The 54,541-nt window shown below is 41.8% G+C and overlaps 2 protein-coding genes across 2 annotated transcripts; one reads left to right on the top strand and one right to left on the bottom strand.

Annotated features, from left to right (window-relative positions):
• Window positions 1-1,383: 1,383 nt before the first annotated feature.
• LOC306969162 (uncharacterized protein) lies at window positions 1,384-47,149 on the bottom strand (the record flags this gene model as incomplete). Its single annotated transcript, XM_079564762.1, has 23 exons — window positions 1,384-2,021; window positions 2,097-2,143; window positions 2,311-2,481; window positions 2,539-2,703; window positions 2,780-3,342; window positions 3,898-4,028; window positions 4,407-5,114; window positions 5,177-5,375; window positions 5,454-5,529; window positions 7,286-7,374; window positions 8,426-8,500; window positions 15,866-16,473; window positions 16,549-16,595; window positions 16,737-16,907; window positions 16,965-17,129; window positions 17,252-19,418; window positions 19,481-19,679; window positions 19,758-19,809; window positions 23,582-23,674; window positions 23,910-24,002; window positions 24,672-24,760; window positions 25,185-25,259; window positions 46,871-47,149. The coding sequence occupies 23 exons, from the start codon at window positions 47,147-47,149 to the stop codon at window positions 1,384-1,386; spliced, it is 6,900 nt and encodes a 2,299-aa protein (XP_079420888.1).
• Window positions 47,150-47,230: 81 nt separating this feature from the next.
• On the top strand, window positions 47,231-51,095 carry nupr1b (nuclear protein 1b). The gene is made up of 3 exons (XM_079565114.1): window positions 47,231-47,397; window positions 47,658-47,795; window positions 50,881-51,095. The coding sequence occupies exons 1-2, from the start codon at window positions 47,301-47,303 to the stop codon at window positions 47,783-47,785; spliced, it is 225 nt and encodes a 74-aa protein (XP_079421240.1). The 5' UTR covers window positions 47,231-47,300; the 3' UTR covers window positions 47,786-47,795; window positions 50,881-51,095.
• Window positions 51,096-54,541: the final 3,446 nt, after the last annotated feature.

The raw sequence follows: 54,541 nt of genomic DNA, 5'->3' as shown, positions 1-54,541 counted from the left end.
ATGTGGACCCACCACCAACAGGAGGAGCCATAGGGGCTGGTGCAGTTCCAACAGCTGCACCCACGACCCGGCAACGGACAAGTGGAAGACGGATGGATGGATGTTTCGAAAAGGTAGCTGAGTTACACTACTTTTAGTTACTTTTGGCAAAATATGAACTGAAAATAGTAATATGTCCCCGGAGCAGAAGTGCAGTCAGTTCCTTTTCCTTTGCTTTCCCCCATTCTCTTGCAACTGCAGATCTTATTCACGACTGTCCTTGATCTGGCATGTTGTAGTTTATACATTTAAATACACTGGTAACTCGAGTTACTTCAAATGTAATGACTGATATATAGTAGCTGTAGCCTAACTCGCTACTTTTGTAATACGTCTCCCCCAACACTGGTAACTAACATGTGTTTACTAGAATACGTATTTAGAATACTCATTCTGAGTAACTGTATTCTGGTAAAGATTCACTTTCACTGAGTATTTAGAATACAGTTACTTTCCAAATATCAAGGGAAAACATCCCAGTATCGATTATTACATTTTACCTCCATTTTGCACAACAGAACTTTTAATGTTGACCTGTTTTTCCTCATGCCACAGTTCATACAAACACATGTGTCACATGACGCTGTATCTGTTAAAGGGGCGAGATGCAAGTTGGCCATTTTCTCACTACTGCCACCCCTGGTCATATGCGTAACTGCAGCTTCTATGTTCGTTCATGACGGCACTTCAGACATTCTACACATTAGGACATGGAGGAACATGTAGGGGAGGAAAATACTTCATTTGAACATTTTTAAACTCCGTATAGTCCCTTTAAAGAGTTCCTCATTAATGGTAAGTTTATAACAGATGTTCCAACAATCATAGTCTTAATTTTTGTAATTACACGCCACATTTATACAGAAACATAATGACAATCAATGTGTAAGTATTGTAAAAGTATATAAACTATTCAGAATACAGTACTCTGATTAGACAAAGTAACGGAATACGTTACAAAATACATTTAAAGGCAAGTGAGGCGCTGAGTTATGATCTTCCCAGTTGAGGGGATTGATCTCTCAGTCTCGTGGTTGGGAGCCCGGCGCTACCTATGGAGCTAAACGAGCGGTACAAAATAGCAATACCTGAACAATATTTCTTTCCATACATACATGAAAAATATTTGTCATCAAAAAACATAAAACAAAACGTAACGATGTACTTTTTTTGGCATAATTTCAGTAAAAAAAAAAAAAAATACTACTACTTTCTTTATTGCTGGCCCAGGGACAGCATTTCGTTTTTGGTTCCTGTTTTCTCAACTTTTTCCATACCAGTAGTATCTGTCTGTTTGTTGTCTGACCTGGTCCTGATGCACTGAGGTCGAGAGTTTGAAAGAATTCAGAAATCCTCTGATGCAGATGCAGTACCGGTTGATTGCACTGGGGGGCGCTCTGTCATGTCCACCAAAGTCACTGAGGAGCCGGTGTTCCAGAGCCAGAAGCCGGCGTAAACAGTCTCCATGAAAACTGTGTTGAAAGTGTGAAGGAGAACTCTGCTGCCAGAGGAGACGTCAAAGAAGGAGAGAGAGTCACCTTCCAGGACCACCCCGACCCGCCCCGAGGAGAACAATCGAGGAGAGGGCTGAGATTGTTGGGTGGATGAGGACTGAGAGGGAGTAGAGAAGGCGTTAGAAAACACAGCAGTTTCCTCGTTGTTGTGGCGAACAGAGAAACCGTCCATAGAGGCTCTGAGGCACCAGGACTGATAATCTGTCCCAAACTCACACTCTCTCCTCACTCCTCTGCGGAGGATTCCTCTGTAACTCACGGCTATATCCACAAACCCTCCGCTCCACTGCACCTCATAGTAACAGCGGTTAGTCAGAGCAGAGGAGCTCAGGACCTGAGGCCACTCAAACCCATCTGGATGCTTTGGACGCTGCTCCTTTTCTCTTACTGAGGTCACGGTCCTTCGATGGTCCGACAGCTGCAGACACTGATTCACCGTGTTCTCGTCCAGGGTCAGTGCAGAGTGATCTGAGGACAGACGTGACACATGGCACTGACTGTGGAAGGAACACTTCATTTTAAAGATACAAATGTGTCACTTACACTTCAGCAGACCTGGGGTCATCCACCGGACTCCAGCAGGCCTCAGTCTGAAACACAACTTGTTAATCTTATGCTTGCCTTAGAAATTTTTTAAATTAAAAAGAATGTTTTTAAATTGAAATTTGACGTGACATCAAACTGGGCTGCACGGTCACCACAGGAGCTCAAGCCTCAATTTCGATTGGACAAAGGTTAACTGTGCAGAGGGTCTGACCTGAGAGAGTCCAGAGGATGGTCCAGCTGTTCCCACAGAGCCGCCAGGAGCTCGGCCGAGGGGCCTGGGTGGTTGTAGCTCAGGTCTAACTCGCTCAGGTGGGAGAGGGCGGAGCTTAGAGCTGAGGCCAGAGAAGCTCCGCCCCTCTCTGAGATCATACATCCAGACAACCTAAAGACACACAGCATTAGCCTCTGATGAGAACCCAGAGTGAAGGGAGTGTCTCACCTGAGTGTCTGCAGTCTGCAGGGGGCGCTCAGTCCCTCACACAGCAGCTCCACTCCTGAGTCCTGGAGGTCGTTGTTACTGAGATCCAGGTGAGTCAGACTGGACGAGCTGAGGACTGAGGCCAGAGGTCCACAGCTGCGAGGAGACAGGCCACAGCAGCGCAATCTGGATATACAGCATGTTTAACGGGTTAATATTATAATATCACATTTAATCATTAGGGACCAATTTGTGAACTTACAAAGCTGTGTTTGAAACTTTAAGGATGGACAGCAGTCTCAGGAAAACATCTTCTGAAGCATGATATTTATGAAGATCAAAAGTGTCTAGAACCTTATTGTCTGAGTTTGAGGACAGGAGGAGGAAGGACATGGCCGACCACTGAGCAGGAGACATGTCTTTGTCAGAGAGACCTCCTTCTCTCATGATCTTCTGGACCTGCTTCACCAGACTGCGGTCCTCCAGCTCGTTCAGACAGTGGAGAAGGTTCAGGCTCCTCTCTGCAGACAGACCCACATTATCCAGCTTCTGTTTGATGTACTCTGCTGTATTGTGACTGATCAGGAAACTTCCTGTGTTAGTCAGCAGACCCTGCAGCAGCCTCTGATTAGTCGGCAGAGACAGCCCCAGGAGGAAGCGCAGGAACAGGTCCAGGTGTCCGTTTGGACTCTGCAAGGCCTGGTCCACAGCAGAGCTGTAGAAGGCCTCACAGTCCTCAATAGAGCGGTAACGAGAAAAGGGCCCCGGGTCCGCCTCAGAGCAGGAGAAGGACTCCCAATATTTTCTCTTTTCTAGTTTGAACAGCTTAGAAGATTGCTCAGTTGCGGTTATGCGAGTTGATCCAGAGCTCTCAGAGGAGTGTGGTGGTGACAGCAGGTTCTCCTCAGGGTCAGGGCTCTCAGAGGAGTGTGGTGGTGACAGCAGGTTCTCCCCAGAGCAGAAGAAGGTCTCATGGACGTGAAGCGAAGCCAGAAACTCCTGCACAGTCAGATGGATGAAGCAGTAGACCTTGTCCTGGTACAGGCCTTGTTCTTCTCTAAAGACCTGTGTGAAGACTCCGGAGTATCGAGCGACCTCTGCAGCGTCCAGCCCACACTCTTTCACATCAGACTCGTAGAAGATCAGGTTTCCTTTCTGCAGCTGCTCAAAGGCCAGTTTTCCCAGAGACCGCACCATCTTCCTGGTCTCTGGAGTCCAGTGTGGGTCTGTCTCAGCACCCTCATGATACTTGATGTTCTTGACCTTGGCCTGGACCACCAGGAAGTGGACGTACATCTGAGTCAGAGTCTTGGGCAGCTCTGGTCTATATCTGGTCTTCAGCACATGCTCCAGGACAGTGGAGAGGATCCAGCAGAAGACTGGGATGTAGCTCATTATAAACAGGCTGTGGATGCTCTTGATGTGGGAGATGACGTCTGTGGCCTTCTGCTCGTCCGTGAACCTCTTCCTGAAGTACAGCTCCTTCTGTGGGTCATTGAACCCTCTCACCTCTGTCACCATGGAGACGCACTCAGCAGGGATCTGATTGGCCGCCGCGGGGCGTGTGGTTATCCAGAGGCGAGCGGAGGGAAGCAGGCTCCCCCTGATGAGGTTCACCAGCAGCTCCTCCACTGAGGCGCTCTCTGTGGGCTCCGTCAGGACCCGGGTCCGGCTGAAGTCCAGAGGAAGTCTGCACTCGTCCAGACCGTCCAGGATGAAGAGCAGCTGCAGGTCTTTAAAGCTGTGGAGACCTTTGGTTTGACTGAAGAAGTGATGGACCAGTCCCTCCAGGCTGAAGCTCCTGTCCTTCAGCACATTGAGCTCTCTGAAGGTGAAGGGCAGCAGCAGCTGGACGTCCTGGTGGGCCTGGTCTTCAGCCCAGTCCAGACTCAACTTCTGAGTCAGAACCGTCTTCCCCACGCCGGCCACGCCCTTCGTCAGCACCGCTCTGATTGGCTGCTCAGACTCCACGCCCTTCGCTCTGATTGGCTGCTCAGACTCCACGGCCTTCGCTCTGATTGGCTGCTCAGACTCCACGCCCTTCGCTCTGATTGGCTGTTCAGACTCCACGCCCTTCGCTCTGATTGGCTGTTCAGACTCCACGCCCTTCGCTCTGATTGGCTGCTCAGACTCCACCCCCTTCACTCTGATTGGCTGCTCAGACTCCACGCCCTTCACTCTGATTGGCTGCTCAGACTCCACCCCCTTCACTCTGATTGGCTGCTCAGACTCCACCCCCTTCACTCTGATTGGCTGCTCAGACTCCACGCCCTTCACTCTGATTGGCTGCTCAGACTCCACCCCCTTCACTCTGATTGGCTGCTCGGACTCCACCCCCTTCGCTCTGATTGGCTGCTGTTTAAACATCTCCTCGCAGGTGATAGTTCGCTCCGTTGGTTTCCTGGACGCCGTCTCGATGTGTCTGACCTCATGTTCCTGGTTGACCTCTGAGGTCCCGCCCTCCGTGATGTAGAGCTCTGTGTAGATCTGCCGCAGGGGGGTGGGACTTCCTGTTTTAGCCACACCCTCAAACACCTGGCTGAACCTCTGCTGCAGGTGAGTCTTGAGTTCGCGGCTGAGCACAGACGCTGCAGACTCTGTAAAAGACAAACATGAGTCAGAGCGAGTCAGGCCCAGAGCGACTGGAGGACGTTCTTACGGTTCCTCAGACGCTCGGCCAGAGGCTCCTGGTCCATCCTGCTCAGGAAGTCCAGGGTGATGTTCAGCACAGCCTGTTTGCTGCGCTCCTCTCGCTCTGAGCCTCTCTCTGAGCTCTTCTGTGGGTGCTCTGAGGACAGCAGTCTGTGGAAGCTCCTCAGCTGCTCTTTGACAAACATCAGGACGTCCTCCTCCAGACGCTGGAGCACAGAGACAGACACAGAGTCAAGAACAGACGAACAGAGACAGAGGAGCAGGTCTGAGCGAAGGAGACGCACCGTGAAAATGGCGTCCAGAGTCTGAGCGCTGAGATCCTCTGGGTCCTGGACTCTGTACAAACAGTTGAATGTGTTTCTGCAAAATACATTCAGATCTAACATTCAACACTGGGGCCACTTGAAAGGACCGTCCACTGTGTTTGAACATCACACCTGACTCTGAAGTCATCAGCACTTCTGAATTAGACTAAGAACTAACAGGAGCAAACGGAAATCACTATTAAAATACACTCTTACTGTGAGTCTGGTCCTGGTTCAGGACTGAAGTTTAAAGGTTCCCCTTTAGAGAAGTCGCTCTTCAGAGACACATGACTGACTCCAGACTGAGACCTGAGGAGCAGAGTTCATCACAGAGTTCAGGCTTTGGCGTCTCTTTCTTGGTGAGTATTAAGCTGCAGGTTTATCACAGTGACTGGAATCATGAGAATCACATGGAGCTGAGTTGGGTCTACGTCTGTTCCTTTGTGTGTTGTGTAACTTCAGTATAAACAGAAACATGAGTGGCTCTTACTGTGAGTCTGGTCCAGGATCAGGACTGAAGTTTGGAGGTTCCCCTTTAGAGAAGTCACTCTTCAGAGACACATGACTGACTCCAGACTGAGACCTGAGGAGCAGAGTTCATCACAGAGCCAGGCTTTGGCGACTGGTCCTTTGTGTGTATTATGGTGCAGGTTTATATTAAACCACATAAAGTTCATTTTCATTCCTAAAACTGATCATCATAATCTCAGAAAATCAAAGGCACCGTTTAGACGTTTACAGTTTTATAGTTTATTAAAGGGATGGAATTGCGTTCATTAGTGTTTGTATTAAAGGAATAGGCCACCGTTTTTACATACTAAGATATGTTCTTACCTAACTTTAGTCGAGTTAATATATCCCCGTCTGGTCTTTGTCCGTGCGCTCTGTCAGGCAAACGGAGCACATACGCAGCCTCTCCCACATGTCACATAGCTCCAAAAAAGCTCACGATAGAAGCTACCAAGCTCTTCCACGTGTTGCCTATTTAAATAAAGTTACGTGAAGTGTTTTCATGCGAAGTATATTTACACAGAAATGTAACATGTCGATTTTATAAGCAGATAAAAGGGGGACTATATTGTGAGGCGTAATGATACGAGGAGCACAGCGTCCGCGCAGTAACTCCTAAAGACTGCCCCGCTCACTTCCGTCAATAGAAGCTGCGTGACTTGTACAGAGCCTTTTACAACAAGCAGAAAATATATTTTGGGAAAGTGCTGCGCATTCCTACCTCATGGTCGAGGTCCTGAGTCCTGTGTCGTCGTCCGGGGTGAGTTGGAAATCTGTGAAACATTACTACACTATATACTTTCTGCTTGTTATCACAGCCCGGCACGATGCACGTAAAAGGCATTGTTCACAAGTTATCCACGCTCCTTCAACTGTTCTCAGCGAGCTCTACAAGTCACGCAGCTTCTATTGACGGAAGTGAGCGGGGAAGTCTTTAGGAGTTACTGCGCGGATGCTGTGCTCCTTGTATCATTACGCCTCACAATATAGTCCCCCTTTTTATTTGCTTATAAAATCGACATGCTACATTTCTGTGTAAATATACTTCGCATGAAAACACTTCACATAACTTTATTTAAATAGGGAACACGTGGAAGAGCTTGGTAGCTTCTATCGTGAGCTTTTTTGGAGCTATGTGACATGTGGGAGAGGCTGCGTATGTGCTCCGTTTGCCTGGCAGAGCGCACGGACAAAGACCAGACGGGGATATATTAACTCGACTAAGGTTAGGTAAGAACATGTCTCAGTATGTAAAAACGGTGGCCGATTCCTTTAAACATATGAACTCCTGCAGGTCTTACTGTGAGTCTGGTCCTGGTCCAGGACTGAAGTTTAAAGGATCTCCTTTGGAGCAGTCACTCTTCAGAGACACACGACTCCAGCCTGAGGCCTGAGACAGACGGAGACGGAGGTCATGACACGGTCCTTCAAGTTTACAAAGTCACTCTTGAAAAACAAAGGAAAGAAACAAAATGGCTGAACTAGGGCTGTGCAATTAATCGAAATTCGATTATGATTTCGATTACAACAGTAAACGAATACAAAATTAGCATAATCGCAAAAAATCGATTATAATTTGTTTTGTTTTTTTCCAATTTTTTATTATTTTTTTTATTTAAAAAAAAGAAAAAATATTTAAATGTTTATTTTTTTTTGCAAAGCAGACTTGCGTTATTTCAGGCGCTGGGATTATTTTCCCTTCGCTTTTCACGTGCCACGGCTCAGGCTTTTGTCTGACATAAAAACAAACAGCGCTGTGTGATGATGTCATCAGGCCACACTGCTCAGTTTGCTTGCGCAGGTGTGAGGGCTGGCCAGCAGGGGGCAGGTGTGAGGGCCGACCAGCAGGGGGCAGGTGTGAGGGCCGACCAGCAGGGGGCAGGTGTGAAACTGGGACCTCTCTTTAATCAAGGCGTACTTGAAATCATTTGTACTTTTATGACTGTTCGGAAAACATAAAGTGTAGTGTTTTGATTAATAAATAAATAAAATAAAGATAGACTTTTTTTTAAAGGCAACAAATAATCGTGTGAATAATCGTGATTTCAATTATGACAAAAAAAATCGTGATTATTATTTTTTCAATAATTGAGCAGCTCCAGGCTGAACAAAATCAATCAGATTAAGAACAAATAATGATCCAGTAACAAACAACAGCACATACAGCCACAGTAAAATACAAATATACATTGATCTGGTGACCACCTCCACTAATGCTGATTAGCCTGAGCGGACAATCACAACATGGCCGCCGCGGTTGCCACATCAACGAGCGCCATGTCCGAGTTTCACTGAAGATCTTTGTTACAAACTGGTTATAGAAGAGCTGGAGGTGAAGGCGTCAGGTCACTCAGAGGTCAAACACACGTGAACATCATAAAGTTCCAGAACGCGCCTTTAAACCGATCAGTCCAATATAAAGAGAAACACCAGAGCTTCACCTGGTCTGAGGTCAGCGCTCGCTCGTCCTTCCTCCCTCTGACCTCGTCTTCCTCCATGTTCTGCTCCATCCAAACCTGGGACACAGCGTGAACACAATAAATCATTAGAATGTTCCAGACGGACTTCTCACATAAAGGGGAGGCCGTGTTATTCATATTCATAAACGTGTTTAATAACATGGAAGGACTTTCAGCCTAAAGATGGAAGTTTGAACTTAATCCTCACAAATAATGACCAGGAAAACATCTGGAGATGATGTTTTCTAAACCAGTGGTGAATGCAGCCAAATGAAAGTCAGAAGAACTCTCCCAAATACGGGTTAGTGGAGTCACCAAAGTATTTACTCAAGTAAGAGTAATTTTACTCAAGTAGAGCCCCGAACAAAGACTGCCTGTGTTAATAGTCGACGGACCGGCAGGTTATAAATAAATAAGATTCATATCAGAGGTGACTATCGGTTACTTTTACTCACGTGCATGTACTTAAGTCACTTTTTTAAGTACTTTCATACAGTACTTTTTACTTCTACTTGAGTACATTTATAATGAAGTATGACTGTTTCTTACTTGAAAGTAATTGATTGAGTAATTCTTACTGAAGTAAAAGTGCAGATACAGGACCTGTATTGAAGTCAAAGTATAAAAGTATATATTGTAAAATGCACAAGTCAAAAGTAAAAGTATTTAAGAATTTAATTTGCAGGATTTTTTAAATCATTTGAACTAAACCAGGTCTAAACTGGGACTAAACCAGTTCATCATAGTAGAAAGTACAGATACAGGCTCTAAAATGTGTGAAGTAAAAGTATAATTTGTACCTTTACCTGGTTTCTTTCCATCCGGGCTTAATTTGTAAATGAGTAGTTTCAGGAGCAGTGTTGGGGTAACATGTTACAAAAGTATATTAAAAATACATTACTTTTTCAGTATATAAGCAATATAACATATTATGGAATAAATGAGCTGAGACTGGCTTGTAGAACAGCTTGTGCAAAGTAGCGAAAGCATCAAAAAGCAAAATAAAGTCCGAGGCGCTGGAGTCAGGCATGACCTGTGCGGCTGGTCTGTTAATAAAGGACTTTTAAGTTTTGCTACATGACTCGAGTCCCTGGATTGGCAGACCGGGGTGGTGGTCCCTCTCTTCCAAAAGGCTGATCGGAGGGTCGGGATCACCCTCCTCAGCCTCCCCGGTAAGGTCTACTCCGGGGTGCTGGAGAGGAGGATCCGGTCGATAGTCGAACCTCGGATCCAGGAGGAACAATGCGGTTTTATTATTAGCCCAGAATTACAACATTTGATTTTTACACATTATTGACGCCAGTGTTGATCTTTTGTTTTGCTGCTGAATTTAGGAAACAGGGAAGACCCTGAAGATACAAATGTTATTTTTTACTTTGTTTTTGCATCTGCAAACTAACATTATTAACCCAGTGATTTCTCTCCTTTCTTTACTGATTACAGCAATAAACATGTGATTTTGCTCCAATATATTGTCTCTGTCCCTTATTGAACAAATTAACAAATGAAGGCTCTGTCCTACAAAATACAATGACATATTGGAGTAAAACACACAGTTTTCATTTCATAAAATCTAAATAACAGTCCATGTAAACTAAGCTGTCAGCACGGCAACCTCTGCTGGTAAAAACGGATATACGGCGGTATTTATGTCATGTTTACACTTGTGTTGTTGGGATCATTTTGTGTAATTTAGAATGTGCCTATCCGTCTTTACCAGCAGAGGGCGCACTATCGCGGTGGATTCGCTTTTCACGGTAGATCTGACTCTGCTCCGGCTCTGCAGTTTTTCATTATTGAAATATTTGGGCTACTCTGCCCACCTCTGATGATACTACGACAAATATATATATACATATATATACATATATATATACATATATATATACATATATATACATAGCCTGGCTGAATTAATACAAAACTGTTCTGGTCTGAGAGAGTTACTTTCACTTTCGTCAGTTTTAGTTAGAATTACGAACCACGCACGGACTTAGTTTCCTCTCACGTGCGTTTACCTTTGACCTCTTTAAATGGACAAACGACATGAACGTAAACGTCAGGTCAGAGTGTTTGTGCGTCTGTCAGACTCACCTGTGGAGTCACGAGCGGAGCAGCGCCTTCACCCCGGAAACTGCGGCTCATTTCCTGCTTATTCACGCCTCGTTATTACGTATTAAAAACGTCACTGCGCGATCTGTTCTAACTGATGTGAAGGGGAAATGTGAAAAACCTATATTGGTGTTTTTTTTTATTTAAACAGGGACAGAGCACATTTTAACATGGACCAAAAAGGAAACATGTTTTGTACCAGTTTATAACAAAAAAACAAATTTCCACCAAACTGATTCTAAATGTAGATGAGTCTGTGACCATCATTAACATACACATCATTTAAATAAGAAACATTATGATTATAGTTCAAAATCAGACAATAACATTTTCCACAGATCCTTTTCCAGGTGAACAGATCCTCATCACGTGTCATTTTAGGTTCAATACATTCACAAATGTTCTAACTGTGTGAGAGTGTGATGTGTTTGTTCGCCAGCAGAGGGCACTCTGACTTTGCCCTGAACAACCTGAGCCTCATTTGAAAGCTAAGGCCTGCATAACTGATCCTAACTTTTTGTCACGTTGTCACCACGATTTGAGCATATTTTGAAGTCTCTTTTTTGTCGGCACTGCAGATACAGGTGATGTTGTTTATGTTGCTACAATCATTGATTTTGTTCTCCTAAAACTAAAAACTTTTGCCATCGTTCACATTTGTTTTAATGTAGTAGTTTGCACTAGTTTGATTTGTGTCTTGTGTTAGCCGTTAGCCGTTAGCCGTTAGCCACTGGACAAAAACCCCATCATTATGAACACGTAGGTTTCCTCCAGTGATGTCGTTACATCGCAGTAAAGTTTTTAACCTGCTCCAGTCACATCCAAACTTTTACTCTCTGTCCTTTACCAAAACCTGAGCTATCGCTTCATTAATGTGGGACCTGCTAAGTTTGAAAGATGGAAATCCCTGTGCGTACAGCCCAAACGTATTTACTCATTTGGAGTAACTGCATTCTGGCAAAGTTATTCTTTCATTTGAGGGGATTTAGAATACAGTTACTTTCCAAATATCAAAGGAACACATTGAAGTACTCATTACATTTAAGTTTCATATTCATAACTGTGTTCATTTCGTCCACTAAAATATTTAGTCTTAATTTTAGTCAAAGTGATATTTTTGTGACTAAAATTGGAGTAAAACTAAATTAAAAGTTTCTCATGAGACTAAAACTGTGACTAAAATGTCCAGATATTTGAGTCGACTAAAATAAGACTAAATAAAAATGCAAAGCAGAGACAAAAATCATCCAAACTTGTATTGAGCGTCTGAAAGAGCCTCAGATCATGTAAATCCTCTGCCAAAGGATCAGCTCTGAGCTTTGTTCATGAAGCAGAGGAACAACATTAAACATGATTTTAATAAATATTATAAATGCAAAGTCCACTAAATTTACTTGCAATTTGAGTCGACTAAAACCTGACAAAAATTGAAGATTTGTTTTTGACTAAATCTCAACTAAAATTGAATTACATTTTCGCAATTGTCTTTTTAGTCTTTTAAGTCAAAAGACTAAAACTAAATTAAAATGTGTTAAAATTAACAGATTCATAATAAGAAAGAGAAGGTCAGAACAGGCGGGGAAAAGTACAGCTCTACATCATTGTGGACTGTGAACATCCTTATTAACGTGACAGTATTCTAAATGTAGGTTCTAAAATGAAATGAAGCCAGCATGACTCGCTGCGCCCCCTGAGCATGTCCAAAGATAGTAATCCAAAACACCGTCAATAATAAAATCAGGGAGTCAAGATGTGCAGTTAAAATCTCTTTAGTGAGTAAAAAACATACATTAAATGCCGGACAGGGGATTACACAAAAGGGGTAGCAGAGGTAAAAAAAACTGCTTGGCTCCATTCTCCAAATGCGACACTGTGCGCAGCGTCATGATGTAGCGACACAAAACCAAACAAAATATGACAAAACCAATTTACCAAACACCGAAATTATGATTATGAAAACGATTACTTAACCAAAACAACCATAAACCAAAAACCCATAACGAAATTACCAAAAAGTTACCAAACAAAATAATTATGACTTAAGGGGAGACACTACAGGCAAAACTCATTTTTTTCAGTTTTCAGGTTTTGGGCCAAATTGGTCTCTGAACATATAAACTTTCTCCCGGAAACAGAAAATATGCCTAATCTTCACAATAACATGTTTAAATATTGCACTGATTCAATGTTCCCCCATAGACTTATATGGGAGAACGCAATTTCAAGGGCCTTTTTCTCCAAACACATTTTTCTGTCATTGTGGCGACACTATGTCCACGTCAGTCGGACCTAAAGACGTCACATTTTCCAGCCTTGGACTGAACAATACTTGGAAGATTTTTTCAGAGGGATTTTTTATTATTTAATCCCTTAAGCCCCATTTATTGAGTTTTGAATGTCAAAAAATAAGGCGAAAATTACACTTTTACCAAAAAAATTTACACTAAAAAACAGCTTATTTTCAAACTAAACAAGAAATCCTAAATCCCCTCTGAGAAAGTCTTGGTAACTCATCTATCAATAAAATGAAACCATAATTTTGAATGTAGCTCTGTCCATTATTCAGATTTTGTGGCCGAAAAGATGGGAAATTTGGGGCATTTAAGGCATAAAACACCTTGTTCTTATATGAAAAGATAAAATGACAGAAAACTTGCCATGTATTTTTTTTCTGACATTCATGCCAGTTAATCGACAGCAACAGTTTCAAATTGATATCTGTAAATATACATTTTTTCCCCATTCACCTGCAGTGTCTCGCCTTAAACTGATAAACTATTTACAGAACAAAACATAATGTAGGCTCCGACACTAAGTATTCAGAATACAATACTCTGATTGGACACAATAACGGAATATGTAACGAAATACAGGTATTCTATAATCACACTTCTCCCCAGCGCTGCATACTGATCCGTGGTTGTATAGTGACCCCCGCTGTCCCTCCTGACAGTCAAAGTGGGCGAAGGCGGGAACACAGTATAAAATGCTGGCGGTGAATTAGTGATTTGTCCACAGGTCCATAATGATGCAGTCCCAGAGTACCAGTGTCACATGAACCGTCATTTGTACCACAGAGACAAAAAGAAGAGGCGGCGTTCCATCCAAACATACGTGGACAGTTAGCAAGTCGTCCAGTCCAATAGAGTTCAGGAAAATCCACAGGTACCATGGAGATCCGCCATGTTTGTGGCTCCTACATTTCCATAGACTAACAGTGGCAAAAAACTGTATAAAACGTGGAGAAAAAAGCCGTGGATCAGCTCCGTTTTCTGCTGAGTCACTGCTGGTAAAAACATCTAACTCGCTGAAGTGTCCAAGTGATTTAATGTGAACAATAACTCCAGCATTTTACCTTTTAAAATCTCCATTAGTTCATTATTGCTGCTCCTCCCATGATGCTTAGCGACATGACATCACAGTCCTGAACTCTAGAGCCGTTAAGCTTTAGTCATCAAACACAAATGAACGATCCAGATGTTTTTAACAGCTGTCAACGCATCGATCGACATTTGGGTGATGTCAACGCCAAGTTAGGAATCATTAATTAGTGAACAGATCTTTGACATTTTAGGTTATGCTAGGGCTGTGCAATTAATCGAAATTCGATTACGATTTCGATTACAACAGTAAACGATTACAAAATTAGCATAATCGCAAAAAATCGATTATATATATATACAGTATATATATTTTTTTCTCTATTTTTTCCCCCAAAAAATTTGCAAAGCAGACTTGCGTTATTTCAGGCCGCTGGGATTATTTTCCCTTCGCTTTTCACGTGCCACGGCTCGTGCTTTTGTCTGGCGCTGTGTGATGATGTCATCAGGCCGCGCTGCTCAGTTAGCTTGCGCAGGTGTGAGGGCTGGCCAGCAGGGGGCAGGTGTGAGGGCTGGCCAGCAGGGGGCAGGTGTGAGGGCCGGCCAGCAGGGGGCAGGTGTGAAACAGAGACCTCTCTTTAATCAAGGCGTACTTGAAATCATTTGTACTTTTATGACTGTCCAGAAAACATAAAGTGCAGTGTTTTGATTAATAAATAAATAAAATAAAGATATACTTTTTTTTTAAAGGCAACAAATAATCGTTTGAATAATCGTGATTTTAATTATGACAAAAATAACCGTGATTATTATTTTTTCAATAATCGAGCAGCTCCAGGTTATGTTAAGAATAAGCACATAAAAGTGGAGCTAAATCATATTCAGGTGAGTTTCGACTTGTTGTGGGCCGGACACACATTCAATGACCATTAAACATTGTCCTGTTTATGTTATTGAGGAAACCACAGAAATACACTGCCATACTTTTACATAGGGACTGGCTTCTCCATTCATTCGTAAAGGAATAAAACGTTCAATTCAAACAGGTCCGGAAAAACCTTGGGGAACAGTGGAGTAGAGTAGGATAACATGCACACATTCATAGAAACAGGCTCAAGTAGTTAAAGGCACTTCTGAGATTTCCATGTTTGATACAGAGGCATCATTAAGGAATCATCCAGTCAGTCGAACATCACCTGGAAGTGACAGGAGCTGAATATAACTGATATAAAACGTCTTAGCAACTGGACACAAGGACACAAACAGAAGCACAAAGATTCCCCAAAAAAGGCTGAAATATAAATGACCACAAATTTCTTCTTAAAAAAAATGTTCACGTAAAGAAATAAATCTTCTGACAACATAAGAATAACTCTGGGATTGACAATGACGACTATTGGCGTCCTGTGGTCGAGATACAAAACAACAACAACAATAATACAGTCATAGAAATAACTAAACCAGTGCAGGTAAAGCTCTGACAAAAGGCCAGTCCGTCACAGAAAAATCCCTTGAGTAAAAAGCCTTTGGTCGGGCTGTTTATACTGTAAACCTGGTTTCATTTTCAAATTAATTGAGATGTTACGGTGCGTTGTGGATTGTTCTGGGTCATACAAATTGAGAATGGTAACGCCGCGCCTTTGGTCCTTCACAGAGTTAGTAAGCTGACAAGGTTTAGCTTCTTTAAAAACAAAAACACTTTGACACCAGTGCATTAACAATACCTGCTTTAAAATACAGATAACTGAACAGCAGCAATAATGCCATAAAATCCTATTTCCTTTCAATTTGTATCATTTGAGCGGAACTTTTCTTTACTTTCTTTAGTGCTGTCCCTGAGAAAGGTTTTTTATTTCGGGTCCTGTTTCACCTTTTTTATTTCCGTACAAGTAGTAACTGTTGTAACTGTTTGGTTTGTTGTCTGACCTGGTCCTGAAGCACTAGGGGACAGTTTGTCAGAATCAGAAATCCTCTGACGCAGATGCAGTACCGGTTGATCGCACTGGGGGCGCTCTGTCATGTCCACCAAAGTCACTGAGGAGCCTGTGTTCCAGAGCCAGAAGCCGGCGTAAACAGTCTCCATGAAAACTGTGTTGAAAGTGTGAAGGAGAACTCTGCTGCCAGAGGAGACGTCAAAGAAGGAGAGAGAGTCACCGTCCAGGAGCACCCCGACCCGCCCCGAGGAGAACAATCGAGGAGAGGGCTGAGATCGTTGGGTGGATGAGGACAGAGAGGGAGTAGAGAAGGCGTTAGGAAACACAGCTGTTTCCTCGTTGTTGTGGCGAACAGAGAAACCGTCCATAGAGGCTCTGAGGCACCAGGACTGATAATCTGTCCCAAACTCACACTCTCTCCTCTTTCCTCTGCGGAGGATTCCTCTGTAACTCACGGCTATATCCACAAACCCTCCGCTCCACTGCACCTCATAGTAACAGCGGCCTTTCAGAGCAGAGGAGCTCAGGACCTGAGGCCACACAAAGCGATCTGGATGCTTTGGACGCTGCTGCTCTGCTCTCACTGAGGTCACGGTCCTTCGATCGTCCGACAGCTGCAGACACTGATTCACCGTGTTCTCGTCCAGGGTCAGTGCAGAGTGATCTGAGGACAGACGTGACACATGGCACTGACTGTGGAAGGAACTGTTCATTTTAAAGATACAAATGTGTCACTTACACTTCAGCAGACCTGGGGTCATCCACCGGACTCCAGCAGGCCTCAGTCTGAAACACAACAACTTGCTAATCTTATACTTGTCTTAGAAATTGAAATTTGACTTGACATCAAACTGGGCTGCACGGTCACCACAGGAGCTGAAGCCTCAATTTCGATTGGACAAAGGTTAACTGTGCAGAGGGTCTGACCTGAGAGAGTCCAGAGGACGGTCCAGCTGTTCCCACAGAGCCGCCAGGAGCTCGGCCGAGGGGCCTGGGTGGTTGTAGCTCAGGTCTAACTCGCTCAGGTGGGAGAGGGCGGGGCTTAGGGCTGAGGCTAAAGAAGCTCCGCCCCTCTCTGAGATCATACATCCAGATAACCTAAAGACACACAGCATTAGCCTCTGATGAGAACCCAGAGTGAAGGGAGTGTCTCACCTGAGTGTCTGCAGTCTGCAGGGGGCGCTCAGTCCCTCACACAGCAGCTCCACTCCTGAGTCCTGGAGGTCGTTGTTACTGAGATCCAGGTGAGTCAGACTGGACGAGCTGAGGACTGAGGCCAGAGGTCCACAGCTGCGAGGAGACAGGCCACAGCCGCTCAGACTGAGGAGAAAGTGACACATTAAGGACCAGCGGATCTTGTGAACAAAAATAAAGCAATAGTCCAGGGGGAGTCTTAATGGTCACTGAGCTATTTAACTGTCTGTGGTGCTGAATGGACTCACGTGGCTTTGGTGGAGGCTTTGACGACCGGCAGCAGCCCCAGAAGACCTTTCTCTGTGGGACAGTATTTCCTGAGGTCAAAGTCCTCCAGGTCTGAGTTTGAGGACAGGAGGAGGAAGGACATGGCCGACCACTGAGCAGGAGACATGTGTCTGTCTGAGAGACCTCCTTCTCTCATGATCTTCTGGACCTGCTCCACCAGTCTGCGGTCGTTCAGCTCGTTCAGACAGTGGAGGAGGTTCAGGCTCCTCTCTGCAGACAGACCCACATTATCCAGCTTCTGTTTGATGTACTCTACTGTAATGTGACTGGCCAGGAAATTTTCTGTGTTAGTCAGCAGACCCTCCAGCAGCCTCTGATTGGTCGACAGAGACAGCCCCAGGAGGAAGCGCAGGAACAAGTCCAGGTGTCCGTTTGGACTCTGCAAGGCCTGGTCCACAGCAGAGCGGTAGAAGATCTCACAGTCCACAGCAGAGCGGTAGAAGGCCTCACAGTCCATAGCAGAGTGGGATACGGTCTGCTGAGATTTTGTCTTTAAGAGTTTGGACTGCTTAGAAGATTGCTCAGTAGCGGTTGTGGGAGTTGATCCAGGGCTCTCAGAGGAGTGTGGTGGTGACAGCAGGTTCTCCCCAGAGCTGAAAAAGGTCTCATGGACATGAAGCGCAGCCAGAAACTCCTGCACAGTCAGATGGATGAAGCAGTAGACCTTGTCCTGGTACAGGCCTTGTTCTTCTCTAAAGACCTGTGTGAAGACTCCGGAGTATCGAGCGACCTCTGCAGCGTCCAGCCCACACTCTTTCACATCAGACTCGTAGAAGATCAGGTTTCCTTTCTGCAGCTGCTCAAAGGCCAGTTTTCCCAGAGACCGCACCATCTTCCTGGTCGCTGGAGTCCAGTGAAGGTCTGCTCCTGTTCCCTCATGATACTTGATGTTCTTGACCTTGGCCTGGACCACCAGGAAGTGGACGTACATCTGAGTCAGAGTCTTGGGCAGCTCTGGTTTCCATGATTGCTCCAGAAGCTTCTGTAAAACGACAGAGAGGATCCAGCAGAAGACTGGGATGTAGCTCATTATAAACAGGCTGCGGACGCTCTTGATGTGGGAGATGATGACTGTGGCCTCGTCCATGAACCTCTTCCTGAAGTACTGCTCCTTCTGTGGGTCGCTGAACCCTCGCACCTCTGTCACCATGGAGACGCACTCAGCAGGGATCTGATTGGCCGCCGCGGGGCGTGTGGTTATCCAGAGGCGAGCGGAGGGAAGCAGGCTCCCCCTGATGAGGTTCACCAGCAGCTCCTCCACTGAGGCGCTCTCTGTGGGGTCAGTGAGGACCCGGGTCCGGCTGAAGTCCAGAGGAAGTCTGCACTCGTCCAGACCGTCCAGGATGAAGAGCAGCTGCAGGTCTTTAAAGCTGTGGAGACCTTTGGTTTGACTGAAGAAGTGATGGACCAGTCCCTCCAGGCTGAAGCTCCTGTCCTTCAGCACATTGAGCTCTCTGAAGGTGAAGGGCAGCAGCAGCTGGACGTCCTGGTGGGCCTGGTCTTCAGCCCAGTCCAGACTCAACTTCTGAGTCAGAACCGTCTTCCCCACGCCGGCCACGCCCTTCGTCAGCACCGCTCTGATTGGCTGCTCAGACTCCACGGCCTTCGCTCTGATTGGCTGCTCAGACTCCACGCCCTTCGTTCTGATTGGCTGTTCAGACTCCACGCCCTTCGCTCTGATTGGCTGTTCAGACTCCACCCCCTTCGCTCTGATTGGCTGCTCAGACTCCACGCCCTTCGCTCTGATTGGCTGCTCAGACTCCACCCCCTTCGCTCTGATTGGCTGCTGAGACTCCACCCCCTTTGCTCTGATTGGCTGCTGAGACTCCACCCCCTTCGCTCTGATTGGCTGCTCAGACTCCACCCCCTTTGCTCTGATTGGCTGCTGTTTAAACATCTCCTCGCAGGTGATAGTTCGCTCCGTTGGTTTCCTGGACGCCGTCTCGATGTGTCTGACCTCATGTTCCTGGTTGACCTCTGAGGCCCCGCCCTCCGTGATGTAGAGCTCTGTGTAGATCTGCCGTAGGGGGGTGGGGCTTCCTGTTTTAGCCACGCCCTCAAACACCTGGCTGAACCTCTGCTGCAGGTGAGTCTTGAGTTCGCGGCTGAGCACGGACGATGGAGACTCTGTAAAAGACAAACATGAGTCAGAGCGAGTCAGGCCCAGAGCGACTGGAGGACGTTCTTACGGTTCCTCAGACGCTCGGCCAGAGGCTCCTGGTCCATCCTGCTCAGGAAGTCCAGGGTGATGTTCAGCACAGCCTGTTTGCTGCGCTCCTCTCGCTCTGAGCCTCTCTCTGAGCTCTTCTGTGGGTGCTCTGAGGACAGCAGTCTGTGGAAGCTCCTCAGCTGCTCTTTGACAAACATCAGGACGTCCTCCTCCAGACGCTGGAGCACAGAGACAGACACAGAGTCAAGAACAGACGAACAGAGACAGAGGAGCAGGTCTGAGCGAAGGAGACGCACCGTGAAAATGGCGTCCAGAGTCTGAGCGCTGAGATCCTCTGGGTCCTGGACTCTATACAAACAGCTGAATGTGTTTCTGAGTCAGTGACATAATATGCTTTTTTCATTGTCAATGACAGTGGTTCTCAACCTTTTGTAGTGCGACCCCCCATTATAACAAGTAAAGGGGTCCGTGACCCCCCCGCCCGGGTCACACCGTGAGAAACAGGAACATTAGCCAATATAATTCTGGCTGAAATTAAATTAATCAAACTATGAACAAATAATGGCACTCTGGTAAAATAACACATACTACAATAAAACATTAGATTATATAGTAATGAAAATATGTATATTTTATTCAAATGATCTGGTGACCCCCTAGGGGGTCCTGACCCCCAGGTTGAGAACCACTGGTCTATGATGTCAAACACGAACAAAATTAAATCAAAACATATGAAATATTTAATTAAAAGAAGCCTCATATGAGTTCTCTGAGCTCATACTAAGTGTTTAATCGGGACATAAAAATTATCCCATGGAAATTCTGTCCAAATATCAAAAATGTATAATGTATAATTTCAGCACATTTCCAAAAAATAAACACATGCATTGTCACTTTTGAGAAAGAAACTAAAAAAACAAACTGTACAGTTAATTAATTAGGAAAGTTTTGAAATGTATGCATTACACTGTGTTCCAAATTATTCTGCAAGTGACATTTTCATCTGATTTTCTAAATTGTCGACTTAAATGAGAGTCAGCGTCATTTTCAAGTCTTTAACTGGTCGAGGATCATTTAAATGTGGTTGAAACATCTCCCAGTGAAAACAGTATTTTTTACAAAAATAAATATAGTAAAAAACTCAAAATCCACTGTTCCAAATTAATATGCAACTCATCGTTTCAATACATTTTAAAGCTTGTAATTAACTGAAAATGGTCATTTGTTGAATTTGTAGCATTAGGAGGTCATATTTACTGAAATCAAAAGCTATTTCAATCAAAAAAATATTGACAGGTCAAGTTATATTTTAACATAGGACCTTCTTTGAGCAGCTTCAAAATTCTGAAATCCATTAAACTTGTGAGTTTTTGGACAGTTTCTGTTTGGATTTCTTTGCAGGATGTTAGAATAGTCTCCCAGAGCTGCTGTTTGGATACAAACTGCCTCCCACCCTCATAGAAGTTTACTTGTTGAGGCTCCAAAGGTTCTCAACAGGGCTGAGGTCAGGGGAGGAGGGGGTCCACATCATGAGTTTCTCTTCTTCTTTTTGTACCATAGAAGACAGTGGTCTTTCTAGAAAAAAAATGACCTCTTTCTAGAGGTCATCGTCACACCTTCAGGGATCCTAAAGGGGCCGACCAGCTCTCTCCCCATGATTCTGGCCCAAAACATGACTCCGCCCCCTCTTTACTGACGTCACAGACTTGTTGGGACATTGTGGCCATTCACCAACCGTCCACTACTCCATCCATCTGACCATCCAGGGTCACACAGCCTCATCAGTGAACAAGACTGTGAAAATGAGTCCTCATGTATTTCTGAGCCACTGCAGCCGTTTCTGTTCATGAACATTCAATTAACCGTTTAGGGGAGGCCGGATAGAAGGTTTATGCACAACTGCAGCCTCTGGAGGGTCCTACACCTTCATGTTCAGGAGACTCCAGAGGCACCAGCAGCTTCAAATACCTGTCTGCTGCTTTGTAGCATCTGTTCTCCTAATCTGATGTGTTTGTCTGACAGAAACCGTCCTCATTGTGCCTTTATCTGCACAAACCCGAGTGCGTCTGAATCATCCACAAATCAGTTTGATGATTACACTTAATCTTTCATGAAATATTGAAGGTTTTCATTCCTAGACCAAGGCATTCAACTATTTCACGCTTTTCATCAGCAGAAAGATCCTTTTTCTTTCCCTTATTGCTTGAAAATGAGGATCTGCTTAATAATGTGGAACGTCCTTTTTCAGTAGTTTTTCCCTTAACCTGAAAACGAATCATCCCAGGTCTGAAATTAATGTCAGTGATTCAAAGAGCCCGAGACACAAAACCATCCATGAGTTTCATAAAATACTTTTTTTCTTTTTTACCTTTTTGACACTGAAATACAATTTGCATAATAATTTGCATACTAATTTGCATAAGTATTTTTCAAAAAGTTATGTTAAAATATATTTTGATCGTCCTTCCCTTAAACTACAGAATTGTTCTTGTTTTGTTTCAGATTGATTGAACTCTTTTGTTTTTCTCATAAGTAAAAATCATTTAGACAAATATTTCTTATATTAAAAATGTAGGTAATTTGTTGGGCTGGGACGACCCACTTTTGCCATGATCCGATACATATCGCGATACTCAAGGGCCGATCCGATACACATTGCGATACAGTAAGTAATCATGAAAAGTAATATGTTTACCTTAAAAAGGGTCAAAAGTAAAGAGTAAACACTCCTTTCTGTGTGGAGTTTGCATGTTCTACCTGTGTGATTGTAGGTTTCCACCGGGTACTCCAGTGTCTCCATCCATTTTCATCCTCTTTATCCGGGGCCGGGTCGCGGAGGCAGCAGTTTCAGCAGAGACGCGGTTTCTCTTACCCCTAAAAACATGCACAACAGGCCAGGATGAATGAGAGTGTGAGAGAGCGAGTGTGGGGCAACGAAAGCAAGGGCGTGGCGTTTTTACATGCATGAGTCACATCTTTTTAACTATTCCACTCAGTTTTATCATTGTTCTAGCCGTTATGCTAATGTACTTTTGTAGTTTCATCTTGCATATGTCTTGTTGTTTCCCTTTATATTAGTCTGTTCAGCACTTTGGTCGACAGTAGTTTAGATTTTTTTAAATGTGCTGTAGAAATAAATGTCATGTGACCCACAAAACTGAGTTTTTGTCACATTTTTGTTGAATTTTTTTCATTTTTTGGTTGAATTTTTTTTTTGTCACATTTGTCGCGTTTACATCCTTGTTTTCTTCTCATTTTTGTGGCTATTTTGGTGCTTTTTTCCCAAGAAGCTTTTTGATTAGGGTACAGCCAAATATGAAAAATGGTAAAAATGGTGCTTTACTTTTGGCTAAAATTGTCAGGTAATAAAGAAAATCTGCCTCCACCAAGAAAACCTGCCCTGATTTACATCAAGGAGAGAAATCCGGGCCGCTGCGTGTTGCCGCCATGTTTTATAATAATAAAATAGCAAAATGACTATTGCAAAACAGCATCAGTAGGGTAAAACATGACGGTCTAGTCCCAGCTCACGTTCCCGACGCTTGGTGGATTCTGCTTCTCAATGACAGGAAGAGCCGACATCGAAAATCAAAAAGCGACTTCGCTATGAACGCTTGGCCGCCACAAGCCCGTTCTCCCTGTGGTCATTTCTCTGACACCTCCATAGCACTGAGCATACTTCGCAAATAGGATGCATGAAATACACTAAAACATGTTTCCTTTGTAAGGAAAATAATGCTATTTCAAATTTTAAGGATGAAATATCATGATGCATTAAGTCATTTTGATAGAAAGATATAGAATTTTGGATTTTTAGTGTATAATCTTGCCGTCGAGCCATATGACAACTTTTAGTGATTGACTGAATGGTAAGCTTAAAAATACTATTCAATTTAACAAGATATCAAGCATTCATACAACCTGCGACCAAAGATGTCACTGATCCTTCTGGAAAGTGGATTCAGATCTAACATTCAACACTGGGACCACATGAAAGGACTGTCCACTGTGTTTGTGCAGCTCCTGAACATCACACCTGACTCTGAAGTCACCAGCACGTCTGAATTAGACTAAGAACTAACAGGAGCAAACGGAACTCACTATTAAAATGCACTCTTACTGTGAGTCTGGTCCTGGTTCAGGACTGAAGTTTAAAGGTTCCCATCTCGAGTGGTCACTCTTCAGAGACACATGACTGACTCCAGACTGAGACCTGAGGAGCAGAGTTCATCACAGAGTTCAGGCTTTGGCGACTGGTCCTTTGTGTGTATTATGCTGCAGGTTTATATTAAACCACATAAAGTTCATTTTCATTCCTGAAACTGATCATCATAATCTCAGAAAATCAAAGGCACCATTTAGACATTTACAGTTTTATAGTTTATTAAAGGGATGGAATTGCGTTCATTAGTGTTTGTATTAAACATATGAACTCCTGCAGGTCTTACTGTGAGTCTGGTCCTGGTCCAGGACTGAAGTCTGGAGGATCCCATTTCGAGTGATCGCTCTTCAGAGACACATGACTGACTCCAGACTGAGACCTGAGGAGCAGAGTTCATCACAGAGTTCAGGCTTTGGCGACTGGTCCTTTGTGTGTATTATGCTGCAGGTTTATATTAAACCACATAAAGTTCATTTTCATTCCTGAAACTGATCATCATAATCTCAGAAAATCAAAGGCACCATTTAGACGTTTACAGTTTTATAGTTTATTAAAGCAGTACTAAGTAACTCTTCCCCCTAGAGGCCATAAGTGCAACTGCAGGTGTCGTAGTAAGTTACAATTTTTAAACTTATTAATTGTCTTGGAGAGTAAATACTAGTAAGACGAAGGGACAGAGGGTTACTGTGCATCCAATTATACAATGGAAATATTTTTTCACTCAAACTTGGCTGTAAATACTGTTTAAAGTGACGTTAGCCCGCAGTTAGCTTTGCCCGTTAGCATGTTAGCTTCTTCTTCGTGATTACATTAGTGTGTATTGGTGACTCTGGACCGGTGGCAGTCAAGTTGCAAACATGGTTTTCTGGCCAGAGACACCAGGGGGCGATAAAAGACCCTCCAATCATCCCATAAACACTTGTACTACCCCCACAGGGACTACGGAAAGGATTTATTAAGGTAAACACGTTACTTAGTGCTGCTTTAAAGGGATGGAATTGCGTTCATTAGTGTTTGTATTAAACATATGAACTCCTGCAGGTCTTACTGTGAGTCTGGTCCTGGTCCAGGACTGAAGTCTGGAGGTTCTCCTTTGGAGCAGTCACTCTTCAGAGACACACGGCTCCAGCCTGAGGCCTGAGACAGACGGAGACGGAGGTCATGACACGGCCCTTCAAGTTTACAAAGTCACTCTTAAAAAACAAAGGAAAGAAACAAAATGGCTGAACAAAATAAATCAGATTAAGAACAAATAATGATCCAGTAACAAACAACAGCACATACAGCCACAGTAAAATAGTAATATAGATTGATCTGGTGACCACCTCCACTAATGCTGATCAGCCTGAGCGGACAATCACAACATGGCCGCCGCGGTTGCCACGTCAACGAGCGCCATGTCTGAGTTTCACTGAAGATCTTTGTTACAAACTGGTCATAGAAGTGCTGGAGGTGAAGGCGTCAGGTCACTCAGAGGTCAAACACACGTGAACATCATAAAGTTCCAGAACGCGCCTTTAAACCGATCAGTCCAATATAAAGAGAAACACCAGAGCTTCACCTGGTCTGAGGTCAGCGCTCGCTCGTCCTTCCTCCCTCTGACCTCGTCTTCCTCCATGTTCTGCTCCATCCAAACCTGGGACACAACGTGAACACAATAAATCATTACAATGTTCCAGACGGACTTCTCACATAAAGGGGAGGCCGTGTTATTCATATTCATAAACGTGTTTAATAACATGGAAGGACTTTCAGCCTAAAGATGGAAGTTTGAACTTAATCCTCACAAATAATGACCAGGAAAACATCTGGAGATGATGTTTTCTAAACCAGTGGTGAATGCGGCCAAATGAAAGTCAGAAGAACTCAAATACGGGTTAGTGGAATCACCAAAGTATTTACTCAAGTAAGAGTAATTTTACTCAAGTAGAGACTCGAACGATGACTGCCTTTGTTAATAGTCGACGGACCGGCAGGTTATAAATAAATAAGATTCATATCAGAGGTGAGTATCGGTTACTTTTACTCACGTGCATGTACTTTAGTCACTTTTTTAAGTACTATTGCAAGTACTTTTTTCATGCAGTACTTATAATGAAGTATGACTGTTTCTTACTTGAAAGTAATTGATTGAGTAATTCTTACTGAAGTAAAAGTGCAGATACAGGACCTGTATTGAAGTCAAAGTATAAAAGTATATATTGTAAAATGCACAAGTCAAAAGTAAAAGTATTTAAGAATTTAATGTGCAGGATTTTTTTAATCATTTGAACTAAACCAGGTCTAAACTGGGACTAAACCAGTTCATCGTAGTAGAAAGTACAGATACAGGCTCTAAAATGTGTGAAGTAAAAGTATAATTTGTACTTTTACCTGGTTTCTTTCCACCCGGGGCTTAATTTGTAAATGAGTAGTTTCAGGAGCAGTGTTGGGGTAACATGTTACAAAAGTATCTTAAAAATACATTACTTTTTCAGCTCATTTATTCCATGGAAGTTCAGCCCAGTGTTTGAAGAGCACCTGTTTTCAATATAACACATTACTTACTCAAAATACCAGAATATATTAGTCATTACAATTCAAGTATCTCAGGTTACAAGTGCATTTAAATGTATGAATGAAATAAAGCCACCCTCCCTTAAATAACGTATAAGATGTGCAGTCTGTAGTTAACGTCGTCAAAACAAAACAGACAGACTGGGGCAAAGACACGGAAAAGGAAATGTCTGCACTTTTGCTCAGTGGCATTATTATTATTATTATTATCATTATTATTATTATGATCATTATGATTATTATGATTATTATGATTATTATGATTATTATGATTATTATTATTATTATCATCATTATTTTCGGTTTATGTTTTGCCAAAAGTAACTCAAAGTAGTGTAACTCAGCTACATTTTTGAAACCATCATATGTAAATCACGATGGCGCAGTGGTTAGCGCATGTGCCTCACAGCCCGAAGGTCCCAGGTTCGAGTCCCACCTAGACGGGGCCTTTCTGTGTGGAGTTTACATGCTCTCCCTGTGTAGGTTAGTAGTAAAAACATGTACAATAGGTGAATCCTCCAGCCAGGTGTTTCTGACCACCAGCCTGGCTCCACCTCATGGACATGAGTCCCCGAGCGCCGGCCCAGGCTGGAGCTCACAGCTCCTACAGGAGGCCCACACTGAGGAGGTCAGAGGTCAAGGAAGTATAACTTAATACAAACATTTGACATGTTTATAGCTGTAACTACGATACAGAATATATTACAGTTTAAAAGTAACTTCCCCAACAGTGTTCAGGAGCACCTTTGGTCAAAACATTTAAATGAAGCTCTGTTTCCACCACTGTGGAAACGTTTTCCCCAGAGTCTCTGACTTCTCTACTTTTACTCCAGTAACTGTTTTGGTCACTACTTTTTTCATGTACTCGAGTGAAATTATCTGAAAGTAACGTTACTCTTACTTGAGTAAATATTTTGGCGACTCTTCCCCCTCTGATGATGACGTCACTCTCATGGCTTGTGATTGGTTCATGTTTCAGCTCATCATTGCTGAAACATGAACCAGACTTTCAGTACTCACACTACTCGAGTAGACACTTCCACAAGTACTTTTTACTCGTGAGTAAATATTTGAGCTGCAGACCCGATTGTGCCTATCCGTCTTTACCAGCAGAGGGCGCACTATCGCGGTGGATTCGCTTTTCACGGTAGATCTGACTCTGCTCCGGCTCTGCAGTTTTTCATTATTGAAATATTTGAGCTACTCTGCCCACCTCTGATGATACTACGACATATATACACATACATATATATGTACATAGCCTATAACGTGGCTGAATCAATACAAAACTGTTCAGGTCTGAGGGAGTTACTTTCACTTTCGTCAGTTGAAGTTAGAATTACGAACCACGCACGGACTTAGTTTCCTCTCACGTGCGTTTACCTTTGACCTCTTTAAACGGACAAACGACATGAACGTAAACGTCAGGTCAGAGTGTTTGTGCGTCTGTCAGACTCACCTGCGGAGTCACGAGCGGAGCAGCGCCTTCACCCCCGGAAACTGCGGCTCAATAGGTGTGTTTAAGATGAAGTGGCCTCGCCTCGATTCCAGACGAGACCAGGCGGTGGCGTCAGAGGGCGGAGAAAGGCGCCTCTAATCAAGGCAGACACATCTCAGCCCCGAGAACAGAGAGGAGCCTCAGGTCACGCAGCGTCTCGCGTTTGTTAGAAAGAGTTTGGAATAAAACTATTGTTAAAGTTTGTGAACACATTTCTGCTTTTCCCACACACCAGACAGACTCATCACCAGTGGTGTAGTCTACGTGATACGCAGGTATACGCCGTATAACCACTAGAAGGCCTGCAGATTTACCGTATAACATGTACAAAGTGGGAAAGATACGTAGGCTATCACTCATTTGCGCAGTGTTATTTTTGCGTTTTCTGTCCGTTTGGAGACCAGCACAAACTCCACCACAAACTATTTCCTCCCCTGAAAACGAGAGATGACAGGCTCATCCCCCTCTCTCTTTTTCTCTGTCTCCACCGACAGACCGACTGTTCCCTCTCAGCTCCGGTGTACATGAGCACAGAATAAAACCCGGCCTGAGAATAGCTCACAATGACAGAGGCTTATGAACCGTCCTCACGGCGCCGGAGGAGTCGCGTACGTCTCATAGACACTTTCCCTGTTCATCCCCGCTCTGGGAGTCCACAATGCCGAACGCTTCTCCCCCTCCCCTACAGCAGCAGCGCGTGAGAGCGGTTTTGGGCAAAGGCAGTGACAGGTGCAGGCGGGAAACAATCTGTATTACAAAGCGCTGAGTCCACGGGAAAGACCGTAGACTGTTCCAAGTGTGCGTTTTACTCTCAGACACTGAAGCTGCCCCTTGACAGAGACTGAAAAGTGGATGTGCCCCGCCCACAGCGCTGACCGAGCCCCGCCCACAGCTCTGACCGAGCCACGCCCACCGCGCTGACCGAGCCACGCGCGCTCCTGTTCATAAAAAAAAAATGTCCTTGAAGAGTGGTTCTCCAGAAGCAGCGCGCGTGTGTGTGTGGGAGTTTGCAGGTGCGAGAGCCCGGTGGTTGACTGGTGGAGGGGTTGGTGAAAGCAGACTGGGCTTTATTCATTGAAGTTTTCATTTTGGCCTCAGTCCCACAGCCTTATAGTCGAGCTACAGCCTTTGAATTTCTAGAACATTCCTATAGGTCTATTGCTTCTTATTTCAATAACATTTATATTCACAGTTTGGTTTATAATCTATTCAATTCTCTGATACATTTGATATTAGTAATAGTATGTGACGGGCTATTTTTTTCTGCGCATATAATTGGCTATCCCCCACGCCTGCTAAAAAATACAGTATACCCACTAGAAAACTGAAGACTACACCACTGAACAGGACCAAATCTATTCCAGGCCTTAAATCCAAACTGCTCAAGTCCTGAATCTGGACTAAACACGGACTAAAGCCTCGTTTCATTTGGACCCATTAAAGCAAATGAGGAATCATCAAAAACTCACTGCGTCAGCGTCGACTGTAAATCCTCTCCATTTCTCACCTGTCGGACCGGTTCCACCTGGAGTCATGTGACCGCGCTGAGGTGCAGTGACTCTGAGCTATGTCGTCTACATTACAATAAATAAATACATGTGGGAACGTGAAGCTCCACCAATCAAAAGCCTCGTAGTAGATCATGGGACTACCGAGCATTCTGGGTAATGTAGTTCTAGGACGAAGGCTCGCAGGTAAACTATGTAAACTAGGTAAACGTTCTTTTTTCACCTGCATCTGACATTGAGGTAACTTTATAACCACAGAGCTGGATTCAGCCCAAGCTGACGGAGTTACGGAGTTAAAGACTTTATTCCAAATCGATACGGTCTCAAAGGATGGGGAATTTTACTTCCGGACCAGAGACGAGGCGGGACTGTGGAGCTCTATAGCTTTGACCTCTTTGTTGAATGTCTGGTTTTGTTTGCTACAGTATTGTACTGAACATTTTTTTGTTGAAAAACCTCCTGCCTTATGTCACCTGATTATTTTAAAATAAATACATTTAATAAAAAATAAATAAAACGAAGAAGCTAACAGGCTAACGGGCAGCTATGTGTTTTTTTTCTTAGGATGAGAAAGGGCTTTTTCCATTGATTTTAGTGTTTTTAAGGTTTAGGTCTACGGGTAGTTTGGATCCGTTTAACTAGTGTTGTTCTCAAATGTGGCCTTTCCCATCCTAGAAAAAAAATGTCGCTAACGGGCAAAGCTAACTGCGGGCTAGCACCACTTAAACAGTATTTACAGCCAAGTCGGAGTGAAAAAAATGATCTCCATCGTGTAATTGGATGAACAATATCCCTCTGTCCCTTTGTCTTTTCTGTCAGCGTAGGATTTACTCTCACGGACAATTAATGAGTAAAAAACACAACATGCTACGACACCTGCAGTGGCGCTGACGGCCTCTAGGGTCAGGAGGTACTTAGTTCTGCTTTAACCTCTTAACCTGAACTGAGAGGATCTTTTTCCTCACGTCATCATTTTTTTGTCGGGTATTGAACTCATTTTTGTAACTTTTTTGTCATTTTTTGTCATTTTTTGTCACATTTTTGTCATTTTTTAGTCAATTCTTTGTAATTTTTTTGTCGCATTTTTGTCACATTTTTGTCATTTTTTGTCATATTTTTGCCACTTTTTCATCAATTTTTTGTCCTTTTTTGTCACATTTTTTTCAATTTTTTCGTCAATTCTTTATCAAATTTTTGTTGTTTTTTTGTTGCATTTTTGTAATTTTTTTGTCAAATTTATATCACATTTTTGTCTTTTTTTCGTCCATTTTTTGTCAATTTTTTGTGACATTTTTGCCACTTTTTCATCAATTTTTCGTCACTTTTTTGTCAATGTTTTCTCACTTTTTCGTCACATTTCCATCATTGTTTTCGTCTCAGTTTTGCTGCTATTTGGACTGGGGTAAAGCCAAACTGGACAAAATGTGCTCGGTTCAGGTGGGCTGAAAACGAGAGATGACAGGCTCATCCCCCTCTCTCTTTTTCTCTGTCTCCACCGACAGACCGGCTGTTCCCTCTCAGCTGTGCCCGTGCGCAATTGCGCACAGCTCCGGTGCACATGAGCACAAAATATAACCCGGCCTGAGAATAGCTCATAATGACAGAGGCTTATTAACCGTCCTCACGGCGCTGGAGGAGTCGCGTACGTCTCCCTGTCATAGACACTTTCCCTGTTCATCCCCGCTCTGGGAGTCCACAGTGCAAAGGCAGTGACAGGTGCAGGCGGGAAACAATCTGTATTACAAAGCCCTGAAGTCCACGGGAGAGACCGAGTAGACTGTTCCAAGTGTGCGTTTTACTCTCAGACACTGAAGCTGTCCCTTGACGGAGACTGAAAAGTGGATGTGCCCCGCCCACAGCTCTGACCGAGCCACGCCCACAGCTCTGACCGAGCCCCGCCCACAGCACTGACCGAGCCCCGCCCACAGCTCTGACCGAGCCACGCGCGCTCCTGTTCATTAAAAAAAAAAAGTCCTTGAAGAGTGGTTCTCCAGAAGCAGCGCGCATGGTTCTGGTGTGTGGGGGAGTTTGCAGGTGCGAGAGCCCGGTGGTTGACTGGTGGAGTTGGTGAAAGCAGACTGGGCTTTATTCATTGAAGTTTTCATTTTGGCTTCAGTCCCACAGCCTTACAGTCTAGCTACAGCCTTTGAATTCCTAGAACATTCCTATGGGTCTATTGCTTCTTATTTCAATGACATTTATATTCACAGTTTGGTTTATAATCTATTTAATTCTCTGATACATTTAATATTAGTAATAGTATGTGACGGGCTATTTTTTTCAGCGCATATAATTGTCTATCCCCCACGCCTGCTAAAAAATACAGTATACCCACTAGAAAATTGAAGACTACACCACTGCTCATCACTACAGCTACAATAACAGACTCTCCTTCTACAGTTTAGGATTAGAATAATAAACTTATGCTTATTTAAATGTAGGCCATATGTTGAACACACGGGCACTTTCTGTCAAATATGAAGACTCTGAAGCATTTCTGCAGATTTAAGTAGATCTTGGTGATGAGAAAAAAGGATGCAGGAGCTGCGGAGCGTCAGGGCAACACGTTTCTGATCTAAACACAACTCATATCCAATCATCTGTCAGTCCTCTGTCAGCAAACGTGTTTACGGCACTTCATTTCCCACAATCCCTTTGGCCTTTGTAGTTCAGCCAGCCGAGCGAGGCGAAGAAAAGCAACTTCGCTCGCCTCCCCAAGGCGCTCCAGCCGCCTCGGTCTCACGAGAACACGGGCACCGACGCACAGGTGGCGTCAGAGCGATTCTGACCGGCTGCACCGCTCGCCTGCAGCGCCTCACTCATCTTAAACACACCTATTATCACCGAGCTGATGCTGCTCAAATATAAGTTATTTTAACCCCTTAACTCCCACCTGAACCGAGCACGTTTCCTCCAGTTTGGCTTTACCCCAGTCCAAAAGCTGTGAAAATAGCAACAAAACTGAGACAAAAACAATTATATAAATGTGACAAAAAAGTGAGAAAAATTTGGCAAAAAGTGATGAAAAATTGATGAAAAAGCGGCAAAAATGTCACAAAAATGTCACAAGAAATTGACGAAAAAATGACGAAAAAATGACAAAAATGTGACAAAAAAATGACAAAAAAATGACAAAAAAATGACAAAAATGTGACAAAATTAATGACAAAAAAATGACAAAAATGTGACAAAAAAATGACAAAAAAATGACAAAAATGTGACAAAAATGTGACAAAAAATGACAAAAATGTGACAAAAAAATGACAAAAAAATGACAAAAATGTGACAAAAAATGACAAAAATGTGACAAAAAAATGACAAAAAATGGACAAAAAAAGGACAAAAAATGACAAAAATGTGACAAAAAAATGACAAAAAATGACAAAAATGTGATGAAAAAATGACAAAAATTTGACAAAAATGTGACAAAAAATGTGATGAAAAAATGACAAAAATTTGACAAAAATTGACAAAAATGTGACAAAAAAATGACAAAGATTTGATAAAAAATTGACAAAAAAATGACAAAAATTTGACTAAAAAATGACCAAAATGTTATTAAAAAAATGACAAAAAAGTTCCAAAAATGAGTTGAATACTTAACAAAAAATGATGGAAATGATGGGGAAAAAAATCTGATGACGTGAGGACAAAGATACTCTCGGTTCAGCCGGGAGTTAGGAGGTTGAAATTACTCTATGGACACAGACATTTATATGGTGAGTCTGGTGTTATAAGTGATTTGCCTCAGGTGCTCTGTGGAGCGGGTCACACTGTTTTTAATGCAGGCTAGCTGATACCATAGACATGCACTAGCCTAAGACTAGCCTAGCGCCACGAAACTCTTCAAACACAAGAACTGCATGAATTAATGATAATAAAGTCACTCCTTCAGCAGTTCAGTGAGCAGAGCCTGGAGAGGCCGACCCGAGATACATCGATCCTTCTTCAGCGCCGGCTCCTCCCATAGAGACTGTAATGATACTTTTTACTTGTACTTGAGTAACAGTGAACTGAAGTATCTGTCTCTTACTTGGGTAATATAAACCTGTGCTGCTGTGACTAAATCTTTCAGTGACAAATCCTCATTTTGACACAAGACAGAGGTGCTGGAGCCACGTGTCACCACTAGGAGGTGCTGTTTCAGTCCAGAAGAGCGACAGTTTGTTCACCGCTTCACTCTTTGTGTTTTTAGCCCTTTGTTTTTATGGAAATGAACTGGATTTTATGACGAATTATTGGAAGTTGACATGACATTGTTGAATTTTTGTTGAATTTTTGTTGAATTTTTGTTGAATTTTTGTTGAATTTTTATCACATTTTTGTTGAATGTTTGTCACGTTTTTGTTGAATTTTAGTTGAATTTTAGTTGAATTTTAGTTGAATTTTTATCACATTTTTGTTGCGTTTACATCCTTGTTTTCTTCTCATTTTTGTGGCTGTTTTGGTGCTTTTTTCCCAAGAAGCTTTTTGATTCGGGTAAAGCCAAACTGGAGAAAATGGGATCCGTTCAGGTGGGAGTTAAGAGGTTAATAAATAATGAATTAACACTTAATTAATCATGAACATTTCATTAGTTAACTGTAACTAACACTTAATAATTACAGTAAATGCCCAACTCATAATGAATATTCTTCACATGTTATTTCATGTTTTGTTCCTCATCATTTCTGTCACGACTGAAACATGAATCAGACGTTTACTCTCAAACAGTTCCTCAGTTCCTCACAGTACTCAAGTAACATTTTCTCCAAGTACTTTTTGACTGAGTAACATTAACCTCTTAACTCCCGCCTGAACCGAGAGGATCGTTTTCCTCACGTCGTCAGATTTTTTTTCCATCATTTTTTTGTTGGGTATTCAACTCATTTTTGTAACTTTTTTGTCATTTTTTTGGTCATTTTTTTAAAATGATTTTGATTTTGATTTTTTTTTTGATTTTTTTGTAATTTTTTGTCAAATTTTTATCACATTTTTGTCACATTTTTGTCCATTTTTTATCAATTTTTTGTAATTTTTTGTCTTTTTTATTTTATTTTTTTGTCAATTTTTTGTAATTTTTTTTTTTTTTTATTGTATTTTTTTGGTCAAATTTTTATCATATTTTTGTATTTTTTGTTACATTTTGTCACATTTTTATCGTTTTTTGCCACATTTTTGTCATTTTTTCATCAATTTTTTGTCACTTTTTTGTCACATTTCCATCATTGTTTTCGTCTCAGTTTTGTTGCTATTTTCTCACCTTTTTTCCAGAAGCTTTTGGATTGGGGTAAAGCCAAACTGAAGAAAATGTGCTCGGTTCAGGCGGGAGTTTTAATCAAACGATCCTGTTCTTTTACATTTAGGAGTCGACCAAAAATGTCTGTAGATTTTAGCCACAGTTTTGACACTTTTACTTCAGTTTTAGCCTGATTTTAGTCCCAGAAACATGACTCTAAGTTAAAGTGGTGCAGATACAGCAGCACTGACTCATGTTTGGTCTGAGCCGCTGCAGGTTTGTCTGATCCTGACCTGGATCCTGAGCCTTATCAGCGGGTCGTGATGGTCCCGGACAGAGTTCACCTTCTGATAAAACAAACACGTTTCCTTTACTTTTATTGCACATAAACCGGGTCACGAAGGCGGTATCAGCACCAACGTTCTTCTTTGAAACTAGAACATGCAGAGAATCTAATCCAGGGGTAGGCAACGTCAGGCCCGGGGGCCAAATCCGGCCCTCCAGCACAGAACCTTTGGCCCTCAAGATGATTTTGAGAAATATTATTATACAAATCAGAGAGTACTTTAATCGTTTTAGAGTTTAATTTTAACCTCTTACCCCCCGCCTGAACCAAATGCACTCTGTCCTCTGTGGCTGTTATATAGGCCTGTGTGACACCTCATTTGAACGCTAAGACCCACAAAACTGATCTTTTTCCTCGCGTTGTTGCTGTGTTGTGTCACCTTTTGTATGTTTTTTTTTTTTTTTGAATTTTTGTCACTTTTTTGTTGAATTTTTGTCACATTTTTGCTGATTTTTTGTCTTTTTTTTGCTGAATTTTTGTCATTTTTTTGTTGGATTTTTGTCATTTTTTGTTGTTGGATTTAAGTCTTTTTTTGCTGGATTTTAGTCATTTTTTGTTGGATTTTCGTCATTTTTTGCTGATTTTTGTCATTTTTTGTTGGATTTTCGTCATTTTTTTGCTGATTTTTGTCATTTTTTTGTTGAATTTTTGTCACTTTTTTGTTGAACTTTTGTCACTTTTTTGTTGAACTTTTGTCTTTTTTGCTGATTTTTGTAATATTTTTGTTGGATTTTAGTAATTTTCTTGTTGAATTTTTGTCCCTTTTTGTTTGAATTTTTGTCACATTTTTGTTGAATTTTTGTCACATTTTTGTTGAATTTTTGTTGAATTTTTGTTACATTTTTGTTGAATTTTTTTTGAATTTTTGTCTCATTTTTGTCTCATTTTTGTCACGTTTGTCGCGTTTACATCCTTGTTTTCTTCTCATTTTTTGTGGCTGTTTTGGTGCTTTTTGATTGGGGTAAAGCCAAACTGGAGAAAATGGGATCCGTTCAGGTGGGAGTTAAGAGGTTAAATGAGGCGTTACACCTATAGGCTGTGAGCTCCAGTTGAGAAGCTTTTAGATTTAGGTAAAGCTGAACTGGAGAAGATGTGCTTGTTTAAGGCAGGGAGTTAAGTACTGTCAAAATGTGAGAAACTCTGTCAATTACTTCAAACTTTCCAAACAGGAAACACCAAATGAGGTCATAAATGATGCACAGCTCTGGCAACTGTAGAAAATGGTGCTTTACTTTTGGATAAAACTGTTGGTTCTTGGTCCTTTTACAATAAAGAAAATCGGCTCCACCAAGAAAACCTGCCTAACCCTGAGTTAGTTGATCATAAGCAGGTTCCATTACATCAGTGCAGTTTGAACCTTCAGGGGGCGGGTCTCTCTCCGTCTTCTCAGGCCCAACATCGGAGCAGAGAACCCGGCCTTCTCGGAGTCCCTGCGAGGGGGACTAGACGGTGCTAAGACTGGAGACTCCGTGGTTCCACTGGGGGACTTCAACGCCCACGTGGGAAACTCGATTGATTGATTGATAAACTTTATTGTCCTCAATCAGGATATTTGTCTTGGGCTCGTTCCTGCAGCTGCCGCACATACAGTCATATAAAAGCAGTGAGTCAGAACATCAGGATAAAGCAGATCATCTCAGCTCTGACGCCTCCTCACCTGCTCTTTATGCTTCCGTTTGTTTAGAAGAGACACAGAGTTGGGGAGGAATGAGAGCTTGAATCTGTCGTTCTTCAAACTGTGTCTCTGCACCGTCTTCCTGATGGGAGAAAGTACAGATCCTCCAGTAAAGTACAGATCCTCCAGTAAAGTACAGATCCTCCACTAACGTACAAATACTCCACTAAAGTACAGATCCTCCACTAAAGTACAGATCCTCCACTAAAGTACAGATCCTCCAGTAAAGTACAGATCCTCCAGTAAAGTACAGATCCTCCAGTAAAGTACAGATCCTCCAGTAAAGTACAGATCCTCCACTAAAGTACAGATCCTCCACTAAAGTACATATCCTCCAGTAAAGTACAGATCCTCCACTAAAGTACAGATCCTCCAGTAAAGTACAGATCCTCCACTAAAGTACAGATCCTCCACTAAAGTACAGATCCTCCACTAAAGTACAGATCCTCCTCTAAAGTACAGATCCTCCACTAAAGTACAGATCCTCCACTAAAGTACAGATCCTCCACTAAAGTACAGATCCTCCACTAAAGTACAGATCCTCCACTAAAGTACAGATCCTCCAGTAAAGTACAGATCCTCCTCTAAAGTACAGATCCTCCACTAAAGTACAGATCCTCCACTAAAGTACAGATCCTCCTCTAAAGTACAGATCCTCCATAAAGTACAGATCCTCCACTAAAGTACAGATCCTCCTCTAAAGTACAGATCCTCCACTAAAGTACAGATCCTCCTCTAAAGTACAGATCCTCCATAAAGTACAGATCCTCCACTAAAGTACACATCCTCCATAAAGTACAGATCCTCCATAAAGTACAGATCCTCCATAAAGTACAGATCCTCCACTAAAGTACAGATCCTCCACTAAAGTACATATCCTCCAGTAAAGTACAGATCCTCCACTAAAGTACAGATCCTCCAGTAAAGTACAGATCCTCCACTAAAGTACAGATCCTCCACTAAAGTACAGATCCTCCACTAAAGTACAGATCCTCCTCTAAAGTACAGATCCTCCACTAAAGTACAGATCCTCCACTAAAGTACAGATCCTCCACTAAAGTACAGATCCTCCACTAAAGTACAGATCCTCCACTAAAGTACAGATCCTCCAGTAAAGTACAGATCCTCCACTAAAGTACAGATCCTCCACTAAAGTACAGATCCTCCTCTAAAGTACAGATCCTCCACTAAAGTACAGATCCTCCACTAAAGTACAGATCCTCCTCTAAAGTACAGATCCTCCATAAAGTACAGATCCTCCACTAAAGTACAGATCCTCCTCTAAAGTACAGATCCTCCACTAAAGTACAGATCCTCCTCTAAAGTACAGATCCTCCATAAAGTACAGATCCTCCACTAAAGTACAGATCCTCCTCTAAAGTACAGATCCTCCACTAAAGTACAGATCCTCCACTAAAGTACAGATCCTCCTCTAAAGTACAGATCCTCCATAAAGTACAGATCCTCCACTAAAGTACAGATCCTCCTCTAAAGTACAGATCCTCCACTAAAGTACAGATCCTCCTCTAAAGTACAGATCCTCCATAAAGTACAGATCCTCCATAAAGTACAGATCCTCCATAAAGTACAGATCCTCCACTAAAGCACAGATCCTCCACTAAAGTACAGATCCTCCAGTAAAGTACAGATCCTCCACTAAAGTACAGATCCTCCAGTAAAGTACAGATCCTCCACTAAAGTACAGATCCTCCACTAAAGTACAGATCCTCCACTAAAGTACAGATCCTCCACTAAAGTACAGATCCTCCACTAAAGTACAGATCCTCCACTAAAGTACAGATCCTCCACTAAAGTACAGATCCTCCAGTAAAGTACAGATCCTCCAGTAAAGTACAGATCCTCCACTAAAGTACAGATCCTCCACTAAAGTACAGATCCTCCAGTAAAGTACAGATCCTCCAGTAAAGTACAGATCCTCCACTAAAGTACAGATCCTCCACTAAAGTACAGATCCTCCAGTAAAGTACAGATCCTCCACTAAAGTACAGATCCTCCAGTAAAGTACAGATCCTCCACTAAAGTACAGATCCTCCACTAAAGTACAGATCCTCCACTAAAGTACAGATCCTCCACTAAAGTACAGATCCTCCAGTAAAGTACAGATCCTCCAGTAAAGTACAGATCCTCCACTAAAGTACAGATCCTCCACTAAAGTACAGATCCTCCAGTAAAGAACAGATCCTCCACTAAAGTACAGATCCTCCACTAAAGTACAGATCCTCCAGTAAAGAACAGATCCTCCACTAAACCACAGATCCTCCACTAAAGTACAGATCCTCCATAAAGTACAGATCCTCCAGTAAAGTACAGATCCTCCTCTAAAGTACAGATCCTCCAGTAAAGTACAGATCCTCCAGTAAAGTACAGATCCTCCAGTAAAGTACAGATCCTCCTCTAAAGTACAGATCCTCCAGTAAAGTACAGATCCTCCATAAAGTACAGATCCTCCACTAAAGTACAGATCCTCCACTAAAGTACAGATCCTCCAGTAAAGTACAGATCCTCCACTAAAGTACAGATCCTCCACTAAAGTACAGATCCTCCACTAAAGTACAGATCCTCCACTAAAGTACAGATCCTCCAGTAAAGTACAGATCCTCCAGTAAAGTACAGATCCTCCACTAAAGTACAGATCCTCCACTAAAGTACAGATCCTCCAGTAAAGAACAGATCCTCCACTAAAGTACAGATCCTCCAGTAAAGAACAGATCCTCCACTAAAGTACAGATCCTCCACTAAAGTACAGATCCTCCACTAAAGTACAGATCCTCCATAAAGTACAGATCCTCCAGTAAAGTACAGATCCTCCTCTAAAGTACAGATCCTCCAGTAAAGTACAGATCCTCCACTAAAGTACAGATCCTCCAGTAAAGTACAGATCCTCCTCTAAAGTACAGATCCTCCACTAAAGTACAGATCCTCCACTAAAGTACAGATCCTCCACTAAAGTACAGATCCTCCACTAAAGTACAGATACTCCAGTAAAGTACAGATACTCCACTAAAGTACAGATCCTCCACTAAAGTACAGATCCTCCATAAAGTACAGATCCTCCACTAAAGTACATATCCTCCAGTAAAGTACATATCCTCCAGTAAAGTACAGATCCTCCAGTAAAGTACAGATCCTCCAGTAAAGTACAGATCCTCCACTAAAGTACAGATCCTCCAGTAAAGTACAGATCCTCCACTAAAGTACAGATCCTCCACTAAAGTACAGATCCTCCTCTAAAGTACAGATCCTCCAGTAAAGTACATATCCTCCACTAAAGTACAGATCCTCCACTAATGTACAGATCCTCCAGTAAAGTACAGATCCTCCATAAAGTACAGATCCTCCACTAAAGTACATATCCTCCAGTAAAGTACATATCCTCCAGTAAAGTACAGATCCTCCACTAAAGTACAGATCCTCCACTAAAGTACAGATCCTCCAGTAAAGTACAGATCCTCCACTAAAGTACAGATCCTCCACTAAAGTACAGATCCTCCACTAAAGTACAGATCCTCCACTAAAGTACAGATCCTCCACTAAAGTACACATCCTCCAATAAAGTACACATCCTCCACTAAAGTACAGATCCTCCACTAAAGTACAGATCCTCCACTAAAGTACAGATCCTCCACTAAAGTACATATCCTCCACTAAAGTACAAATCCTCCACTAAAATACAGATCCTCCACTAAAGTACAGATCCTCCATAAAGTACAGATCCTCCACTAAAATACAGATCCTCCAGTAAAGTACAGATCCTCCATAAAGTACAGATCCTCCACTAAAGTACATATCCTCCAGTAAAGTACAAATCCTCCACTAAAGTACAGATACTCCACTAAAGTACAGATACTCCAGTAAAGTACAGATACTCCACTAAAGTACAGATACTCCAGTAAAGTACAGATACTCCACTAAAGTACAGATCCTCCACTAAAGTACAGATCCTCCACTAAAGTACAGATACTCCAGTAAAGTACAGATACTCCACTAAAGTACAGATCCTCCACTAAAGTACAGATCCTCCAGTAAAGTACAGATACTCCAGTAAAGTACAGATACTCCACTAAAGTACAGATCCTCCACTAAAGTACAGATCCTTCACTAAAGTACAGATCCTCCATAAAGTACAGATCCTTCACTAAAGTACAGATCCTACAGTAAAGTACATATCCTCCACTAAAGTACAGATCCTCCACTAAAGTACAGATCCTACAGTAAAGTACATATCCTCCAGTAAAGTACAGATCCTCCACTAAAGTACAGATCCTCCACTAAAATACAGATCCTCCAGTAAAGTACAGATCCTCCATAAAGTACAGATCCTCCACTAAAGTACATATCCTCCAGTAAAGTACATATCCTCCAGTAAAGTACAGATCCTCCACTAAAGTACAGATCCTCCACTAAAGTACAGATCCTCCAGTAAAGTACAGATCCTCCACTAAAGTACAGATCCTCCACTAAAGTACAGATCCTCCACTAAAGTACAGATCCTCCACTAAAGTACAGATACTCCAGTAAAGTACAGATACTCCACTAAAGTACAGATACTCCAGTAAAGTACAGATACTCCACTAAAGTACAGATCCTCCACTAAAGTACAGATCCTCCATAAAGTTCAGATCCTCCACTAAAGTACATATCCTCCAGTAAAGTACATATCCTCCAGTAAAGTACAGATCCTCCAGTAAAGTACAGATCCTCCAGTAAAGTACAGATCCTCCACTAAAGTACAGATCCTCCACTAAAGTACAGATCCTCCACTAAAGTACAGATCCTCCATTAAAGTACAGATCCTCCAGTAAAGTACAGATCCTCCACTAAAGTACAGATCCTCCAGTAAAGTACAGATCCTCCACTAAAGTACAGATCCTCCACTAAAGTACAGATCCTCCAGTAAAGTACAGATCCTCCATAAAGTACAGATACTCCACTAAAGTACATATCCTCCAGTAAAGTACATATCCTCCAGTAAAGTACAGATCCTCCACTAAAGTACAGATCCTCCACTAAAGTACAGATCCTCCAGTAAAGTACATATCCTCCACTAAAGTACAGATCCTCCACTAAAGTACAGATCCTCCAGTAAAGTACAGATCCTCCATAAAGTACAGATACTCCACTAAAGTACATATCCTCCAGTAAAGTACATATCCTCCAGTAAAGTACAGATCCTCCACTAAAGTACAGATCCTCCACTAAAGTACAGATCCTCCACTAAAGTACAGATCCTCCATAAAGTACAGATCCTCCAGTAAAGTACAGATCCTCCACTAAAGTACAGATCCTCCACTAAAGTACAGATCCTCCACTAAAGTACAGATCCTCCACTAAAGTACAGATCCTCCAGTAAAGTACAGATCCTCCTCTAAAGTACAGATCCTCCACTAAAGTACAGATCCTCCACTAAAGTACAGATCCTCCAGTGAAGTACAGATCCTCCACTAAAGTACAGATCCTCCACTAAAGTACAGATCCTCCACTAAAGTACAGATCCTCCACTAAAGTACAGATCCTCCAGTAAAGTACAGATCCTCCACTAAAGTACAGATCCTCCACTAAAGTACAGATCCTCCACTAAAGTACAGATCCTCCACTAAAGTACAGATCCTCCACTAAAGTACAGATCCTCCACTAAAGTACAGATCCTCCATAAAGTACAGATCCTCCTCTAAAGTACAGATCCTCCACTAAAGTACAGATCCTCTAGTAAAGTACAGATCCTCCACTAAAGTACAGATCCTCCACTAAAGTACAGATCCTCCAGTAAAGTACAGATCCTCCACTAAAGTACAGATCCTCCACTAAAGTACAGATCCTCCACTAAAGTACAGATCCACTAAAGTACAGATCCTCCAGTAAAGTACAGATCCTCCACTAAAGTACAGATCCTCCACTAAAGTACAGATCCTCCAGTAAAGTACAGATCCTCCAGTAAAGTACAGATCCTCCACTAAAGTACAGATCCTCCAGTAAAGTACAGATCCTCCACTAAAGTACAGATCCTCCACTAAAGTACAGATCCTCCAGTAAAGTACAGATCCTCCACTAAAGTACATATCCTCCATAAAGTACAGATCCTCCAGTAAAGTACAGATCCTCCACTAAAGTACAGATCCTCCAGTGAAGTACAGATCCTCCACTAAAGTACAGATCCTCCACTAAAGTACAGATCCTCCACTAAAGTACAGATCCTCCACTAAAGTACAGATCCTCCAGTAAAGTACAGATCCTCCACTAAAGTACAGATCCTCCACTAAAGTACAGATCCTCCACTAAAGTACAGATCCTCCACTAAAGTACAGATCCTCCACTAAAGTACAGATCCTCCACTAAAGTACAGATCCTCCACTAAAGTACAGATCCTCCATAAAGTACAGATCCTCCTCTAAAGTACAGATCCTCCACTAAAGTACAGATCCTCTAGTAAAGTACAGATCCTCCACTAAAGTACAGATCCTCCACTAAAGTACAGATCCTCCAGTAAAGTACAGATCCTCCACTAAAGTACAGATCCTCCACTAAAGTACAGATCCTCCACTAAAGTACAGATCCACTAAAGTACAGATCCTCCAGTAAAGTACAGATCCTCCACTAAAGTACAGATCCTCCACTAAAGTACAGATCCTCCAGTAAAGTACAGATCCTCCACTAAAGTACAGATCCTCCACTAAAGTACAGATCCTCCACTAAAGTACAGATCCTCCATAAAGTACAGATCCTCCACTAAAGTACAGATCCTCCAGTAAAGTACAGATCCTCCACTAAAGTACAGATCCTCCACTAAAGTACAGATCCTCCACTAAAGTACAGATCCTCCATAAAGTACAGATCCTCCACTAAAGTACAGATCCTCCAGTAAAGTACAGATCCTCCACTAAAGTACAGATCCTCCAGTAAAGTACAGATCCTCCACTAAAGTACAGATCCTCCACTAAAGTACAGATCCTCCACTAAAGTACAGATCCTCCATAAAGTACAGATCCTCCACTAAAGTACAGATCCTCCACTAAAGTACAGATCCTCCACTAAAGTACAGATCCTCCACTAAAGTACAGATCCTCCACTAAAGTACAGATCCTCCATAAAGTACAGATCCTCCTCTAAAGTACAGATCCTCCACTAAAGTACAGATCCTCTAGTAAAGTACAGATCCTCCACTAAAGTACAGATCCTCCACTAAAGTACAGATCCTCCAGTAAAGTACAGATCCTCCACTAAAGTACAGATCCTCCACTAAAGTACAGATCCTCCACTAAAGTACAGATCCACTAAAGTACAGATCCTCCAGTAAAGTACAGATCCTCCACTAAAGTACAGATCCTCCACTAAAGTACAGATCCTCCAGTAAAGTACAGATCCTCCACTAAAGTACAGATCCTCCACTAAAGTACAGATCCTCCACTAAAGTACAGATCCTCCATAAAGTACAGATCCTCCACTAAAGTACAGATCCTCCAGTAAAGTACAGATCCTCCACTAAAGTACAGATCCTCCACTAAAGTACAGATCCTCCACTAAAGTACAGATCCTCCATAAAGTACAGATCCTCCACTAAAGTACAGATCCTCCAGTAAAGTACAGTACTGTAGTAAATGTACTTCACTCACACCTTTATCTGTCGGGGCTTCAGAGTCTCGTCAACATTCATGACAAAGTGCAGTTTTTACAGACACAGAACGTTCTGTCTCCTGAAAACACATGGAGCTCAGGAAGAAGAACGATCTTTTAAGTTTAGGTGACTAAATGTTTTTATTTCTGTCGACACTTTCCTCCCAACACTGAGGAATAAACTTTTTCTCGGCTCTAAGCCACCGGCCCCAGACACACGTGTTGTTTCTGTGTCGCAGATAAAGCTTGGCCTCGTTTGGACAAATAAAACCATAAAGTGTTTTGGCCGACGCAGCGTTATCAGAGAAAACCTTCAGATAAAATGAAAACACTGAGTGAGGAATGATTAACTCAGACTGGGACGACTCAGCCAGAGCCGGGGCTCCACGTCCCGGGGCCCGGAGCGAAAGTCCACTGAGGGGCCCCGCAGTTCGGACCAAAGCAATAATCAACCAAGAGCCGACACAGTTATGGAGTAATTTAGGGGGAAAAAATGACAAAAAATAATGGCAGAAATGTGTGAAATAGGGAAAACATTACTAATATTAGTCGTAAAAAAATTAGCAAAAATGTTGAAAAAAAATAAATAAATACATAAATGGAAAAAATTGGGGGGGAAAATGGGACATGATATGAAAAAATAGTAAAAAAAGAATAATTAAATAAGGGGAAAACAATTGGGCCAAATCGGGAGCGAATGAAACCATTGATTAGGCTGAGCAGGAGCGCAGTGGTTCTCAACCTTTTGGGGCCGCGACTCCCATTATAACAGGTTAAGGCAGGGGTAGGCAACGTCAGGCCCGGGGTCCAAATCCGGCCCTCCAGCATAGAATCTTTGGCCCTCAAGATGATTTTGAGAAATATTATTATACAAATCAGAAGCACTTTAATCGTTTTAGAGTTTAATCTTAACCTCTTACCCCCCGCCTGAACCAAATGCATTCTGTCCTCTTAGGCTGTTATATAGGCCTGTGTAACACCTCATTTGAAAGCTAAGACCCACAAAACTGATCTTTTTCCTCGAGTTGTTGCTGTGTTGTGTCACCTTTTGTATGTTTTTTTTTTCTTTTTTGTGACATTTTTGTTGAATTTTTGTCACATTTTTGTTGAATTTTTGTCACTTTTTTGTAGAATTTTTGTCATTTTTTGTTGAAGTTTTGTCATTTTTTTGTTGAATTTTTGTCATTTTTTTGTTGAATTTTTGTCATTTTTTGTTGAAGTTTTGTCATTTTTTTGTCATTTTTTTGTTGAATTTTTGTTAATTTTTTGTAGATTTTTTGTCATTTTTTGTTGAATTTTTGTCATTTTTTTGTTGAGTTTTTGTCACATTTTTGTTGAATTTTTGTCATTTTTTGTTGAATTTTTGTCACATTTTTGTTGAATTTTTGTCACGTTTGTCGCGTTTACATCCTTGTTTTCTTCTCATTTTTTGTGGCTGTTTTGGTGCTTTTTGATTGGGGTAAAGCCAAACTGGAGAAAATGGGATCCGTTCAGGTGGGAGTTAAGAGGTTAAATGAGGCGTTACACCTATAGGCTGTAAGCTCCAGTTGAGAAGCTTTTAGATTCAGGTAAAGCTGAACTGGAGAAGATGTGCTTGTTTAAGGCAGGGGGTTAAGTACTGTCAAAACACAGGAGGCGTGAGGAGGTCAGGGCTGTGGGACAGAGACACCTGCTCCTCACATGACCTGAACTGAGCACATATTCTCCAGGTTGGCTTTACCCCAATCCAAAAGCTTCTTACAGCCTCATTTGAAAGCTAAGACCTGCTACACTGATCAAACTTTTCATCCTCTTTTCTTTCTTGTTGTGTTTTTTGTCACTTGTCGCTTTGGCTGGAACCCCAAAATTGACACATTAACAACTCGGGCCCCCCTTGTATAAAGTTATTGCCTCTTAACATCACTTTAGGGCAGGAAAACGCTTTAAAATCAACTTAACCCCTTAACTCCCACCTGAACCGAGCACGTTTTCTCCAGTTTGGCTTTACCCCAATCCAAAAGCTTCTGGAAAAAAGCATCATGAGACGAAAATGTGACGAAAAACTGACAAAAAACTGACAAAAAAGTGAAAGAAATTTGAGAAAAATATGATCAAAAAACTGACGAAAAAGTGACAAAAATTTGATGAAAATGTGACAAAAACATGACAAAAAACTGGCGAAAAAATTACCAAAAACTGAAAAAAAACTGACCAAAAAGTGACAAAAATTTGACAAAAAACTGATGAAAAAATGACGAAAAACTGACAAAAAAATGGACAAAAAAGTGACAAATATGTGACACAAAAGAGTGTTGAAAATCCACAAAAAAATCCTCAAAAGAGCAACAAAAGTGACAAAGAAAAGCGACGACGACACAGCAACAATGCAAGGGAAAAAAATATTTATTTACATGAGTTTTGCAGGTCTTAGCTTTCAAATGAGGCATAGCAAAGGGCATTTGGTTGGGGCGGGGGTTAAGAGGTTCAATATAATGTCTTCTCCCCTCCCTCCTCGGCCAAGTGTTATTGTGAATGTGTGAGACACAGAGAAGGTTGAAAACATCTTTGAACCAGGACTAAACAAGACCGAGACCGAGACCAAGATCAAGACCGAGACCGAGACCGAGACCAAGGCCAGAACAAAACAAAACAGAACATATTTCTACATTTCAACTCAGATAAAGAGAATGATGCAACTTCTCCTTTCCACACGTAGCTCCAGGGAGGGAGCAGGGCTTCAGGGAGGGGCTTCAGGGAGGGACCAGGGCTTCAGGGAGGGACTGGGGCTTCAGGGAGGGACCTGGGCTTCAGGGAGGGACCAGGGCTTCAGGGAGGGACCAGGGCTTCAGGGAGGGACCAGGGCTTCAGGGAGGGAGCAGAGTTCCAGGGAGGGACCGGGGCTTGAGGGAGGGACCTGGTCTTCAGGGAGGGAGCAGAGTTCCAGGGAGGGACCGGGGCTCCAGGGAGGGAGCAGAGTTCCAGGGAGGGACCAGGGCTTGAGGGAGGGACCTGGTCTTCAGGGAGGGAGCAGAGTTCCAGGGAGGGACCGGGGCTCCAGGGAGGGAGCAGAGTTCCAGGGAGGGACTGGGGCTTGAGGGAGGGACCGGGGCGGACCATGGACAGACCCTGGCCCCGGTCAGAGAGGTGGAGCCGGGCTGCCCTCAGGAGGACGGCCGTGTGGAGGATATAAATCTGCAGCCGCACGTTTCCACATAAACAACTTTCCCTGCGGAGCTTCCACAACGAGACGACCTCTCAACCCTCCACCATGAGTCACGTCGACGTGAAAAACATCCAGCCCACCAACTTCGAAGAGGAGCACTATGACGAGTACGAGTACTACAACCTGTCCGACAAATACGCCGGTGAGAATCTGAATCATTTGAAAGCTAAGACCTAAAAAAAACTGATGTCAACTTTTTTTGTTGCCAAGTTGTCGTCGTCACTCTTTAGTCATATTTTAGCGTTTTTGTAACTTTTTTTTTTTTTACGTTTTCATCCTTACGTCTTTTGATCGTCGCTATTTTTACGCTTTTTCCTGCGCTCGGTTCTGGCGGGGGTTAAGGGGTTAAACTCTCGCGGTCCTTTTTTTTTCTTTTTCATTCTGATGTTTTTGTTCTTCCAGAGGGTTCGGCTCGTAAAGGCAGGACCAAGAAGGAGGCCAGCGACAACACGAACCGCCCCAACCCCGGAGGGCACGAGCGCAAGATCATGGAGAAATTCATGAACAGCGAGAAGAAAGCCAAGGAGTGAACCCCGCGAGGTGAGGCTCGAAAACACGCGAGAGCGACGAGTAAACGACGCCGAAGTTTAGGACGCAGCGTGAGATCTCCCCGTGGGGAAAACCGCGTTCGCTCGTGCAGGCGTTTCTTTAGGGTTCAGCGAAGAGCGTTAAAAATGCGCTTATCTCCGCGGGGTCTTGTTTTCGCGTCGCTCCGGACTTTGTTGACGCTCCGATAAGAGGAACGTCCTTGAAACAGGAACAGTTTGTTGGTTTTGAACTCGGTCCAAGTTTTCAGCTCGTGTTGATTTAGTCTCGAGTCCAAGAACTAAAAAAACAAAACGGTTAACCTCTTAGCTCCCGCCTGAACCGAGAGGATCTTTTTCCTCACGTTATCAGATTTTTTTTTTTCCATCATTTTTTTTGTTGGGTATTCAACTCATTTTTGTAACTTTTTTCCTCACATTTTTGTCATTTTTTGTCACATTTTTTTGTCACATTTTTGTCATTTTTTTGTCATTTTTGTCACATTTTTGTCACATATTTGTCTTTTTTTTTGGTCAAATTTTTCCTCACATTTTTGTAATTTTTTGGTCATTTTTTGTAATTTTTTAGTCATTTTTAAAATAAATTTTGGTCATTTTTTTGTAATTTTTAATCAAATTTTTGTCACATTTTGGTAATTTTTCTGTCAGATTTTTATCAAATCTTTATCACATTTTTATCACATTTTTGTCCTTTTTTGGTCATTTTTTAATACAATTTTGGTCATTTTTTGTCACATTTTAGTAATTTTTTTGTCATATTTTTGTCATTTTTTTGTCATTTTTTAATACAATTTTGGTCATTTTTTGTCACATTTTTGTCATTTTTTTGTCACATTTTTGTCATTTTTTTGTCATTTTTTAATACAATTTCGGTCATTTTTTGTCACATTTTTGTAATTTTTTGTCATTTTTTTGGTCATATTTTTGTCATTTTTTTTTCATTTTTTGTCACATTTTTGTAATTTTTTTGTCACATATTTGTCTTTTTTTTTGTCAAATTTTTCATCACATTTTTGTAATTTTTTGGTCATTTAAAAAAAAAAAATTGGTCATTTTTTTGTCACATTTTTGTCATTTTTTGTCATTTTTTTGTCATTTTTTAATACAATTTTGGTCATCTTTTCGGCAATTTTTAATCAAATTTTTGTCACATTTTGGTAATTTTTCTGTCAGATTTTTATCACATTTTCGTCAATTTTTTATCACATTTTTGTCATTTTTTCATCAATTTTTTGTCACTTTTTTGTCACATTTCCATCATTGTTTTCGTCTCAGTTCTGTCGCTATTTTCTCACCTTTTTTCCAGAAGCTTTTGGATTGGGGTAAAGCCAAACTGGAGAACATGTGCTCGGTTCAGGTGGGAGTTAAGGGGTTAAAGCAAACATAAAAGAAGAAACATCAGTAAAATGTGTTGTCGAAGTTTTGCTGAGGCGGGACGACATTTGAACTGGTTTGTGGTGAAATGGCGCCATCTTTCGGTAAAAGGAGGAACTGCGCCGGGTCCAAAGGTTCTTCTCTTGTTTATATTTCATCATAGTTTTAGTCAAAGCCATATTGTTAGTCAGTAAGTAACAAAATAAATCTACTCCAGTACTTTACTCGAGTACAGAACTTATTACTTTTACTCCACTACATTTGAAAGATAAATATAACACACATTTCTAATTTTCTATATGTTGTAATTTATGACCTCATTTGGTGTTTCCTGTTTGGAAAGTTTGAAGTCATTGACAGAGTTTCTCACATTTTGACAGTACTTAACCCCCTGCCTTAAACAAGCACATCTTCTCCAGTTCAGCTTTACCTAAATCTAAAAGCTTCTCAACTGGAGCTGACAGCCTATAGGTGTAACGCCTCATTTAACCTCTTAACTCCCACCTGAACGGATCCCATTTTCTCCAGTTTGGCTTTACCCCAATCAAAAAGCTTCTTGGGGAAAAAAGCACCAAAACAGCCACAAAAAATGAGAAGAAAACAAGGATGTGAACGCGACAAACGTGACAAAAATATGACAAAAAGTTCAACAAAAAAGTGACAAAAATTCAACAAAAAAGTGACAAAAATTCAACATAAATTCAACAAAAATTCTACAAAAAAGTGACAAAAATTCAACATAAATTCAACAAAAAAGTGACAAAAATTCAACAAAAATTCAACAAAAATGTGAAAAAAATTCAACAAAAAAGTGACAAAAATTCAACAAAAAAGTGACAAAAATTCAACATAAATTCAACAAAAAATCAACAAAAAAGTGACAAAAATTCAACATAAATTCAACAAAAATTCTACAAAAAAGTGACAAAAATTCAACATAAATTCAACAAAAATGTGACAAAAATGTGACAAAAAAATTCAACAAAAAAGTGACAAAAATTCAACATAAATTCAACAAAAATTCAACAAAAATGTGACAAAAATTCAACAAAAAAGTGACAAAAATTCAACAAAAAATCAACAAAAAAGTGACAAAAATTCAACAAAAATGCAACAAATTGTGACAAAAATTCAACAAAAATGTGACAAAAATTCAACAAAAATGTTTTTGCTGCATTTTTGTCACGTTTGTCGCGTTTACATAAAAAGCCAAACTGGAGAAAATGGGATCCGTTCAGGTGGGAGTTAAGAGCTTAAATATTTGTAGTGGCCATAGTTTTTGGAATGGGTTGGGAACCACAGCTATACTATCATAGGAACTATTATAGGGACTATGCTGGACATTTCTTTGTAATAACTCATAATCTCTGAGACCCTTCGGCCGGGTCTCAGCTAGTACTATAATACTACTAATACATATTTTACTATAGCTGGGTTTCAGGTCACATCACAGCGTTCATTAGGCCTGTAATATTATATAAAGGTTTTTGTGATTCATATATTTTCTTTTTAGCTATAACTTGTGAAAGTGTAATACTGTTAATGGGAAAAAGTGGCTCCACCCCCTCGGTCCTGTGACATCATCACATTCAAGAACCAACCCAGTAATAGGCTCTTTAAGAGATAAAAAAATCAGCTTACATATTGGTCATCGGTCTGACCGTACTTCCTGCTTTGGCTGAACTCTCGCCCTCCTCTGTTTCCAGGGCGACCCGGACGGCTTTTCACGGACATGGACACGGTTTCCTTGGCGACAGACGGCATGGGAGCGCGAGGCCCCGCCCTGAACGCAGGCCCCTCCCACACTGGGCCGTGAGCTCCGCCCTCTCCCTCTCGAGGGCTCACCTGGTCGTCACGGCGACGGGGGGACAGGGAGGCGGCGCTTGTTCTGTTTGAGGATGTTTTTTTTACGCATTTTTTTTTTAAAATAAAGACACATTTTATGGAAACTCCAGTGTTTTATTTATATTTTAGACATGTTTCTCTTTAACGTCTTCGATTTAAGACTTTAAAGACTTTAAACTCTCTCTTTATGATGTTTATTTACTGGAAGTGACTCCGGGTCCTGGAGGCTCAGCTCTGATTCCTTGCCTGGTTTATTGAGCTGTGAATGTGTATTTTTATGATTTACAAAAGATTATTTTATGTGAGAAATGAAACATTAAACATGGCTCATCTGTTCTGTATTAACTGGCACATTTTTCACATTTATTAATATCAACCATAAAACTGAAAGGATGAGAAACTAAAGACTCGTCGCTTCAAATTATAATAAAATGTTGACAATAGTTGTTCATTATTATCACGGCCCTACTTTGGCCCCGACCCTGTAGTTGAGAACCACCGTGGTTATTTCTATTCCTTAAAGCCAGATGTTATATCAGATATGGAGATATCCAAACATACAAGACAATATAGCAAAGGAAAACTGCCACAAAACCTGAATAATGGACATGTTGAATGTTAATAAATCTAGTTTTCTGTTGTTTGCTGGTAATAAAACATATAATAAAGATCAAATCAAAATCTATATTAATAATGAATAGACAGTGTGTCATGGACATGGTTTTAGGAGTTCAGATCGACGATAAGCTGTGCTGAAGGAACAGCTCGAAAAGGTTTGCAAAAAGAAAACTAAGTCTATTGGAATCATAAATATAAGTAAATCGTAAATGTCTGTTAACACTTTACTCCAGTCTTATTTATCCATATTTAAATGATGGTAATATTGTTTGGGGAAATACTTTCACCAGTAAACAAAATGTTCATTCTACAAAACAAGTTTGTCCGTAAAGCGACTCTTTCCAAACCGGACGCTCCAAAGCACCGCTGTTTTCTGAAATAAAACTCTCTTTTTGATATAAATACTTTAATGACTTGTACCTTTGTATTTCGATCACTGTATGACGAGGACTGGCCGTCGTATATAAAACATGATTTTGTGCATAATCATCAGGTTCATTGTTTTTCTACAAGGCAGCAGAGGCCGGATGGGACTGAAACACAGCCCTGGACTCGGACCAGCCTGGCCCAAATTAGCGTAATTGTGACTTCCACAAATACATATTTTAACCTCTGACCCCCCGCCTTAACATTAACGAGTGCATTTTCCCCAGTTCAGCTTTTTATGATTATTTTTTTGACTGGCATCATCAGCAAAAACAACTGGAAAGGCGGTCGTAGAAACAGAAGCAAAATCATTAATATAAATAATAAATAATAACGGCCCCAAAATTGAACCTTGTGGTGCACCATACTCCACGGAATTCCTTTTAGATTCATGTTTTTTTTATACTGGGCTTTACCCAAATCTAAAAGCTTCTCGGAGATCAACAATGTAACGCCTCATTTGAAAGCTAAGACCTACAAAAGTGATGGAAACTTTTCGTCACGTCGCCACATTTTTGTCATATTTTTGTTGTTTTATTAAATTATTTTTTCTATCATTTTTTGTTGTGTTTTTCTCACGTTTTTGTTTTGTTTTCATCCTCTTTTTCTCGCTATTTTGATGTTTTTCTTTTTAGCTTTTAGATTTGGGTAAAGCTCGGTTGAGGCGGGACTGGTGGCCCTAGAGCCAGTGGCCCTTCTGTGAGTGGTGTTGTGAAATAAAACATATATATACAGTGGGGGGAAAAAGTTTTTGGTCAGTTTCACATAGACATTCTATTGGATTTTGGCCAAATACTTTTTTTCCCAACTGCATATAAAATATAAATATATATATACATATGAGCTATGACGTACTTTCTCGCCTCAGCCCAAAGAAACCCTCACAGCAGGGGCGGACTGGCCATATGTCCTGTATTCTGGAAGAGCACAGGGGGCCACTGGCTCTAGGGCCACCGGTCCCGCCTCAACCGAGCTTTACCCAAATCTAAAAGCTCCAAAGAAAAGCATCAACATGGCGAGAAAAAGAGGATGAAAACATGAGAAAAACACGGACAAAAAACAAAAAATGATAGAAAAAATAATTAAAAATGCAACAAAGATGTGACAAAAATGTCACAAAAACTCAACAAAAATGTGACAAAAAAGTGACCAAAACTCAACCAAAGAGTGACAAAAACTCAACAAAAATGTGACAAAAACTCAACAAAAATGTCACAAAAACTCAACAAAAATGTAACAAAAATGTGACAAAATGTGACAAAAATTCAACAAAAATTCAACAAAAATTCAACAAAAATGTAACAAAAATGTGACAAAAATGTGACAAAAATGTGACAAAAATGTGACAAAAATGTCACAAAAATGTAACAAAAATGTGACAAAAATGTGACAAAAATGTGACAAAAATTCAACAAAAATGTAACAAAAATGTGACAAAAATTCAACAAAAATTCAACAAAAATTCAACAAAAATGTAACAAAAATTCAACAAAAATGTAACAAAAATGTGACAAAAACTCAACAAAAATGTCACAAAAACTCAACAAAAATGTAACAAAAATGTGACAAAATGTGACAAAAATTCAACAAAAATTCAACAAAAATTCAACAAAAATGTAACAAAAATGTGACAAAAATGTGACAAAAATGTGACAAAAATGTGACAAAAATGTCACAAAAATGTAACAAAAATGTGACAAAAATGTGACAAAAATGTGACAAAAATGTGACAAAAATTCAACAAAAATGTAACAAAAATGTGACAAAAATTCAACAAAAATTCAACAAAAATTCAACAAAAATGTAACAAAAATTCAACAAAAATGTAACAAAAATGTGACAAAAATGTGACAAAAATTCAACAAAAATTCAACAAAAATGTAACAAAAATGTAACAAAAATGTGACAAAAATTCAACAAAAATGTGACAAAAAAGAAAAAAAAGAGAAAAAGAAAACATACAAAAGGTGACACAGCAACAGCGCGAGGAAAAAGGTCAGTTTTGTGGGTCTTAGCTTTCAAACGAGGACAGAATGCATGTGGTTTAGGCGGGGGGTAAGAGGTTAAAACATGTATTTGTGGAAGTGTCGCATTTACGCTCATTTGGGCCAGGCCGGTCAGAGTCCAGGGCTGTTTCTCAGTCCCAGTCCGCCCCTGCCCCACAACACTCAGAGAAACACAAAAGTTCCCGTGATTTGCGTCAGACGTGGCTTTGTTTACAAACCCTCTGCTTGTTGTTATCGCGTGAGCTCACGGCGTCACGGAGAAACCCCGGGACGCGGCGGTGTTCTCGCGAGAGCCGCGGCACGGACACGGCTTGCGGAACGCTTCCGTCACGCACTCGAGCTGAACGTGTGCAGAGGGACAATGCGCAGCGGAGACGCGACGGAGACGCGCGAGGAGTCTCCAGCCGAGTGCGCAGGAGACACGCGGGCGAAACGCAACGCGCCGGCCGCCATTAAACTTCACCCGGAACAG

The sequence above is a fragment of the Gobius niger genome (assembly GCF_951799975.1).
Source record: "Gobius niger genome assembly, chromosome: 10".
In the NCBI taxonomy this organism is placed as follows: Eukaryota; Metazoa; Chordata; class Actinopteri; order Gobiiformes; family Gobiidae; genus Gobius; species Gobius niger.
The sequence above is the reverse complement of the archived record's forward strand: the minus strand, read 5'-3'. Positions and strand labels throughout refer to the sequence as shown.

Excerpts from the sequence above, each read along its gene's own strand:
- nupr1b (XM_079565114.1), top strand. The coding sequence starts at position 47,301 with ATGAGTCACGTCGACGTGAAAAACATCCAGCCCACCAACTTCGAAGAG. Across the intron at positions 47,398-47,657 it reads CCTGTCCGACAAATACGCCG|AGGGTTCGGCTCGTAAAGGC; the intron begins GTGAGAATCTGA and ends TTGTTCTTCCAG.